Source organism: Chenopodium quinoa, unplaced genomic scaffold, assembly GCF_001683475.1.
Source record: "Chenopodium quinoa cultivar QQ74 unplaced genomic scaffold, ASM168347v1, whole genome shotgun sequence".
NCBI lineage: Eukaryota > Viridiplantae > Streptophyta > Magnoliopsida > Caryophyllales > Amaranthaceae > Chenopodium > Chenopodium quinoa.
In genome coordinates, this window is record NW_018743937.1 from 3,082,846 (window position 1) to 3,154,934 (window position 72,089).

Here is a 72,089-nt window from a genome sequence, read left to right on the forward strand (position 1 = left end):
CTGGCGTACCAAGGAACCCAAAATATATTGCAGAAGGCTAGCACAACCCCAACAGGTGGCTGGCTGCTTTGGCGTCGCTGAAAATCAATCAGCGCCAAACATATGGCATTAGCGCCAAGCGCTGGAATTGGCGTCTGGCGCCAAGCACAGAAAGTGACGCCAATGCCTAGGGACTGGCGCCAGCACGGATTCTCCTTTAAATTCAATTTTCCGTTTTATTTCTTGCTCTGTTCGTCGCGAACGCTGCGATAGGGTCTTCCCTTATCTGTTGCACCTGTATTTATTTTGACTATAAAACTTTGCCAATCTCTTTAATCATCTTAGGGTTGACCTAAGGTTTAGCATTGCTTGACTCATTGACTTGACACGACTCAAGGTATAAACTTGACTCGCTGTGATTGACTCGAGGTTGACTCGACTCAAAGTGAAAAGACACGTGTGACTCAAATCAAAGTGATATGGCACGACATGACTCAATGTGTACATGACTCGTGTGTGCATTGTAATGTGATCGTGCGACTCGAAAAAAAAAATGCAAAAAAGCAAAAATTTTCCGTCAATTGTGTTGAGGGTACCGACTTTCTCCCGAAAAAGAAAGACGTGAAAAAGGAATCGAAGTTTGAAGATGCATGTTGAATGAGCTTAGTCAAATGTCATTCGATACTATCTCTCAAGGTGCAAGGATTAATCCATCCTAAGCTATCTCAATGGTTGACTCCATGATGAAAGTATTTGGGTAACTTAGGCACGGAGGCTAAGCACTTCATACTTCTATGTAATGACAATTATGATTGATTTTGATGAAGCATGCTTCAGCGTTAAGATTTCATGACAAAGGCTTCCTAAGGGAAATATATTTGGTCATGTATTTGAGCAGTGTGTGAAAGTGACACTAAAGCTAGGCCGCAAGAGCTAAGTGTGTGAAAAGATATTATTGTTAGAAGAGCCAAATAATGGTGACTCTTAGGCTAGGAAAGCTAATGATATAAGGATCAAGCCCCCAAGTCTAGCTCTAAGTGAATAGGGATGAGCATTGGAGATTCCTTGATATGATCATGGTGTAAGTGTGTGAATGTGAATATGAATGCATGTTTATTACGGCCGCACCTTGATGTGAGGTTGCCTACGTAAACTCATGAATCAATGGTTGCAAGTACACGTCAATATCCATACCAGGACCGGATTTACCAGGAATAATAGTAGATAGAATGAATGATGACGACTTCATGCAAAGCCATGGCGGTAAATTATATGGAATAAGGACCACTGGCCACGTACTATAGTTGGTATTCATTAGACGATATGGATTAAAACCGTCACTAGCAAGGCCCAATCTAACACTACGAGGATCGGCGGCAAACTCTAAATATTTTTCATCAAATTTCTTCCAAGCCTCTCCATCCGCAGGATGCCGTAGAATGCCATCATCTTCATGTTTATAATGACATCTCATGTCCTCTGCTATTTTTGAAGACATGTACAGTCTCTTTAATCTAGGGATGAGGGGAAAATACCGCATTACTTTAGCCGGCTCACCTTTCTTACATGTTTCTTTACCTTTCTCACTTACATCACCCTCCTTTCCTTTCACAATTTTCCACCTTGATGCATAGCATATATGACACTCACTTTTTTCTGAAAATTTACCCCAATATAGCATGCAGTCATTTGGACATGCATGGATTTTCTCATATCCCAATCCCAAATCATTGATTACTTTCATGCCTTCATAATAAGACGATGGAAACTCCTTAATGATAGGAAATGCGTCTAATAGAAGTTCAAGTAATTTATTAAATGACTCGGCAGACCAATGAAACAAGTGCAATAGAAATGAAAGCTTTGAAAAGGTAGTACAACCCTCATATAAGCCTTCTCCAGAAGCTTCCATGAGTTTATTATACTTTACATGTTCTTCACCTGTGAAAGGTGATTGAGTGTTATGATCTAACCCCTCATCCATGCCACACAAATCGACATCCTCGATACTAGGTTCAGATAATGATTGATTATGGGGTTCTTGAGTGGGTTGTGGATCATTAACTCTAAAAGCTGCTCTAAGTAACCCGTCCATATCATCTCGACCCACGACCGTTAGGAATCAGGCCGAACGTAGCTCTAGCCGAACGTCGCACAAGTGTGTATACCTCAAAAAGGTCTTTTCAAGGGTTGTAACGTGGTTAGACTAAAGGTTTGAAGAAGAAGGGGATAAAGGCTCAAGACCCTAGATAAGCCCCCAAGGTGTGCAACCTCGCTTTTGAATATTTGTATTTTCATGCTTGAGGTTTTCTACTCTTTTTTTTAGCTCTTTCTTTTGCTTTAGAATTTATTTTATTTTAATAAGTGTGAGCAATCCCGATCATGCGGTCTATCACTCACTTGGCATTCATATTTCTCAGGCACGGTACCGAGCACTCGATAAGAGACGCAATCTGAGACGTGTTCTTATCGAAGATATTTTCATATCAAAGACATTGGAACACTTACCCTTTTGTACACTTGTTTTCGTTTTTTATTATTGCTTATTTTTTGCTATTGCTTTCTTTTAAATTTGCTCAAGCTTTCTTTAGAATTGCATAAGTTGCACGCCATCCCATCCCAAGTTTAGGTAGATGTAGGTTGAAAAAAGAAGGGTCTATCGTTAGACGAGGCTCAAAGTGGTTTATGAAGAAAGGATGTGTAAATTGAAAGGCGAAAGGAGATATGATGTGGCTACAAGGGGTGCCTCAAATCCTTGGTATACCTTGTGCTTAATTCGACATGGATTTTTTTTTTTTTTTTTTGAATGCAATGTAATGATCATATGCAAGGAATTAAATGCTCATTTTATTAAGGGAAAAAGGAAAAATCTACAAAATTAATCTAAAGGAAAAGAAAAGGTGCCTATGCTAGACTTATTGGGGAATGAAAAGATGAAAAAGAAATAGAAAAAAGAGGCCATGAAGTCTTGTCGTTGAAGCTCGCCTCTTGTCTTGTGTTGTTTGCTTTATCATCACCAGTCTTCTTGTTAACTGGAGGCATGGGAAGCTTGTTATTATCAATCAAATTTTGGATAGCCTTCTTTAGCTTCCAACAGCTCTCAGTAGTATGACCCCTACCTTGATGGTACTTGCAGTGTTCGTCTGGATTCCAACTAGGCAATCTCTTTTCAGGTGCGGGATCTTGGATAGGTCCAATGGGAGTAATGAGTCCTTTAGCATGGAGTCGATCGAAGGTAGTATCGTAGCTCATCCCAATGGGGGTGAAGTCTTTCCTTAGTTGCTTCTTAGATCTTTGGTTATCCATGGCTAAAACTTCACTGAGATCAAAGGTACTAACATTGTTACTAGAGTGGGCGTTTTCGGAAGAAGAAGGATTGTCGTTCTTCTTTCCTTTCCAGCCACCGTAGTTACTATTGTTAGTAGCTTTTTGCTTTGCAAGGTCATCTTCGATTTCAATTCCGATGTCATAAACGGCCTTGAAAGTATTCAAATTGTGTTGATATTTTAGGTGCTTCGAATACTTTTCTTGGAGATTCTTGATAAACATCCTCACAGATTCCTTTTCGGTGGGGACTTCAATCATCTTAGCGGAAGTTTCCCTCCACTTATTAAAGAAAGAAGTAAAGCCTTCATTTTCTTTTTGTCTTAGCATCTCAAGTTGTCTATGATCGGTTTCAACTTGGATGTTGCACTTGTATCTATCAACCAAAACGTTTGCTATCGATTCCCAGGTAGAGGCTTTCTCCTTGTCAAGGGAGAAGAACCATTGTTGGCAAACGGTTTCAAGAGATAGTGAGAACAGAGAGGGGAAAACCTTCTTATCGATACCCTTAATGGTCTTTATAGTTTCAAAAGCTCTTAGATGGAAGTAAGGGTTATCTGTTGCCTTGAATTTTGGGATGTCGTTGGCATTGAACTTCTGCGGAAGAAGATCTTTGTCCACCGAGACCCCTTGTGATGTAAGCTCTTGAAACTTGTAATCGCTAGACAACTTGCTTAGGCTCTCTTGCATGAGGTCCATCTGTTGTAGCTTCATGGGATCATCAACCTTAAGGGTGAGTAGCTTCAGTGTTTCAGTCATGGTAACCAATTGGTTCCTAAGCTCATTGAATTATCTTTTTAGCCTTCCTCTTTTGACGAATCGGTTTATCAAAAAGCGAGACTTGAACAAAGGTGTTGTCCTTGATTAATCGCCCTTATCTCCTCGACCAAGTACTGTGGAAAAGGAAATTGGGGATACTTATTGTTAATTATTTGACTCAAACTTTATTCTACATGCAATAGATGGAGGAGGTAAAGAAAGATGGAAGAATGTGAAGAGGATTTAAATGGAGGGATATGAAGAATTAGGAATAGAATGTACCCAAACTCAAATGACGGAAAAGACCGACTTATGCATGAACCTAAGACATGGCCATGGTGATGTGTACTCAAAGTGTGTACTAAGACTAGTGAGTGTAGGTGACATGTTAAGACTCGTGTCATGACCATGTGGCTAGACTATGTGACCAAGACTCGATTAATGATCTGACAAGGTGTTATTGACAGCGGAAATTAACCGAATTAATTAGCAAACTGGTTAATTAGACCCTAGGTGATGACTCGACAAATAATCCGAACTGTCGGCCAAGCGACAGGACTGGCGTCGCATTATGGTGGTTGGCGCCAGACAATTTAGTTAATGTCTGGCGCTACACACTGTAATGTGGCGCTACAGCTCAGACTTTGGCGCCAACATTGGAGCTTCGGTCTGGGACTGTTTCGGTATTATTAGTCAACTGGGGTATGCCTAAAGTCGTACTAGGTCAATTCCGATTAAAAAAAAACTTTATTGACTCGAAATTATTAATTAATTAATTAATTAGGAAAAGTTCTTTAAGTCATTAATTATAATCTCAACACAAATCAACAAACGGTTAGGAGGATCATAGAACATATATGCGCAACAAATAATGCACAATTAGTCAAGTAGGCACAATATGATGCAATGAGTTCGCAACCTAACCATGGCTCTAGTTCTCTAAAGTTCGGGATATGGTTTAGTCAAATAGGATCCATGGTTAATTGTTCAGATGCACCGCGTAGAAGCCTAACCGTGAAGGGTTGACGCGTGTGGATAGAACACCGCGAGTTTTTAGAAAAAACTCACTTCCATGGTTTGGTGAATTCAACATCTCAGATGTACCCTTTGTTGCCAGGAGCGTTCAATCGGGTAGATAGAGTATGAATTCCCAGAGGGTTATGTCCATATGTAGAACAAATATGAGTTTCAAAAAAGTGAGAAAATAAATTCAATCAGGAATTAGGATTGAGCAAAAAATACGAAAAACCGGTCGAAATTAGAACGCATATTTCTGGCTCGGTATTGGGGGAAATTGGCGCCAGCAAACAGAGAATGGCGCCAACTTTTAACTGTAGCGCATGGCGCCAGTACTGGCGTATGGCGCTACAGATAAAAGTTTGGTGCCAAGCTCTGGCCCCTGACGCTACTTCCCACATGCCTCAGCAGTTTTCTGTGCTCGATAAAATCATCAAGTTTCGTGCGGTGTTATTTCAGTCCTAGTTGTGAAAGACATTTCTCAAATTTCCTACGTGTAAAATCCTATGTTTTTGACTCATTACGGATGGTCTTTCCAATGAGAACCTTTTTATGCATATGACACAATGTTAATCAAAATTACGCACATGAAATACTTAGAACTTTTCGAGTCTCATCCACTCATTCTACATCATTGCCGAAACAAATTCAGGAATTAAAATAGAAATCCTCCCCAGTGGAGTCGCTAAAAACTGTAGGGAATAATTTCAAGCCTTTAAAATCCCACTAGCTTGAACCCCACGGTGATCATACACTAAAGTACGGTGGCGTCCAAAAGGGAAGAAGATAGAGCAAAAGAGTCGCCAACAAGTTTTTAAGGAACTTGTAAACGGTTCACGAGGTGAAGGTTACACCCCTTAACGATCCAAGAGAACGCCAACTCCATAAGGTCATGAACCAAATAAGGGTTCGGGGATGAAGGTACAAATCCAACCTAAAAGAGATTGAACCTGCCCTAATAATAGGCCTCTACTTTATTCTGCTCGTATTCATGTGCGCTTTCTGACTAACATACAATCAATAGGATTAACCCTAAACCTGTTTAATCTACGTTGGTTGAATTTAATGCACAAATAAACTATTATTGGCGATCACTTGAATTATAATCACAATTAACCCTAACAAGATTATTAATTATCTTATCAAGCGTGATTGCAAATACCAATTCCCTTTAAACATACATAAAAGGTGATCAAGCAATAACAATATATAATAATATGCACATCAAGCAACATAATAAATAATCATCATCAATCATAATCATAAATGTTAGAAAGAACATAGGAAGCATCATACTTTTAATCACGCTTAATATTAGAAATACCCTAGACATGATACTAGGAATATCATAATAACAATATAAACATGATATCTACATCATAAAATCAATTAAATCAATAAAGTACTTACTTGGATGCCTCGTACCTCTTTCTAATTACAAAATACACACGTTAGTAACTTCAAGGAAAATAATAAACAAAATAATTAAATTAAATAATTGAAAGAGAGATTTGGGACCAAACCCTCAGAAATTAAAACCTTTCACGTCTAGGGCGAAGGCAACTTCGAATATGGCTAGGTGTATCAAGATCTTGTGAATGCGGAATTTTGTATTAAAAAGCAAAATAGGAAAGAATACTACAGAATCAATGTTATTGATGATTGATGAACGAAAGATGATGAATGAAGAGAATTGATGAAAATTGATTAATAGATGTAGATGATGAAGATAGTTGGTCTATTCGTGTTGACAATCCGTGAATGAAAACGAAGTTTTGATACGATATTCATAGAGAAAATCAGCCAAAATAAGATAATTTATCAAAACAGAGTCTGAAGACCACAGAACCACCTTGGCGCCAGCCCTGGCTCATTGGCGCCAGGACCAGTGGCTAGCGCCAGGCCCCAATGGCTGGCGTCTGGCGCCAATGGCTGGCGTCTGGCGCCAATCTTGGTTCTAGGCGCCAAGGCCTGGGGTCGGACGCCAAACCGTCTTTTAACGCGTTTTCGAAATTCTGATAAAATTCCCGTACTAGAAGATAAAATAATATAATTTCAGTCGAAAATGCTATTTGATCTAATTAAAACTCTAAAGAATCCTAATTGAATTAAGAATGATAAGAACCTTCTAGAATGTTCTAGAAGACCAAAACCATTCCTAATTACATTAGGAATGATAAATCATATTAGGCCCTCCCCTAGATCATTGGGCCGTACTTAAAACTCAAACTGGGCCCAGTTTAGTAAATTGGCCATAACTTCCTCAATATTCATCGGAACTGGGCTTATAATATATCGTTGGAAAGGTATTTGCAAGCCCCATCCAACTACACCACTATTGGACCGATATCATGGACCAACCAAACTGTATTGGCTGTTTTCTTAAAATAAAGTTTTCAAAAATAGAGAGAAGAGAAAAGAAAAGAAAAGAAAATAAAACTTTCCGCAACACTAGACCTTTCCACACTTTCGTTTCATTCGATTATGATTCGACGTGAAAGGTACTCATCACTGGGTTTGGTTTTGGGGAGACACAAATGGGTGTCTACAGCCGGTATCCGTGGTCTTGAGTTATCCCAGCAGGGCCTCTCCTCTCGTCTTCAGACCGTGGAGACCGACCTTCGCCTATGTATGTATCCTATTTATGACTTTTTTTTGCAATTAAGGTCACATTCCCAGGGATGGTCAGCACCCGTCTTGGTATGTCCTTCCCAATGATGGGAACTCTGCTGGTGGAAATGGAGCAGCTGATGATGATGTTAGTGATGATGAGAACCTTCACTGAGGCTCTCGAGTAGTGCATTACCTACCCCTCGTTGCAATGAGGTCATTGTCGAGTGTAGCTTGGGGGAGGATGTATATAGTTTCTGTTTTCGTATGTTCTCTTTTTCTTTGTCTTGATAGATAGATTTAATTGCTTTGGATAGTTTAGTTTATCGCTTTGATAAAGAAAAAAAGTGAATCATGATGATGAACAACTAGTAAACTACTTCCCTGTGCCCCTATCCTTGATGATTAAAAGGTTTTTGGCTTGATTTTGATTGAAAGACTTGCAATGCGGATTAAATGATCATGATCTGATTTTGGATTGTCTTGACCTAATGGAAGTCAACTTTGCTCAACTGTGTATAAATCTGGAGCTTGACTGTGTTAACTGTGAGGCATAAGCTTTCATTATTTATTCATGTGTGTTAGTTCCTGGTGTGACATTGATCTTAGTTTTGTCTTGAGACTCTTAGTAGTGTGTCACAATACATTGCACATGCACGATGAACAGGACGAAGGCCATTTTTGTTAGGCAACCTCCAGAAGAATTTAGAAACGTCGGTTCCCTTCTTGCTTACCCATGTTGTAGCCTTTCCCATACTCTTCATCTAAGTCACAAAAATCAACCTATCGGCCCCAATTAATAGCTTATCCCAAGTCTAACTTAGGGGAGCCATCTATCTTGGCATTTTCTTATGGTTTGTGATGACGTTTTGGAGAAAATTAATTTGAAGCTTGAAGGTTTTTGAATCTTTGCTACATGATCTATTTTTGAAGCCCTTATAGTTTGTTATAAAAAAATAAAAAATAAAAAATAAAAAAAAACCAGTTTCTTGAAGGATAAATAAATGAGCTTCAAAAATAAGAGTAGTACGATGAATTGTTATGTAGGGTGAATAAGGTGGTAGTTGCTCTCAATTCAATTTATGTTTGTGACGAGGGTTAAATCGGTCGCTACAATCTAACTCTCAATCAAACAATACTTATACGAACACCCTATAACCAAGTACAATGGCAAATAAAGGTTCGGTCCACGAGGAACGAGAGTAATTGCAAATCAATCTTAAACCTAAGCTAGTTCGAAATCAATGGAAAATGGTGTTCTAAAATACTACTAATAAGATGGGATAAACCAGATAAACTAAGACACTAGGGAAGACGGGAATTCACCAAACCATCGGTAACTACGCAACAAGGAATCACAAAGACAAACAGGATATGCAAAGACTATATGTCTGATCAATATCATGAGGTAGGAAGACAACGGGCAATATTAAGCTTGGATTTCTCATGCACTTAACATTACTCGATACATAATCAAACCACATTCAACAATGAAATACTCAATTCACAATCTCTTGTTCAAATCAAGGATATCATGCAATCAAATTCAAGATTCTAGGTTAGCTACTCCTATTATAATGAATTAACATGCAATCGCATATAATCAATTTAATCACAATCCGTTTATCAAAATTAATCCTCAATTACATAGGTTACCTAGGCCGGGTTTCATCCCGAAACCCTAGCTAGGAGACTACTCACACATATTCATAATCAAAGCAATAATGAATTCCAAAAGCATAATAGATATAAACATGAATTCTGATTAAGGAATAATAAAGCTTGATTAATAAACAAGAATGAATAATACCAATTGTATTGATGCGAATCAATGGAAAAGTTCAGAACTTTGATATCCGTCGTCAATGAATAATACAAAGAATCTTCACAAATCTTGCTTCAAATCAATCCAAGAAAACTAAAATCGCTAGAATAATCTCTAAGAAAACTAATGAATCTCTAATACTAAGAACGTTCTCCTATAACTCTCTACAAAGGCTCTCAAAAACTGTCTCTAAATCTCTCTCCTCTTAACCCTCACCATATATATATATATATATATATATATATATATATGTTTTAATTTAGAAAGAAATTGTGCAGGCTGCCCTTCGTAAATCAGCACGGCCGTGCTGGAAGTGGCACGGCCGTGCAGGCATGGCAGCAGCTGATCCGCAATATATTCAATTTTGGCACGACCGTGCTGAATTTGGTACGGTCGTGCTAATGCCTGGCACGGCCGTGCTAATGCCTGGCACGGCCGTGCTAACGCCTGGCACGTCCGTGCAAGCATAGGCAGGAAGGTTGCAGGCACTTTGGTCTTTTTAAAATAGTCACAACTTCTTATCTAAAGCTTCGTTTGAGGCGTGCAATATATCGTTTGAAAGCTCTTCAAGTCTACTTTCCAATGCAATTAAAATCACTCTAATATCATTTGTATACCGAACGTTATGAGCAAAATAGTGAACAGGTGTCATATTTGTGAACTGTTCTGCCTTGCCTGCTACTTAACTTGCCTTTCAAGGCCTTGAGAACCGCAGCAAAGTCTTAGCTTGGTGGACTAGGATCGATAATAGACTGATTACGCACCAATGGTTCGAGACTCGACATAACTTGGTCAACTATACCTGTTAACACACCAAAAACAGACCGAACCCCGTGAAGCACGTAATATGAAGGAAACGAGTGTAACAAGGCAATAAACGACCAAAACGGGCCTAAATACATCCAAAATCACCCATTTATATGCCTTAAAGCGCGCCCTAATGTGCGCTTGTCAAAATCCCCCAAGCTACACTTTTGCTAGTCCTCGAGCAAAACTAAGGGATACACACACACACAGGATCAAATAAACTATTGCCATTACATATAAATCCAATTTCGCATGGAATGAAGTCAATGGATCCTACTTAGAACAACCATGCACGGAATGAAAACTCACTCAAACAAGCAACGAGACACACAATCCAAGGTATCGTTGATCAAAATGCAAACAAAACCTAAACCAAGCATAGAGAACAAATAAGTCATGCTTCCCTCTAAACCCAACCAAACTGGCCACGTCCTCCCCTTTTGCTTCAAATCACCACCCTAATTGGCCCCTCGTGATCCCTCGAAGGAACCAGAAAAAGTGATATTTTGAGGAAATAACAAAGGTATCCCGACATCTCGATTACGCATAATCTTTCCATAGGGTTGAAAGGTATCTCCCTCCACCGTTTGAAAACCGAACACCTCTAAAGTCTAAGGGTCTTATAAGGTTGTAATGTATTGGAAATGGGTAAGGTGGTGTAAACAATTCAAAAAGTGGAGTTAAATCCTAAATGAAGCGCAAGAATCACGATTCTCAAAAACAAAGCTCAAGAGATGCAATTCACATTCCACAATAAACATTGATCACACTTTTACACATCCCAAACTCTCTATGTTATACACACTCAAATCACCTTTTTCAAACTTCAAAGCTTTTATTCATATGTCTTCGCCTTTTTCACAATTCGGACGGCTTTTCTCCTTTTTTTTATTTTGATTTTCTTTTCTTTTTTTTCTTTTTTTTTAAAAACAAATTTTCATATTACATCTTTACAATTAAGCTCACTTTCAAACTTGCTTAAACCAACTATCGATCATTATTCTTGATTTGTACACAATAAGCTCAAACAAACCTTGCGAGGTAAACGCTTCACAACTAAGGGTTGGTAAAACATCGGCCATCGGGTTTGTAACATGGGTAACCAAGAATGGAATTAAAGGCTCAACATGGTTAGCAAGTAAGATGATGTAAAAAGAAAATTAATTTGTAACAAAACAAAAGGAACAAGAATAAGAAAAATGAAAAAGGTGCCCTCTTCCTCCCTTAAAAGTGTCAAGTCGGTCTTGGGAGCTACAAGTCAACACAAAGATCGAAACATGCGTAATCAAGGATCCAAATATGCCACTCAAGAAGAATGATGAAGGCTAGAACAATAAAACCTCACGGGATTCAAAAACAAAGCAACTACCAATTAAGGGGATCAAATCCACAAATGGGAAGCGACTCCATCTTACCACAGCCCAAAGGCATAGAGTTTCACATGACAAAAGTGTTCTAACCAACTACCTTCGCCTAGACTCGTCTACATTGATCAACAATAGACTCAAACTGTGTATTCATCACTGGCTTAAGTAGAAATAGATATTCCACACACATTCATTCACGTTTCGAATCCAAATATGAGCATTATTCCAAAAGTTTATGCAATTAGACAAGTTTATCACGATCCAAAAATATAGGAAAAGACTATGAGGCAAATCATATAAACTAGACTACACATTCTCATAACAGAAGCTTTTCCTATATTGCACACATATATAAACAACTAAGTAATCTAAACAAGCTAAATGGCTCATAAAGAGGCATGAAAATCACATAATAATCCCAATCGACAAACAAGTGATCAATTGATATCAACATCAATGATCCCAGGTTCTTTAGAACCGATCAAACATCCTCGAACCATTCAACTTCTTCCTAAACTAAACTATCCTAAGCACACAAAAACAAAAAAAAAAAAACTAAAGGAAAAAGGGAAAGATTTCACCAAATGCTTCTTGAAAACACACTAAGACAACATGAGATGCGGCGAAGCTCCTAATGCTACCTCCATGAGTCTTCATATCTGCACAGGTTAGATAGAAACAAACCAAAACGAAACCAAAAGAAACTCGTTTTTTTATTTTTTTTATAGGAATATGAAGAAAAACAAGGGAAAATCAACAAGGAAAAATCAACAAGGAAACCATTCACCCCCCCCCCCAAGCTAGTATAGACATTGTCCTCAATGTCAGGCATCGAGAGACTACCTAGAAGGCAAATAGGGAAAGAGAAAAGTACCTCATTGACTGGGTCTCGGGTTGCCTCCCGGAAGCGCTTCTTTAACGTCATTAGCTTGACGCAACACATGGATTACAGGTTACCCATAATCAATACTTGCCATTGCAGTGGAGATAAGCTCACCATTCTTATTCTTGACAATAGTCACCGCCCCTTTCTTAGGTACTACAAACACAGGGGAAACCCTTCCTTGATGTGTTGGAAGGGGTTTAAGCTTTACCTTTGGTGCTTCATTAGCCTCCTTTGCAGTGTCCACATCTAATGCATCTAGAAATTGCTCCTCCATGTCCCTGTTTTCCTTGTTCTCATTCAACTCAAAATCATGATTAGTATAGAATAATTCGTTACGCATATGAGACAATGGAATCAACAGTGTCAACCATCATGCAATTATCAGAATTAGAACAAGGATATTTCATAGTTTTATTTAAATCAAAATCTAAAACCTCCTTTCCTACTTTCAATGAAATCTTGGCACCCTTTACATCAATAAGGGCCCCCGAAGTAGCTAGGAAAGGACGTCCTAAAATTATAGGTATATGAACATCCTCATCCATATCTAGGACCACAAAGTCAACAGGTATGACAAACTTCCCCACCCTTAGGGGAACATCTTCCACTTTACCCTTTGGAAATTTGATCGATCGATCGGCTAATTGAAGGGATATGTTAGTGGGAAGAACTTCTCCTATATTTAATCGTTGATAAACAGAATATGGCATGAGACTAACACTAGCTCCAAGATCACACAAAGCATTATCAATATTCATTTTGTTTATAGCACAAGGGATTGAAAAGCTACCCGGATCTCCTAACTTAGGAGGCATTTTGTTCATTATTATAGCACTACAGTGTTCAGTGAGGTGAACAGTTTCTACCCCTTCACAGTTTCTTCTACCACTCAATATATCTTTTAAAAACCTAGCATAGTTAGGCATTTGCTTGATAGCATCTGTGAATGGTATAGAAAGGTGGACTTCTCTCAAAGTCTCTAAAAACTTCCCGAATTGGGCATCTCGCTTATGTCTCACATATTTTTGGGGGTAGGGTAGTCTATGTAATAGGTCGGGTTCATTGGTTTGTGCTCCCATATGTTCCTTTGGGACCTTAATAATTTTATCTTTTTCTCTGGTCCTCTCGTCCTCACTTTCTACAACATTATCAGTGATAGGTGGAGTCACAGTTTGACTCTTTGGTGGTATTACATTATCGCTCCCTATCAAAGTCTTTCCACTCCTAGTGGTGATAGCATTCACAGAATTTTTAGGGTCAATACCTTGAGGCGGTAGTTTTGAAACTCCAACCCCATCTTTTATAGCACTAGCCAACTGAGAAATCTGGGTTTCAAGCATCTTATTATGTGTCATCACTTCACTAAACTTTTTATCAGTGGTGGACATAAAAGTGTTGAACATTTTGGCCTAGGACTCCATCATTTCCTCCAAGCTAGATCTCTGTGGTGGTCCTTGAGCATAATAATTATCATTTGTAGCTCGGGAACCACGCACATTAGATCGTTGGGGATTTTGATTAGAGTACCCCTTATTATTATTCCAGTTTCCCCTGTTATTAATGTCGTTTCCCCCTTGATTGAATTGCCCTTGGGAATTATGATTCATTTGATTACCCTGTTGGTATTGGTTTTGATTTCCAAAACCACCATGTTGATTATAGGGTCCTTGGGGATTTTGGTCCCTTTGGCCCCTATTTCCCCACTGGGTTTGATAATCAAAATCATTACCTCCCTGATTATAATTGTTCCCTCTTTGATTAGGTGGCAGATATCTATTATTATCATTCCTCGGTCCGTTATCATAAGACATAGCATTGACCTGTTCATTATTACACTCATTACCATCATTATAGTTGGATTGAAATTGGGAATCTACGTTGCAGGCAGAGGTATCATGGTCATAAGACCCACAGTTTTCACAGAATATACATCCAGCAGGCATATTATTAGAGTTATAGTACATACCTGCTCCCTTAGAATGGGATGGAAGATTTTGATGCGGTGGAGCGTCGAGCTTCTCTTTGATAATTGACATTTCCTTACCTAGATTTACAATTTGCGATGTCAAATTCCCGATTGCATTAAGATGGTCTACCGAATAGACCGCTCCTCCACTCTTGCTCGTGGCCTCTCGCTCTCCATCTTGCCAATCCATGTGGTGTCGTACCACATCTTCTATGATATCAATGACTTCTTCTTCGGTTTTGTTCATAATGGGGCCACCTGCTCCCGCATCCAAACTGGTCTTCCCTTGAGGACTCAATCCTCCATAGAAAATCTGTAAAACTTGATATGTTGGGATTCCGTGGTGTGGGCACTCTCTTTGGTACTCCTTGTACCTTTCCCATTCTTCGTACATTGACTCCCCACTCCTTTGCCGAAATCCCTGGATCAAAGCTCTAGCATCGGCCGTCTTCTTTTGGGAATAAAATCTTCCCAAGAATGCTATCGTGACATCATCCCAAGTGTGTAGAGAGTTCGGCTTCACCTCCTTCTCTAACCATTCGAGAGCTCTCCCAATAAGTGAAAAGGGGAAAAGCTTCAATCTCACAAACTCTTGATTCACCCCATTAACCTTGATGGTATTGCAGTACTTTTCAAATTCGTTCAAATGAGCCAAAGGGCTCTCATGCTTGGCACCACTAAACTGCCTTCTCTCGATGAGGGTGATCATAGCCGGCCGGATCTCGAAATCATTGACCTCAGTAGTGGGTGGAGCAATCCCACTCGAAGCTCTATACGCCCCAGGAGTTCCCAACTCCTTAAGGGGTCGTGGTGCTGGCCGATTAGGTTGGCGCGGTATATCTGTCATTGGAACCTGTTGTGTGTTGTGTTCCTTTCCTTGAGAGTTTGATGACGTCAATCGAGATTTACAATTGCTCTTCAAAGTTCTTTCGATTTCTGGATCGAAGGGTATTAATTCTCTCTGTTTAGACCTGCGCATACACACTAACCAAACCAATTAAATAGCAGGGCTACAAGTGTATCCAAAAGGGAAAAATCTTTTTGTGCTTTTTTTTTATGATGAACTAGACTCAAGAAATCAAAAAGCAATTAACAAACACCGTTCCCCGGCAACGGCGCCATTTTGACGAGGGTTAAATCGGTCGCTACAATCTAACTCTCAATCAAACAATACTTATACGAACACCCTATAACCAAGTACAATGGCAAATAAAGGTTCGGTCCACGAGGAACGAGAGTAATTGCAAATCAATCTTAAACCTAAGCTAGTTCGAAATCAATGGAAAATGGTGTTCTAAAATACTACTAATAAGATGGGATAAACCAGATAAACTAAGACACTAGGGAAGACGGGAATTCACCAAACCATCGGTAACTACGCAACAAGGAATCACAGAGACAAACGGGATATGCAAAGACTATATGTCTGATCAATATCATGAGGTAGGAAGACAACGGGCAATATTAAGCTTGGATTTCTCATGCACTTAACATTACTCGATACATAATCAAACCACATTCAACAATGAAATACTCAATTCACAATCTCTTGTTCAAATCAAGGATATCATGCAATCAAATTCAAGATTCTAGGTTAGCTACTCCTATTATAATGAATTAACATGCAATCGCATATAATCAATTTAATCACAATCCTTTTATCAAAATTAATCCTCAATTACATAGGTTACCTAGGCCGGGTTTCATCCCGAAACCCTAGCTAGGAGACTACTCACACATATTCATAATCAAAGCAATAATGAATTCCAAAAGCATAATAGATATAAACATGAATTCTGATTAAGGAATAATAAAGCTTGATTAATAAACAAGAATGAATAATACCAATTGTATTGATGCAAACCAATGGAAAAGATCAAAACTTTGATATCCGTCGTCAATGAATAATACAAAGAATCTTCACAAATCTTGCTTCAAATCAATCCAAGAAAACTAAAATCGCTAGAATAATCTCTAAGAAAACTAATGAATCTCTAATACTAAGAACGTTCTCCTATAACTCTCTACAAAGGCTCTCAAAAACTATCTCTAAAACTGTCTCTAAATCTCTCTCCTCTTAACCCTCACCATAGGGTTATATATATATATATATATGTTTTAATTTAGAAAGAAATTGCGCAGGTTGCCCTTCGTAAATCAGCACGGCCGTGCTAGAAGTGGCACGGCCGTGCAAGCATGGCAGTAGCTGATCCGCAATATATTCAATTTTGGAACGACCGTGCTGAATTTGGTACGGCCGTGCTAATGCCTGGCACGGCCGTGCTGAATCTGGAAAATGGCACGGCCGTGCTGAATTTGGCACGGCCGTGCAAGCATAGGCAGGAAGGTTGCAGGCACTTTGGTCTTCTTAAAATAGTCACAACTTCTTATCTAAAGCTTCGTTTGAGGCGTGCAATATATCGCTGGAAAGCTCTTCAAGTCTACTTTCCAATGCAATTAAAATAACTCTAATATAATTTGTATACCGAAAGTTATGAGCAAAATAGTGAACAGGTGTCATATTTGTGAACTGTTCTACCTTGCCTGCTACTTAACTTGCCTTTCAAGGCCTTGAGAACCGCAGCAAAGTCTTAGCTTGGTGGACTAGGATCGATAATAGCCTGATTACGCACCAATGGTTCGAGACTCGACATAACTTTGTCAACTATACCTGTTAACACACCAAAAACAGACCGAAACTCGTGAAGCACGTAATATGAAGGAAATGAGTGTAACAAGGCAATAAACGACCAAAACGGGCCTAAATACATCCAAAATCACCCATTTATATGCCTTAAAGCGCGCCCTAATGTGCGCTTGTCAGTTTGGAGTGTGTACTCTTGTGAATTAGTTCGATGGGATTTTGATTGATATTGTTCATTTTTTATGGCTTCCCTAAGGGGCTATATTTGCCTACCTTTCCCAAATTTTTCCTACCCATTTTCACCCGGCCTACATTACAAGCTTGAAAAGACTTTATGACCTTCGTGCATAGTATTGTGTTCATGTGAAACGAGTCTTTTGTCAAAATTCTGGAGTATGTGTCACATTTCGAGTCGACTTTTGACTAGGTTGAGCAGCATTATTACCCTCTAAACACACGAGTGTTGTGAGAATGGGGGGGTTATTATTATTAGTGGGGATGGAGAGAGATCGGGCTCATTTTTAGCTCGCCACATAAAATTGTGCGGAGTGACCACTAAGTGAGATATTCTAGTCATCGATTCCTTATGTGTACATGGTTGGCTCTGTTTGATGGCCATTTAGGTTGATTGATAGTCTGAATGAGGTGATTAGTTGGCTAAGAAGCTTGTGTGTCCGATTTTGATTTTGAGTATGATATTTTCAAATGTATTATGGGGTGAAGTATGTTTATTTGGTTGTTGATAGTCATTGATTGTCTTGCTTGAGGGAAAGCAAGAAGCTAGCTTGGGGGAATTTGATGTACACATTCTATACCAAATTTTACCCTTATTTTATAGCTATGTTCGTATGATTTCTAAGCTCTACGGAGCTATTTCTCGCTAATATCCTCCTCTCTAGTGTGGCTTGGTCTATTTGATTGATTTTATAGGCATATGAAGATTTTCGGATGATTTGGACGTGTTTTGGATAGCCACGAGATCCTAGTAGGATGGAAGAGATTTTTCCCGTGTTCGCCCTGGAGGGCAACATTGCCCTGGCAGTCAGGGCGAAGAAGAAAAAAAGTGAAAAGTTCAACTCCCATCCGCCCGGACCGAGCGGCATTGCCCTAGCAGACCGGGCGAGCAGAGTATTGTGCGAGGAGACGAATTGTTTGTCGCGCCCGACCGAGCGGCTTTGCCCTGTCTGACCGGGCACGATTTCGCGGAGCTGCTTTCCTATTTTTTCGAGATTTTTCTTAACTAGGGATATAAATACCCCTTTGTAAAGCCCGACTAGGACACTTAGTTATTATTTTGCAGCTTTTAAAACACTATTAGAACCCTAATATTCTCTCTAGATCTAGATTACATTTTCACTTTCAAGTTTAATCTTTATTCATCAACAATTGGTACTTTTCTTCATTCAAGCAATTGGTATTCATCTTTATTTCTTCTTTTACTTTTAATTACTTATTAATCATGTTTTCTTCATTGATTATTGTTTTTGCTTTCATTAATATGTGTGAGTAGTTTCTTTATTCCAAGATCTAGCGGAACCCGAATATGATTAATGCATGATTTAATTCTTTAAATTCTCTAATAATAATTGTAATTGATATGCTTAATTTATTATGCTTATGCCAATACTAGATTAGGATAATTAGTATTGTTATTAATCCTTTGTTTTAATCGCAACGGGAGTTGGGTTTTGACGGATTTGAATAAATCAATTAAGGGTTTGAAGTTCATCACGGGAGTAGTTGAATGGATGATTAGGAAGTTAGGAGTAATGTGCTTAAGGTCTTTAATTTACATGAATCCACGGAAGTAGGCTTGATTGTGATTAGAAAAGCCATTGATAACTCAGGAGAGACCATTGGTATTATTCATGGATTACTTTTCCTCTTTAATCAATTAAATTATGTGTTAGGGGTAGAACGGCTATTGCATTAATTGTATTTGTGGTGAAGCTTGATCTTGGATGTTTTTAGCATTGAATTGTCATTTTGTTTAGATTTAATTGTTTTAATTAGTTCTTTAGTTATTGATTCTCACTCATTTGATTTGGTTACTTGTTTAGTAATTTCTTGAGTCTATTTGATTAGTTGAACCATAGTCTCTTGGGATTCGACCCTTGATTGCCCGTCTACATAGTAGTGGTCTAGTTAGGTTTATTTTTGTTAGGTACGCGACACGCCTATCAAATTTGTGCTTTCTAGTGTCTTCGTAGTTTTGGTTATGTTATATAGGAAATTGCATATTTGGAGCATTTTCTCGGGATTATTTGGAGCAACTACGAGCATTGAAGGAGCACGACCATCTTTCATAGCCCAAGGCCGATTAGAGTTATCAAACCGGTGATTAAGGCTCGACATGGGAGAAGTCGAAGTGTTGGACCGAGTTATCAAGCCCCGAAGAGGAAATCCAGATTGGGCTTAGAATTGAAGCCCAATCAAGTCCTAAGATGGTGCCCAAGTGGCCTTGCCCAGTCAGGCATCCTCGCCCAGTCTCGCGCCCGGCCGGGCACGAGAGATGCACTCAGGAGCAAAAAGGCGGGCCCGACCGGGTGTTGCTTCACCTGACCGGGCGCGTGTCTTGGAGCAAGAAATTCGACGTTTTTACTTAGATTTTAATTAGGATTTTTTATGTTTGTATAAATACGTTTTTAGTTGTTTGATACAATTATCTCTCTTTCATTAGTTTAATCTTCTCATAAGCTTAAACTTATCTCTTGTTTTTCTCTCTACAACTCTTGGCTTAATTCAATTCATTATTTCCTTTAACTTTGGTAACAATTTCTTCCTTTTTTATTTCAGTAATTTATTTTCTTTTGTTCATCTTTTTTTTTTTTTGAAAATAGAAAAAGGAAAACCTCACAAAACTACACATAATTAGACGAGGAAACCTGGCACATTCTTGCAATATGTGCATGTTTGAAATTTAGCCCCTACCTCCTTTATCTCTTTTAACATCCAAATTATTGTCATGTCCTTACCAATATCACTCTGTAGGTTGTTGAGAAGCACGATAGAATCCGAAAGAATCATTACCCCCTGTTTTCCTTTTTTGTTGGCCCATTTTAAGGCTTACAGGCAAGCCCAGGCTTCACATTGAATAGCTGATGCGGCAGCACCATGCTTTCGACCTTCCTCCATAGAGTAGCCTTAATCATTTATTCTTGCAACCGCCCAACCGACCCCTGCTCTAGTAGAGTTCTTATCCTAAGAGCCATCCACTTCTATAACAAAAGAGCCATAGCCCACCTTAACTTCTCCAAGTTGCACAAGATTGAAACCTAACGGGATAATTGGGTCGTCCCCTGTTATTCCCATTTCGACATTATGTTGGCTACTCTGGTGGTTGAAAACTTTATGTTCCTTTTTTGCCAAATTTTTGATTTCTGCAAAAAGTTAACAGTCCCATTTTCACCATTGAAACATCTTTCGCTCCTAGTCTTCCATAAACTCCATAACGTCGCAACGAATTGGATGCTACAAGTACATCTTTCGTTCCTAGTCTCCCATAACATCCATAACGTCGCAATGAATTGGATGCTACGAGTATTATGCTTTTGTTCATCATGTTTTGCTTAATTGCTTTGATTAGTTTAGATTTGATTATGTGTGAGTAGATTATTTTCTAGGGTTGTGGGGATCCATAAATAATATGAAGGGGTAATTTATTATTGTTGATTGTCAATGCTTGATTAATTTCCTATTGATTAATTTAATGTTATTCAATTAGATTGGGTTTGGTTTAATTATATGAGTTTTGCAATATTGATTCGAGATTCGACATATGAGAATTGATGTTTAGGCTTAGTTTCAGGCAGGTTAATTTATAAATGGTTAAGTCAAGATTCGAAAGATGCGATTTAATACCGAGAGATTAATTATGTGATTGTAATACATAGAAAAATCCCTTTATAATCTGATTAATTAATGCATTGATGATTGATTATTATGTTTTACCCTGGAATATTATTTATTGGTGAACCTATACCCTAGGTTTTTATTATTTGATTTTCTCCTAAAACTTTCATCTCCGTAGCTTAGTTCTTTTCATATTAATAAATTGGTTACCTAATTATTAATTTAATAACGAATAAATCAACTCGTTTCCCTGTGGTTCGACCCTTCTTCCCTATCTGCTTTTGTTAGAGGATTTAGGAATTATTTTTGATAAGGTGATATGACGTTAGCTTGTCATTCATAACTCACAAGGTACTGCAAAGTCCATAGTTCAAAAGAAAAAAAAATCTGAATTAATATAGTTGTGCATAATTGAACCCCCCATACCATAACCCACCAAATTAACAAGGTACCTAGTGCACATAGAGTTATAAAATGTTCACGGTTTTGTACTACAAAGTGAATCCTCATATATTTAAATCCTCACATGCTTTCAAGGTGCAAAGGTTGCACTCTTGCTCACAGAAGCCCTATTTCGCTCAACTCAAAGAACTCCGGAGCAAAGCACCTACAGATATGGCATTTTCAATTCAAAAGTAAATAAAAAAAAGTCAAAAGTAAATTAAAATATCTTGAAAACAATACCAAAACAACTATGCAAAACTATTTACAATTTGGGCAGACAACTAGGCTAATCACAGTTGTTCAAATTATTGTAATGTCGAGTGCACCTGAGCTAGCAACCTGGCATTACATTCATCCCATTAAGTCAGGAATTTCATCAAACACTTGGCGTGCAACATATTAAAGCAATAAAAAACCCAACAACCCAAAACGAAAAATTAAACCATACACATCCACCAAACAATAACTCACTACGCAACACAGTAATTGAAAGTAATCAAAAAATAAAAATAGAAACCCTAGTCCTAGAAACTGCCAAACAAAAACCTAAATCAAGCAAATTAAGTAAAAATTCATTATTATAAACTTACAAATCTATCCACATGCTAATTGAAAACTCAAATGAAAATCAACAAATGCTAATTGAATTAAAATGCAAGTCTTAATTGAATAAGAAAACAACAAAGAAAAACAAAAGGCAAATCCTATTTGAATACAACCAACAACGTAAACACTTATTTTTTAAAAAAAAATTAAAAAAAAAAACAACGTAAACACTTGATAGAATCAAAAATTACAAAATCAAAACACTTACCTCTCCAAAAACAATCGATAACCTTAATACATCAAATCAATGTTTTGAGACGCAAAATCAGAAGTACTAAAATCACAACACAGAGAATTCAAGAGAAGAGAGAAAGCATGAAGAAGAGAGAGAAAGTGAAAAAGAAAAAACGCAGGAGGTAGTCACTCAAAATATCAAATTTACTAATTTTCCATTAATGAAGCATGTGGAATCTCGGTCGTTAGATTAAGCGCGATCAACTATCCTGATGAGTTCCTAGTTCCTATTATTCACCTTGGTTCTCACATGATCCCAATTCTATCATGTGAGAACCGAGGTGAATAATAGGAACTATGAACCAATCTCAGTCTTTAATCATGCTACATCCGACGGCTTACATTTCACCCGCATTCAATAATGGCATATTTATAATTTCGCGAATTGAATTTTTAAACTATTTTCCTGTTTTTTAACTTTTAAGGCAATTTCATTTATTTTATGACTGATTTCGTTTACTTTTACTAACTTTTCATTTACTTTTTAGAAAAGAAACTGAAAATCACTTTGTAAAGTTAATATTTACAAAAATGTCATTAATGACACGAGAAGTATGTTGACCATCCGATTAACATGATCAAAGGGCCTAGATTAGTTCCTAGTTCTTATTATAGATTTGGCTCTCATTACAACTTTATATATATATATATATATATATATATATATATATATATATATATATATATATATATATATATATATATATATATATATATATATATATATATATATATATATATAAGGTGGTCAACAAATTTCCCTAAAAAATAAATAAAATTGTAGTACTTGTTAGGCCATGTTCACTTCACCTTGAACAAATTATATTCAGTAAAAATAATTTCAGTTCTGTAAAAATCAGTAAACTTAAAGAAGAAATATAATAAAATATCAGTAAAATAATTTCATTTCAGCAAAAATAATTTCAATTCAGCAAAATTAATTTCAATTTAGTAAAAATTATTTAAGTTCAACAAAAATAATTTCAATTCAGTAAAAATAATTTTCAGCAAAAAATAGGTGAAGTGAGCAGGGCATTAATGATAGATTTTTTATTTATTTTTTTTGACGGGTTGTTAATGATAGAAATTAGAATAATAGAAGGGTAATGCTATATGCAGCCTAAGCATTCAATATACTTCATTTTTTAGTATTAAGTTGAGAATTTATCGACAATTCATTAGTAAATCAGTGTAATAACGGTTTATTTATTGTCAATTCTTTCCATTTTTAGCTTCTTATATGCAGCCCTAAGAATTGCAATTTTTATGTTTTTTTTATCTTATTATTCCATAATAAAATTGTAGATTTTTTTTTTGAAACATAAAATGATAGAAATTAGAATAATAGAATCCAAGTAAATTGTTAATGATAGAAATCAGAATAATAGAATCCTGGTGTAAACCAAAGTGCTGAAAGTTCCCACAGTAGAACAAATAAAGTTTAACTATAAGTCTAACAACCACCATGGATCTGTCCGACCCACCACTTCATTCTCACATTATTTCCAACCCAATTTCTCTTCTCCTCCCTTTCTCTCTCTCCCATCACCATCACCACCACCACCACCATCTCCTTCGTCTCGCTGCAACTCAAGTTAGGTTGTTATGTCAATGCCAGCAGCATCCGCAGCGGCCATTGGATCACTATGTTTTCCAATATCAAGGATCAGGCCCTCTTCCTTCCGCCCAAGGATGACAGCCATCCGATCCGGTGCCGGTGTCGACACAATTAATCATGTCTTGACTAAATTGCAAAAGGAGTGTGCTACACCACTCCCTGTTTTGCGCCACGTGGCTGATTCTATGGCTAATGATATGAGAGCTGGACTTGCTGTTGATGGTGGCAGTGATCTCAAGATGATTCTGAGCTATGTTGATGCTCTCCCTACTGGGTATTTTTCTTTTTTCTATTTTTCCTTACAATTGATCATTGATGTGTGCTTTAATTCTGAGAATTAATGTTTGAATTGAGTTAATGCATTATGTAGAAGACAATTTAAGTTAGCTTAGACTGAAAGTGTGAGTCATGATACTTGTATTTAAAACAGTGTCTATATACCCTGGTGCACGGTACACTCGTTTTAAAACAACAACAGTTCAATCAACATTAAACGAGCGTATCTCACTATCTAAAGTGAACATAACAACAAAAAACATTAAACATAGATTTAAAGAATACACTCTTCAATGTGGGAGTTTTCGTATGTGTCATTGTCAATTCAAAGCTACCAATTTTTATTTGTCTGTTGTATTTAATTTGAATTTTGGGATTAAGCTTTGTTTTTGGCCTCATGCTTTGGATATTTTGAAAAGGATTGATTTTTATACAAGTATATATCAGCATGCTATACATTCAGCTGAAGTTTAATTGTAGATGAATGTAATTTTGGAGTTGTATAATAATTAGATTGTGATGTTTTGTGACACTTGTGATGGTGAAAGGAATGAGAAAGGATTGTTCTATGCATTAGATCTTGGTGGAACGAATTTCCGAGTATTGAGAGTTCAATTAGGTGGAATGGATCAACGTGTCATCGCTACTGAGGCTGAGCAAGTCTCAATACCACAGGAATTAATGTCCGGTACCTCTGAGGTTTGTTGAATCAATTACTAGTATTCTGTTAATTATTTCCCTTGCTTAGCACCCTGAGGATGTTTATTAGAGCTTGTCTGCAGGAACTCTTTGATTTCATTGCTTCTGGTTTGGCAAAATTTGCTGAGAAAGAGAGTGGAGAATTCCAACTCTCACAAGGAAGAAATAGAGAACTTGGATTCACTTTTTCTTTTCCAGTAAAACAAACATCTATAGACTCGGGTATTCTGATCAAGTGGACAAAAGGCTTTGCAGTTTCAGGAACGGTTCGTGCTTGCTTAACTCTTTGTTCCTCAAGTTTACTTGGATGCTTTATGTATTATAACTTTGATATTAATAGGACTCTGTTTGAAATCTGTGTAGGCAGGAAAAGATGTAGTAGCCTGTTTAAACGAAGCTATGAAGAGGCAAGGGCTAGCAATGCAAGTCTCGGCTCTGGTATGTGTTGAATGTTTTTCAAAAACTTTAATACTTTAACAAAACTTTGGGAAATAGCATTCGTTTTAGCTACTGATGGAACAAGTTAGGTTAATGATACAGTTGGAACTTTAGCGGGCGCAAAATACTGGGACAACGATGTCATGGTTGCTGTAATCTTGGGAACGGGAACAAATGCTTGTTATGTGGAGAGGACTGATGCCATTCCAAAGTCGCCTGGCAAAAAATCTCAATCAGGAACAACAGTATGCCAGAATCTCTTCAATCAAAGATTTCTAACCTTATTTTCATTATTGGGATAATGTACTTAAGTTTTTTCATTCTCTAATATCTATATTAGATAATTAACACTGAATGGGGAGCATTTTCAACTGGACTTCCCTTGACTGAATTTGATAGGGGAATGGATGCTGAGAGCATCAATCCTGGCGAACAGGTATCTATAAATTTTTTTTTTTTTCTATTTTTTTTTTTTTTTACAGTAGATAAAGAAGAGCTGGCCTAACAGGCCGGAACTTTGCACAACCCATCCCAGGTTAGCAGGGGAGGAGGGGGGGTGGAGATCCCCACCCCCAAAGTGCCCCAAGGATTGAGGTTGTACGACACAATCCTGCCCACGAGACCATGTACTAGCATCAGAACATAGGTCTTTTATTCTATTGTTTCTTGTTAACCCTTGTATGCTGTTGAATGTTGATACAGATATTTGAGAAAACAATATCAGGCATGTACCTTGGTGAGATTGTGAGGAGAGTGGTATTGAAAATGGCTGAAGCAGAATCTCTGTTTGGCAACAGCATCCCAGAAAAACTGCAAACCCCTTTCTCACTCAGGTAATGTGACTTTTTTTTATTTCTTTTTGGGATGGTTTTGTGCATTGTGTTAAACCATTATCATCAGGCAATCAAGCAGTAGTCATTTGGCACTCGTATTATTTAGTATTCATTATCAGTTTGATTATTATGGGATGTATTCTCCATAATCTTTATTATTGAATTCCAAAATTTTGAATGTTCCAGACTTCTAGTAGATTCCTTGAAAATTTACACTCCTAGATGATCCATTTTTATTTTCCAGAATTAGAGTCCCAATAAGCAATTACTTGGTGCTTGGTACTGAAATTCTTATTTAGTACCACACAGGCACACATTCATGTGTTGTTAACAGGATATGTGCCTCATCTTGATTGCCCTAGAATCATTTCCGGAAGAACTGCCTAATTACCGTCTTAATACACTATAATTTGGCCCCTGCAGAACCCCGCATATATGCGCTATGCAGCAGGACACATCAAACGACTTGGATGCAGTTGGCTCAATTCTCTTCAATGAGGCAGGGGTAAGTCTTAGCAAAATCAATATGGTTTTAGAATTTAGCCTTCACAGATTAAGGTATCTAGTATTCTGAATTTTTTTTGAGAATATCATAGCTTAATTTTCTTCTTTGAGATTCACCAGATTGAATCAAATGTAAGAGCAAGGCAAATAGTTCTCGAGGTTTGTGACACAATAGCAAAGAGAGGGGGGCGATTAGCTGGTGCAGGAATTGTGGGGATTCTCCAGAAAATGGAGCACGACATGAAAGGTGTCATTTTTGGGAAGCGAACTGTTGTGGCAATGGATGGAGGCTTGTATGAAAACTACCCTCAGTATAGAAGTTATCTTCAGGATGCAGTTACTGAGCTTTTAGGACCAGCCTTGTCAGAGAAAATAGTAATTGAACACTCAAAGGATGGTTCTGGAATTGGAGCAGCTCTGTTGGCTGCTGCAAACTCCAAGTATAAGCATGATTTCTGATTCAAAAATTTTGCATCTAGATCACCAAGATTCCTATATGTTTATCCTCACCTACCTTTCTGTTTCTTTCTCAATGCTATTGAAATCACTAGCAGAGATCCAGATTGAGACTGCACCATTTTTTGCACTAGCTTCTTCATGTAATTCTAGTCATTTATAGTGAAAATATTTGTATTTATAAAAGATTTCTGGATTTAGAATGTGGCATTTGATTCTGAAATGCTTAGATATCTTGAGCAAAAGTGCAAGCTCAAGCACTGGGTGCATTGCTCTTTCACTCATCAATCAAATATCATATTTGTATATAATATGTCAACTGACTGCAGACAGACATTGCAAATTTTATGCATGTGCACCTGTTCAAAGGTAGAATACCATTCTTAGAGAGGCAAACTTAGCAGTGACTCCTAATTTCTGAATCCTGATCTTTCCATGAATCTAACTCACTACATAGCGCCCACACAAGGATTAAGCCTTGAATTATTGAAATCATCTCCTGATCTTTCATATGTTTACTGAGTGCAGCTTTTTCTTGGTTCAGAAGAGAGCAAAAGATAGCCTGACTGATCATTCCTCACCCCCTCCCCCCCAAATACACAAAGCCCCACCCCCCTACACATACAAAAAGAAAATTCTAATACTTCACTTTCCGACCTGGCAGAAGATCAGGTAATGGTACGAATGTCAAGTGTTGTGCGTAGGGCTGATTTTTTTAAAAAAAAAAAATCCTTTGGAAGGCAAACTAGGAAAATATATGCAATGATATCAATGGAAAATATAATACGCAAAACACAGTGCATTAATTTAGCACGGAAAAGTCTACTATTGCTTAGAAGAACTTCTATAGAATCATGATCTTTGATGAAAAAAATATTTTTACAGTTGAATAGTTTCAGCTCATGAAAAACCTAAAGTTTTGAACAATTAGCTAGTTCACCTTTTACTTTTCCACCAATAACCAAAACTGCAAGTACCGATCACTGCTGATTCAGTATAACATACAGATAGGTAACAGAATGAAGCATATGTAGTACTCATTCTCAAAGAGGTCCTACACCATCTGAGAAGAAGCATCACGGCAGAACTAGCATTCGAACTGCCCTTCTAGTTTTTACCACCTTGAAATCTGCTATCCTGCAGCAGCCAGTATGACTTACACATGATCAACTAACATTCAAAATCAAGCTACCTGTTATTTACTGTGTTTGTGGTATAGGTCCCACATATACAATCTGAAAAATTGCAAAAAAAAAAAAAAAAAGAATCCCAAACCGTGGCTTCCTGCTTTCATGACGGCTCTTGTGCATTTTTAACAAACCAAGCTACCCACTAGTTTATATATCCTTAGCCTTGTCTAGCTTTCTAAATGTTATCACCCATAAACAGCTCACAACCCTTATGAAGGCTTAACGTACTTTTATCTAATGCCACCCAACATCATCCAATTGTTCTTATGTTAGCTATTCTCTCAACTCAAGAGTCGCTCATTGCAAAGTAGTTGCAATGGCAGTACGCCACCAGAATGAAATCGGCCTCCTTTATCTTCACGTATAGAAGGGAGTTGACTGTTTTGAATCTTTACATTGGACATTGGCAAGGATGGACTGAGCCCTAAGTATTGCTGCTGTGGCTGTTGAGAGATGTGAAGATACTTGGAACCCATAGTTTCTAAAGATGGTCTAGAAGCTGATAGGTGCGCTTGCATGGGAATCATAGTGTGTGGATCCCGTGCACTATTTTGCCAATTTGCAATATGGGATGAGAGGAGAGGACTAGGCCTGAACTGTGCCGATAGTTGGGCTGTCCAAATCTGCTGCTGCTGTTTAGGATGCGACAGTTGTGTTGATCTTGCTGTGCCCAAAGGAACAGGCCCACAATGATTGCTGTAATATGAAGGTACTTGTATGTGAACCTGTAATATACAAATAGTTTTATCAAGAGTTTCAGATAGTAAATCAATATATGGAAGATTACATACTAAACAATACAATTACAGCATAAGACAGACTCAAGTAATCCAAAACACCAAAACCAGTCTCAAACTAATGCCAGCCTACAAATATAGAAAGGAATAGTGCCATTTATGAATTGAAAAGTAAAAATTCTAAATTTAGAAAAAGCAACCATAAATTAGGATGCAGATCCCTAACAGCCTTTTGGTAAGTAAATGGTGGTTATGAGAATGAAAATGTGCATCGAGAAATCAATGTCCATTCCCATGGTAATGATAGTTTACCCAAAACTATCTCTTTTTCTTCACAAAGTTTCATTCTCATCCATCACCATTTAGAGATAGTATTGGGTGGTGACGGACAAATATTACTCATGAAGATATTGCTTAGCTCATCAAATTACACTAAAATTCACTCATATTACCACTATTTATAATTTCCTACCAAACGAGCTGCAGATGACACAATGAGCTGTAAATCACAGGCAAATGGAGCAGAAAGAATGAACAATTTTATTATTAACATTTTACTCCTAAGAAAACCATCGTTGTGGCAGTACTAAATTCATGAGAGCATACAAATGATAGTTATGTCCCTTTTATCAGGAAATAAGTTAATAATTTATACAGGGATATGTATTGTAGGAAGAGCTGATAGCCAGGTGCACTTTGTATTAAGAAATTCTGTGTAGTTTTCCCAGGCATTAATCATGTCATTCTATTTAGATTAAAGTAACAGTTAAAATGTAAAAAGGTACATGCAAAATGAAAAAGGTAGAGGCCTACAGAGGAAAGACATGAAATTAGAAGATACCTGAGGTGGCATAGATGGTGGTGCAGCTGATACTGCTGCTGCATGATCCCCGTAACGAATGGGGGGAAAACTATTTTGAGGCATAGAGCAAGGAACGTAGGTATTATGCTCTGCAACTGAGTGTAGTTGAAGTACATGATCCTTAGCACCCATAGTAATACCCAGCCTATTTACACTTCCACCTTTGTTTACTTCTGTGCCAGCTCCAGTTGACAGAGACAGGAAATTATAGCTCTGCCAACATCAAAAAATGTATTAGATCAATATAAGATTGACTACAGCAATAACAATGACAAGAACACCATGTACCTCCTCCTTTGAGTTACACTTTCCAGAGAGTGAACGCCCCTGATCTTCAACCTGACACTTTTTGGGGAGTACAGAGACATCATTTGCAGTTTCACAAATCTTGTCAGCAGCAGAGCCAAACATGTGGCCAGCGGTAAAAGCTGTACTTAGATCATCCCGGTTGCCAGAAGCATGTCCAGTAGATAGACATTGTGACGGTCTCAGCTGGCTGGTATCTAAAGGATGAGTATCTCTTCTTTCTGAGGATTGCAGTACCTGGATCAGGTGGCTAATGTATACATGTGCAACAGATCTTCTCCACGTCTTTCTTCCACCATTTATCGAGTAGGGTACCTGGATTCAACGGGCAAATAGTCACAAATATAGAAAATGGCATTGGAGATTTTGTTGTCGAATAGTTGATAATTTGAAATATAAATTTGGAAAAAAAGGTCCTCTCCAAATCACCTTTCCAGCTGATGGAGTATCTTTGCAGGAAACAATTTTGGATGAGGAGGCTTTACCAGGCGAAGATGGAAATATTGTCGTAGCTGACCTGTAATTTGTAAGAGAGATTTCATTAGACCATTGAAAAGGTCAAATTGTAAATTATTATCATGTCCAAAATCTAAAAGAGAAAGAAGATTACTGTGAATGAAGTCCATCAACTCCAAGTCCAAGTGAAGGTCTTAAAGTCAAGGCTGGATAAAGAACCAGAATATTACACAGTAATACAAATTTAAGATTAAAAAATATAGAGATGAAAATGATAATGGTGGTACCATTAGCTCCACAATTTGATGAGGTAGCATTCTCTCTATCTTTACTAGCAGCGAAGTCTACTGCCTGAAATGCACAGTGATCAATTTCATTGAATAACAAAATAGAAAGAAAAAACCAGTCAATCACAATCAACAGGTCAACAAATGAAGCTTACTCCTATGTTAATGTGGGATTCTCTCTTAGGAAATTGAAATTTCTCTCCATTGGTCTCATTTAACCTGTATATAGAATAAAAAGGTCTTAAAACCGAAAAAACAAGAAAGAAAACACTTAAGTATGGATATCTGTGCAAGAACAAACTTTAAGGAGCTTCACAGTCCAATACTCACCTGCTCTCTAGGTTTTGTTCAGTTGAACAATAAAAGGGGGTAGAATGTGTTATTTGTCTTTCATCACAGGCCCTAAGCAGCGGAGGGATCTGAAAATGTGCTGGTGGGACAGAAACCTTCGAATTCGGATTCATCTGTCTTCCTTCAGATAGCTGCTTAGACCAAGAAAGAGTAGATTCATTCACAGTTCTCTTTTTCGAAGAGTCCCTTGGTGGGCCATTTGTGGTAGGTGCAGGATTAGCTGTTTTGGGTTCCTCTGTCAGGACCATTGGATCTAATAAGATGAAAGGTTCTTTACGTCAAATTACAAATAATAACCATGCATAAATCATCCAGAAAATGCAAGATTAATTACTGGAGGTTAAAAAAAACAACAACAAAAAAAAACCTTCTGATGAAGGCATAGCATCATTGTTTTGTCTCTTCGACAAGCCTGACATTTTTCCATCAAGACACTCCTCGTCTTTATCATTGGCATGCACGCCGTCATGAGGAACCAACCCGGCCAAAGCGAACAATGTCTCCGCCACCTCTGCCTCATCTTTGGAGATTTCCACCGAAACAGTCCCTCCAGAAGAATGATCTGACCAACCATTCTGCTGCATAGCAATTTGCAAATGTGCAACATTTAAGTATGTCACTTCAACCGCTCTGCTTCAGTATATAAATAAGAGTTCATTTACATGATTAGAAACTAACAAGATTAAGGAACAAACCATGCATAGCTTAGGTTTCTTCAGACTATTGTTTGGTCTATTCGCATTTGGCATGGCCACTGAAGCTGATTCACAGCTACGTTTTCGAATTGCTGACAACCAAAGCAAAATTTTATACACATGAGACAAACCAACTAACCATCTTAAACATAAATTTATAAACAAAATACAGACTAATACAATAATCTGTCACGTAGTACTCATATCTTTAGAAAATACTACCTCCATTACAGATTATGCAACGATTAGACATTTTTCCTCTCTGTTTTATGTCAAATCGTTGCACATAACCTGTAACAATATTGCTTCTGAAAGAATATTATATTACATATTGCTTCTTTTTACTGAATTAGAAAAAGGGTATACACTGAACATAAAAAAATGCAGCTTCCAGCATGTTAAAAAGTGGAAGAACATACAGAATCTGTTTATCAGAAAAAATTTAAAAAGAAAGAAAAAGGATTCATTAAAGCTTTAAAGTACAATTTCAGAATTTTCAGAAATCTTTTTATATTGACCCACCACTTCCCATGTACTGTACACACACAACATTATCTTCCCACAATAAAACCCATAATTTTTTTATTTTTTTTTTGAAAGAAGTCCTAAAAGACATTAAATTTCATTAATAATAGCCATACGGCATCTACAATTGACAATTAACGATAATGAAAATGAATTTAGCAAAATCAAACAAGAATTAATCGGAGAAGGGCTAAGAATCCAAATACATAAATATAACAATTCGGCACATTCTCGGTTCGTTGTCTCATACAACTTTTTGAGTGGATCCGTCGCCGCTTCGCAATTTTGTGAGAAAGAAAATTCTTGTGTTGATTCCGTAACCCGAATCCGAGCCATAATCAATAGTAGCCCCGCACAACCAGAGACCAAATTAAACACAAATAAAACCTTGTCTTTCGAAGGAATCCGAAAAACCTTGTCTTTCAAAGGAGATCGAGAAAACCTTGTCTTTCGAAGGAGATAAACCCTTTCTTTCGAGGGATACATTATTGTAACCTAGAACAAATTAAAAAACTTGAAAGAAAATAAAATTTGGGGCTTTCCACCGGTGAAATCCGATGGAAGCCCCTCCAAAATTGACAATGGAAGCCCCATAATTCTTAGCTATTGTATAATCATAAAATCCGTGATTTAATCACCAAAAAAACCAGAAAATTCCTTTTATTAATTTATTTTTAAAAAAACAAAACCGAATTTATAGCTCCAAACTATTTTTTGATAAAAAAAAAATAAAAAAAAAAGACATTAATTCATTTTCACCTTAAAAAAAAAAACAGAATTATTCAATAATTATTCTACAAAAATAATACCCCACAAAAAAAAAAAAAAAAAAAAAAAAAAAAAAAAAAAAGATAAAAAGACAAAATACCTGAACGAAGCTTCCTTGGAACAGAGGTATTGGAATCACTGAAAATCTGGGGGGGAAAAAACCCAGAAAATATGTAATTTCATATTTCAGAAATGACATTAACTCAAATAAATCATCAAAATCTAAAAAACCCAAAAAATCAAAACACCACTAATCATCTTATTTATTACATTATATTAAACAAATCAACAAAACTCAGAAAATTTAATCAACAATTATCGTTTAAAGAAGAAATTGAATCATATCAATCTTAAAAAATCAACAAAATCCACAAAATAATATAAAAATTACCTTTCTGGGAAGCTTGAATTTGATAGAACTGACAGTAGTGGAGTGAAGAAGCTGTTCGTCTCCACCATCAAAACCCATTTCTCTCTCAACAACACTCAATCGGTTCACTTTCTCTCTCCTCAATTTCTCCTTCTCCACGTTACCTTCATAACACCCAGAAAAATTAACCCCAAAAAAAAATATTATCCAAAAAAAAATGGAGAAACAGAGGCACCAAAAAACAGAGATATAAGAAGATAAAATGAAGAATTTATCCATAATAAAAATCCAAAAAAAACAGCAAAATTGTCTATTTCTGCACAAAAATTAAGGAATTGTTTGGTAAAATGAAAATGACAGATAAATTTTAAATAATATTAATTTGTGGGGTACCAGATACAACAGGCAGATGATGATGATGAGGCTTCTTCTTGTTGGGGCCAGATTGCCGACTAATTACACGCCTCTCGTCTTCTTCTCCATTTTTCTCCATTTCTTCTTTCTCTCTCCTCTTCTTTCTCTCTCTTAAAATAAACTGAAAATGGGTACTGAAGAAAAGGCGAAAATGGTGGGATTTAATTTTATTTTTTTTTTTTACTGGTTTTTTTTCCAGTAATAACAAATCCAATCAATTATTCCAAAAAAAAATGAAATTTCCAAAATGTTTTAGCTAGCTGGTGAAATGTATCAATCAATGAATGAATACTAGATTTCTCTCCATATTTCGTAATTTTTATTTTCTCTCTATTAAAAAGTGGAAATCGTTTCTCGTGTTAAGGAGAATCGGGTTCTTCACGAAAAATAGAAATTCAATCAAAAAAACCCAGAAATCATAACTATGTGGGGTAAGAGGAAGAAGAAGCTGAAATAGAGAAAGAGAAAGAAAGTGTGTGTGAAGAGAGAGAAAGTTGAAGCGTTTTTTATTCTCCTGAAAAATGCTGACAGAGGACGTGAAAAGACGTCATTCATAACTAAAATTAGGAAAATCGAAAAGGGAGGATATTTATAATATGAGTCCTTTAATAGCTCGAACGGTTAAAGTTTTCATCTCGATTTTAGAAGAATTTTGGTTCGGTTTTTATCTCACTCTGGTCACTCTCTAAACATTATTAAAAAAATATTAGTTGAAATAGTTCAAGTCCTTTGTCGCTTTTCATTACACCCTCCCACTTGTGTCGAGTCGAGTCAAGTCAAGTCTAGTTTATTTGGCAATTGAGGGGTTGAGGTGGTGATGTTGAAATAGTGTGACTCATAGAGGTATTCTAGCTCACTATGGTCATTACAATTTTGAGGTCATGTTGTTTTAATTACTTTACTAGAGTGGAACTTTAATCGATTCTAAAGAATTATGTTTTACCATTATGTTTTTATGTTGACATTTAGGGTCTGTTCTCATTAATTGAACTTAGCTGAACTGAAATGAAATGAATATTTTATAAGAGAAGGAAATTAAGAATTGAACTGAAGTGAAAATAAACGTATGAGAACGGGCCTTTAAATAATGATTAATGATGGATTTTACAAGAGTGGTGTGATTATCCACTAAAGGTAAGTATAATTGTTATTTGTTACTCGTATTTCTTATCAATGGATTTTATGACATTCAACCTGAACTTCTTGCATTTGTGTCATAACTCATAACTGCATGTATATATGGTTCATTTATTATCGTTTGTTGGAGTCTAAGCGTCTTCGTATGCGATCATCATATTATGGTAAGCAATAGTGATTGCATTAAAAAGGTACTAGAATACATATGTGTTGACGCACGGGATATTTCATGTACTTGTAAAGGTAAATAATGTTAGAAGTTATGGGAAGATAATTAAAACTGGTCTTTTATTTATTGTTTTTCAAAGAAAGGGGAGAGGGGATTGTGACTGCACATAAATTGGGGGTTGAAATTTTGGAGCTTCGTGGTTGACAATTGCAAGCTATGTTTTGTATTATTATATTAATACTTAAGAGCGTGTAAAATAATTTTGCAATTTAAGGTAAAATTAACAATTTAAGTTCAAAGTCTTGTGCATTGTCGCATTGGACAATAGCATCGCCAAAAAAATAGGGGAAAACATCACTAGCTACACACATCACAAATCGAGAGAACAATGATTTGCTGGATTGAACATAAATTGTACTCTCCAATAAAGCACTTAGATAAACCTTAAGGCTCATATATTTTTTGCATATAGTAAGACTAAATGGGCCTAGTCGAAGACTTCTATCCTAAGAACCCTATGAACCCTAGTTGGAAATGCCTAGGGGGTAAGGGGACGGGGATTTGGTCACGGTGAAACTCGAAGCTCACACCCCAAGTGTTGTGCGACAGCGGAAGCAAAGGTCGAAAACAAACAAGAAAACAATAAAGAAATTCAATGCAAACAATAAGAACAACACCAAGAATTTACGTGGTTCACTATCGATGTGATAGCTACGTCCACGGGCACCGAGATCGAATGATTTCACTATAAACTGCAAAGATTACAAAGATGATTCTTGTATTTCTCAAGAACGGCTCTCACTCTCTCTCTCTTAACCCTTATACTAATATTAGGGAGGTTTTATATTAATCCCTAAAATAAAAGATACTTGGGCAAAAAGATAACATAAAAGATAACTTTAAATCGTAAAATCCGCGTCTCCGCATTTTTCCTTCTCCGCCCGGTCAGACCGGGCAAGGTCTGCCCGATCGGGCGCGAGAAGAAAACTCCATACGAATGCTTCAACGTATCCAACCCCCACCGCCCGGTCAGACCGGGCAATGTCCGCCCGATCGGGCGGACAAAGCTACGAAGTACGAGTCACCTAATACTTATCAACAATCTCCACCTTGACGAGAACTCGTAGTCAGCAAACGACCCCATCAAGACATAGTGGAAAAACATCTCAAGCCAAACCCGATGCAAGACTCATGCATAAGCCATACATCCCGATAAGTCTTCAACCAAGACCCATCACATACTCGTCTCCAAGTATAACAACTCATAATGCTCCACCTGCATCACAAGCCCCGGGCAAGCTCCACCTTAAGGCCAACACACCTACACCAGGAGCTCCCCAACTTCGCCCCTCAGGGCCTACTACATCACGTAGTAATCAATATTTAGCAAGTCTAAGCAATGTTTAAACTTGCTAAACGGAACAGGCTTAGTGAAGAAATCAGCCGGGTTGTCAGCAGTCCCAATCTTCTTCACCTTAATCCTCTTGTCAGTACGCAAGAAATGATACCTGACATCAATGTGCTTCGTCCGATCATGGTGTACTTGATCTTTAGCTAAGCAAATCGCACTTAGACTATCACAATACACTGTAGCAAAATCCTGTGCAATACCCAGTTCACCTACTAGGCCTTTGAGCCAAATAGACTCCTTAGCTGCAGAAGTTAAAGCCATATACTCAGCTTCAGTAGTTGACAACGTAACTGATGACAGCAATGTAGACTTCCAACTAACCACAGAACCACCCAAAGTGAACACATAACCAGTCACAGACCTCCTGGTATCCACATCAGCTGCATAATCAGAATCACTGTACCCAGTGACCAAGCATTCCCTACCATTCCCGTACACAAGACCAATATCAGTTGTCCCTCTCAGGTAGCGAAAAATCCTTTTCACCCCTTGCCAGTGTTCCCTCCCAGGTCGAGCCATAAACCTGCTTACAACACTAACAGCATGCGCAATATCCGGCCTAGTACAGACCATAGCATACATCAAACAACCAACCGCGTTTGCATATGGAACTCTAGACATATAAGACAACTCCTCCTCTGATTGAGGTGACATAGACAAAGACAACTTACAACTAACAGTAGTTGGCGTACTTATAGGCTTCGATTTTTCCATCCCAAAACGAGACAAAATCTTTTCAATGTAGCTTTTCTGAGTCAAGAAAAGCTTACCTCTAGCCCGATCCCTGTAGATCTCCATACCCAAAATCTTCCTAGCTGCACCCAAGTCTTTCATGTCAAACTCCGAGTTAAGCATCTCCTTTAATCTAGCAATATCAGATTTATTCTTTGTGGCAACCAACATGTCATCAACATATAACAAAAGATAAATCATGGAACCATTATCCAGCTTACTATGATACACACAGCAATCATATGAATTCCTGTCAAAACCTTGTGAAACCATAAAAGAATCAAACCTTTTGTACCACTGTCGGGGGGATTGCTTAAGTCCATACAATGACTTTAGCAATCTGCAGGCATAGTGTTCCTTTCCAGGAACTTCGAATCCTTCGGGCTGCTTCATCAGAATCTCCTCCTCCAAATCGCCATGAAGGAAAGCCGTTTTAACATCCAACTGCTCCAGCTCAAGATCAAAATGTGCTACAATTGACAATAACACACGGATAGAAGTATGTCGAACCACAGGTGAGAATATCTCAACAAAATCAACCCCTTCTACCTGACTGAACCCCTTAGCAACTAGCCTAGCCTTAAAACGTATTTGCTCAGTTTCCGACAACCCTTCTTTCTTCTTGTAAATCCATTTACAACCCACAAGCTTCCTCCCTTCCGGTACCTTTACCAGTTCCCACACTCTGTTCTTGTAAAGAGACTGCATCTCTTCACCCATTGCGGCAAGCCATTGCGCAGACTCACTACAACTAATTGCTTGTTTATATGTGGCAGGTTCAAATGACTCTACATCATCAGCTACACTCAATGCATAACCTGTCATCGCATCAACACAGCAATTTCTTCCCTCCATCTCTTCAATCAATCTAACAGGCTTCTTGATAACTCGTTTAGGCATCTCAAGAATGGTGTCAGGTTGACTAGATGACCCCTGATTAGATTGCTCCACCTCATCCCCAGAGTTAGAATGAGTAGGAGTAATCTCAGGTTCAGGAGTACCCGGCACTGGAACATCAGCATCATCATCAATATATTGTACCCGAGGTAAATCAGCAATGGTAGACTGATGTACCTCAAGTACCCCATCTGTCTGTAATAAATTGTCTCCTTCCCTTCTCAAATCTGAAATCTCTGCATTTTTAATTGAATACATGGTGTTTTCATCGAAAGTAACATCCCTACTAAGAATGACCCGACCCTCCGAAGGTGAAAAAATTCTAAACCCCTTCACACCATCCCCGTACCCAACAAAACACCCCTTCTTGGCTCGTGGATCCAGCTTACCCTCAATAACATGATAATAAGCAACACAACCAAAAATCTTCAAATTCGAAAAATTAGGCAACTTACCACTCCAGATCTCAAACGGAATTTTGGAATCAATTCCAGAATGAGGACCCCTATTAATGACATAACAAGCTGTTAACACAGCTTCACTCCAGTACCTCCTCCCAAGCCCTGCATTAGAGAGCATGCATCGAACTCTCTCTAGCAGTGTCTGATTAACCCGTTCTGCTACACCGTTCTGCTGTGGTGTCTTCCTGACAGTATGATGCCGACCTATACCCTCATCTGCACAGAACTGATTAAACTCGTCTTTGCAAAACTCTAGCCCATTGTCCGTTCGTAGCTTCTTGATCTTCCTTCCTTGTCGATTTTCCACCAAAGCTTTCCATTGCTTGAAAACTTTGAAGGCCTCATCCTTTGACTTAAGCAACCTAAGCCATGTGTATCGGGACTTGTCATCAACAAATGACACAAAATAGTGGTAACCTCCCATACCTTCAACTCTAGATGGACCCCAGCAATCTGAATGGATGTAATCGAGCACTGCATCAGTAATGTGAGCACCCTTGCTGAACTTTGACCTGTGTTTCTTACCAAACACACAATGCTCACAAAATTCAAGGTTGGCAACCTTGACCCCGGATAGAAGACCCCTCTTGGACAATAGCTGCATCCCCTTCTCCCCCATATGACCAAGCCTCATGTGCCAAATCTTAGTCATCTCCTGGTGAGATACAGATGCGCAAACCGCAGAACTAGGCAGTGTAACACCCTCAAAAACATAGAGGGTGTTCCTTTTGATACCCTTAAGTACCAACTCAGAACCTCTGAAAATACACAACTCCCCATCTGAAAACACACCATTGTACCCCAAGTCATCCAGGGTACCCAATGAAATCAGATTCTTTCCTAAAGCAGGAACATGCCGTACATTAGTCAAAGTTAACCTCCGCCCATCAACAGTCCTCAACCTCATGGAACCAATACCTGTGACCTTACATGGAGCATTGTTACCGACTATAACCATACCCCCATTGCGAGGTTCATATGTATCAAACCAATCTCGACGTGGACACATATGGAACGAACACCCCGAATCTAGAACCCAGTTATCAGATAAATCATCAGACCTAGCAGAACTGACTAATGCTAAATCTTCCTCTGAATTATAGCTCTCATTCGGTTTCTCTTCAACTACAGCAGCCTGGGACTTGTTTTTCCTCACCGGACAATTATTCCTAAAGTGACCCGGTTCTTTACAGTAATAACATGTTTTAGTAGTAGTTTTACTAGATCCATCCTTGCCGTTTCCAGCACCCGACCCAGCATTGTTCCCCTTGTTAAACCCCTTATTCTTTTTAGACTTTCCGGACTTAACAAACAACCCACTACCATTATCCCCATTATCACTCGTAGCTTTCATTCTGAGTTCCCTAGTATGAAGTGCTGCCTTCACTTCTTCTAAGGTTATAGAATCCTTACCAACAACAAAAGACTCTACAAAATTCTCAAAGCTAGACGGTAGAGATACAAGTAAAATCAACGCAGCATCCTCATCATCAATTTTAACATCTAAATTACGTAAATCAAGCAAAATAGAGTTAAGTTTTTCTAGATGTTCCCGTAAGGAAGTACCTGACTGCATCCGGAGGCTAAACAACCGCTGTTTCAGTAATAATTTGTTGGTCAACGACTTAGTCATATACAATGACTCCAGCTTCAGCCACAATCCAGCCGCCGTTTCCTGATCAGCCACCTCCGTGATGATTTGATCATCAAGACTAAGTAATATGGTAGAGTGTGCCTTCTCTTCCATAACTTCTAACTGCGGGTCAGTCGGTCCATCTTCTGACTCCGAAGTAGTACTCTTTGGAGCCAACGGACGCCATATCTGCTGTTGTTTTAACAGAGCCTTCATCTTAATTTGCCATAGCCCGAAACTATTTTTCCCGGTAAACTTCTCAATTCTTATTGTTGAATCTCCTGCCATTGTTATCTTCAAGAAACTCTCCAAGGATTGAACCTGAGCTCTTGATACCAATTGTTGTGCGACAGCGGAAGCAAAGGTCGAAAACAAACAAGAAAACAATAAAGAAATTCAATGCAAACAATAAGAACAACACCAAGAATTTACGTGGTTCACTATCGATGTGATAGCTACGTCCACGGGCAGCGAGATCGAATGATTTCACTATAAACTGCAAAGATTACAAAGATGATTCTTGTATTTCTCAAGAACGGCTCTCACTCTCTCTCTCTTAACCCTTATACTAATATTAGGGAGGTTTTATATTAATCCCTAAAATAAAAGATACTTGGGCAAAAAGATAACATAAAAGATAACTTTAAATCGTAAAATCCGCGTCTCCGCATTTTTCCTTCTCCGCCCGGTCAGACCGGGCAAGGTCTGCCCGATCGGGCGCGAGAAGAAAACTCCATACGAATGCTTCAACGTATCCAACCCCCACCGCCCGGTCAGACCGGGCAATGTCCGCCCGATCGGGCGGACAAAGCTACGAAGTACGAGTCACCTAATACTTATCAACACCAAGGATGCCTGGCGACCTCAGGGCCGAGCCACTGCACCAAAAGGTTATTTTCCTACACCCTAAGGCTAATATAAGCAATTGCAAAGTATGGAATTCCAAGGCTCTAAGGGGGTATTTGGATGATTAAATTGGAATGGATTGGTATGAAATCTCATACTAAAGAGGTATGGATTTAAAACTCATACTAGTCTAAAGTTGTTTAAATTTACTGTTGGAATGTATTATATGCTTCATGAATATAATGAATTGTGAATTTTAGGGGGGAAAGGTGGGTATGAAATTCCATAGGTATGGGGTACAGTTACAACCCCTTAGGTATAATATTCCATAATTAAAAAGCTCAATCAAACAAAAAAAATAAAAAATAAAAATAAAAAGATGAATTGGAGTCTAACGCCATTCCAAACCATTCCAAATAAATGATTCAATCAAATGGCCCCTAATACATGATAAAATTAGAGACACTCACTTTACTATCAAATCCACCTTTTAAGAAAGTTTTTATAGACTCTATAAGGAAGCCTAAAATGATACAAACATAACTAGGGGTGAAAGTTCGGTTTTCAATTTGGATTTTTTCCCAAACAGAAACCAAACCACCATATTTCGGTTTCTTGATTTTGCAAACCACACCGCACCATTTTAGTTTTGAAATCGAACCAAACCAAACCACATAAATTTCGGTTAAAAAAAAAAAAAAAACCCTTAACTGCACCGAATTTTCCAATCAAGCATCATAAACATCAAATTTTGGAAAAAAAAATAAAATAAAAAAAAAAAAAAAAAACGAACCAACCCACACCAATCAAAACCAAACCAATCCATATATACAAACATAATCATACAAGTTTTAACCTTATTTCACCACCCCTAACCCAGATCCATACCCACCACAACCCACAACGACCCACAACCCACCTTATTACACCACCCTTCATCTCTTCCACCCAAACCCTAACCCTAGATCGACCCAAAACTACCTATCAACACCGCAATTTAATCACACACCACCATAAAAATAAAGTAGAAAAAAAACAAACCAAATTAAAAGAAAAGAAAAGGAGGACATACCTCACATTCCACCGAATAACCTCGAATTTGGGTTTTAAAGGTCAAATTTGACCATGAAAACTCTATATCTAGTGTTTTCATGGTCGAATTTGACATGGAAAACCTTTAGAAAATACGAACACTGGTGGTCATCCTTAGTCGTTTGCCTTAGTACTGCTGGTCGAAGAGGAGAGAAGAGTGAAAATGGAGAAGAGATCGAAGAGGAGAAAGAAAGGACGGAGTAGAGAAGAGAAAAGGAGAGAGAGAGAGAGAGACTGAGAACTTGAGAAGAGGAGAGAGAAGTGATTAGGGTTTTTTTTCTTTATAAATTATGTAGAGTTGGGCTAGGGTTTTATTGGGGCTAGGCCGAAAATTCGGTTTCAATTTTTCGATTTTTCATTTTCCGAAACCAAAACTGAATTACATAATTTCAGCTTATTAAGATTGCAAACCGAAACCGAACCACTAAAGAAAAAACCGAACCATATTCTTAATAATTTAATTAATTGTTAATTAATTTCTAAAAAAGTACTTTGGTAATTTATTTATTTAATTTTGGAGCCAAAATAATAGTTGAATTTTAGTGCCAAAAACATTTTCAAACTCAATAACTATTTTGGATTTTCAATACGATTAACTATTCATTTAATATTTTAATAATAACCTAATTACCTATATAATTTTTGGATATTTTAATCATCAAAAATACATTTCTTATCATACAACTAATATATAAAGCTAAACTTTTAGCCAGATCACGAAACATGGACACCTGGCATTCCAACTTTTCACCAAGTGTCGCGCCATGTAGGCGACAATTAATAATTAATATGCCAAGTAGGATTTATTTGAATATAGTTTTTTGTATAATAGGATAAAATAATATCTTTGTAATACCCCATGTTTTTAAGCCTATTTAATTAATTTTAATCATATTTATTAGACTTAAATATGTTTTAATTTGGGTTTAATTAATTTCCCTTACAAAAAAGTTATTTTCTTAAAAGATTTTCACCTTTATTTATTCAAATTATATTGTACACTTTATTTTAAGGTGTGTTCCCTAAGATATTTTGAGTTATTTATTTATAAATAGTTTCTAAACAATTATGATTTCAAAGTGATTTATTAAGCAAAATAATATTTTGCTAAACTTTATTTATAAAGTTATTATTTTAAGACTTTAAAGTGATAAAAATTTCTATGAATCTAAACCCTTTTCTAAACCATGACCATAGCTAGTTATTGGGCCAATGAGTTACTATAATTTTTCTCTAGCCCATAAGAATTCTTTGAAGTCCATTTTATACATATCCCAAATCAGATTTTTGTAGCCACAAAATTAAAGGAAAAAGAAAATATAAACCCACCCATCTTCCCCAATCAACTACCTCAACGTATGATGTTTATACACCATAACTATGGAAGATTCTTTCAATTTACCTCCCCAAATGTTACCTCCCCTAGTCTATTAATATAATGGTAAAAATATTTTCTTACACTTGGAGTTCATCCACTCCATCACCACTATCATATTCTTCTCAACCATTAGATGCACCACCCAAATCAACCAATCAACATTGAAGCTTAATTTGTTTTTTCACCATTTTCACAATAGATCAAGAAACCAAGCTAATTTTATCTCAATTTTAATTGTAAGAATACCCACAAAATTTCAGCAATTAAACCCAATTATAAAACCCCAAAACTTTTCCCTTTCTCTCTCCTCCGCGCCTCCTTGCATTGGCCACGCACCACCACCACCGGGACTCGTACCCCAGTCGCCGCCCGCCCCTGGCCGACGCCGGCTGCCCAGCCACCGTCGGACCACCTCCTTGCACCCCTCTTTCCTCCTTTGTTCTTTTGTCCCCCTCCAAACCAAGACCAAAGTTTGGTCTTTGGTGTTTTGTAAAAACCAAAACTAAAATCCTTAAAATCCCACCAATATAAATTCATTCTAATGATATTTGACCCATTAAGAGTAAGTGAGCACAATCCTTATACTTATGTTACTTTTATTGGCTTAAATTATGTATTTTGATATTTATTTTTATTATTATTATTATTATTATTATTATTATTATTATTATTATTATTATTATCTAACAACGATAAAGTTTAAAGATTACTTTACAAAAATAAGTATTAATTTTATAAAAGGGTTGAAGCAATTTTTCATGCACAATTAGTTTGAGTCAATATTTTATATCTTTTGTTCAAAGAGTATTGATTAGGATTATTGGTTTATTGAAGGGAAGTGTCAATTTCGTTGTTAGAGGTTTCATATGATTGTATGAAAGATTAAGGTACGTATTCATGGCTAGATCTTTAACTATGTGATTTTATTCATAAATGTGTTTTATGTTTTGAATGATGAACTATGTTTGAATGTTGAACAATGATTTATGAATGTTTATAAAATAAATCGTGTAAGCTTGTTTCAATAAAAACGATCGTTTGATATTTAAATGCTTTATAAGCTTGGTTGTAAACTTACTTGGTTTAGTAACTTGTTTAAAAAGGAAATGTTATCATTTTAATCATCCCATAAATGGGAATTGGAAGATTGATTTATCAAAGATGTTTATGTGATTTTCTTGACTCCCACTATGCGGAGATAAATGATAAGACTATGAGCTTTGTATGATCTAGTCTTTCCTCGAGTATAGACTATGCAAATGAGTTACTAGCTTGAGGGGTGTGCACACTTAGGTTGGGAAAATGGTTTACGAAAATGTTGATCTTCCATTTCTATTGGAATCTACTTTTGGAAAGTTGTTGATTTTGGAATGTTTCTAAATATGGAATTTATATTTATAAAAGGTTTGAATAATGATCGATTATTTACAAAATGTGAATTCTTACGAAAGAGTGTTTAATTAAATAAATTGATGATTTACGTATCTAGCATTGTTATGTACTTAGCATTTTTGCTAACGTATTTCTGTTTTGTTTTTTACTTGGCCCTACTTATCACTTATGATAAATATAGGTGACGATGATGAGTCGACGTGATCTAAATGTTGCATTATATTGGGAACAAAGTGCGATAATAACTTAGTCTAGATTTATTGGTTAACGATTTGTATGAAGAATTCTCGTGTGGTTCACTTTTGAAAACTATTATTATTTAATAAAAGTTAAGTATGTATTTTTCCGCTGCAAGTATTTGTATTTTGAAAAGCCTTACGTAATCACGTGGCGGTAATGCTCCTAAACTACTCTCTTAATCAGGTTTTTTTATCATTATTATTAAAGAGTAATTTGGGGGTGTTACAATCTTAGAGTTTTATTTTCAATAAAATGTGAATAGCTTTATAAGATAAAAAAAAGTTATTTTAGAGTTTATTTTCAATAAAATACCAATATTTTTTTATACAAAATGACGGATCTAGAGAAGTACAAAAGGAAAAAATAAAAATCAAAGAGACCTGTTATTATATATAACTGTTCTCTGAAGTCTTAACATACAACTAGCTTTTCCCTAGATGTTCAGAGAAATTGAAAAAAATATATCACAGCTTTAGACATCCATTTTTTTAGTTGTATATTGTTACTTCTATTTTTTTTTTAGATTTTCAAGTGATTATTAATTCATAAAAAACCCATAAACTGACAAGTATGATTGCCAATTGATTATTAATCCATGAGTAGAAAATTCTAATACTATATACTTCCTCCATTTCTTTTTAATTGACTTGTTTATTTTGTCACGTTTGCCAATGCACAAATCTAACCACTAATATATTTAATTTCCGATAAGTAAAATTTTAAAATTTTGATATTTAAAAAATATATATCGTGACGATTCTAACAAGATCTCACATCACTATATTTTTCATTACATATAAATCACAAAATATGGTCAAAGGAAAGTGTGTGAATAGTCCTAAAGTCAAAACGTGTCAATTAATAAAAAACAGATAATAAGTTTTATTTTAAAATTCAATAAACAACCCGAGCATTGCACGGGACATAAAACTAGTTTTATTAAGTAAGGTCCGAAATTCCTAAGCAAATTAACTCAATTTTTTTGGATATTTAAGCATTAGAAAATCTAATTTTTTTTTAAAGTGAATTAGGTTAGAATAATTAAAATTATTTTCCTGTTTAATATTTTACTAAAAACCAAAATTTTATTAGGTAATTTTTTGTATTCTAAAGATAAATAATTAAATGGTCTAAAAATAAGTAGGCATTGTTTGCTTGAGAAATTTCTGCCAATTAGAAATAATTAAGTAGATTATTGTTTCGATTTTAGTAGACAAGTATTTTAATTAAATCTTCGTATGTCACTAAATTTTCCTATTCGAATCTAGTAAACATATGACCTGAAATTATCTTGTCTTAGATAGTTAGATGTCTCTTGATTACTCTCCAAGGAAGCATTTTTCCCTTTCTTCTTTAATAAAATGAAAAATTGTCATATTTCTTTAGTTGCTTAAGTCATCAATCTCACACTTACATTAAATTCAAGCCTAGATCTTTAATTAATTTCATAAACCAAAATTACCTTAATTCTTCCTACAATAAATTGTCTGAATTCTTGCCTTCATAAGTAGAGCTGTCAAAAATTAACCCTACCAGCGAACCCGACATGAACTGTCAATGATCTGAACCCGACTTATGCCGGAACAATGGGGTGAAACTAGTAACCTGTGACCCAACTTGAACCCAACTTGATGTTAACCGACAACCAATTTGATCTAATATTTTATGACCTGAACCCGAACTTGCACCCAACCTGATAGTAATCGTCAACTGATTTAATCCGAACCAACATTATCTGAACCCAAACTAGTACCCAACCCAATTAGAACCTGAAAACGATTATAACCCAACACAACCTGTTATTGACCCGAGTCATGGAAGGTTTAACAAATTTTTATATACCTTTTGTTTAGGTTATATATTGGTACAATTAATGTGAACCTCAATCCTTAATAACATACTCTGGTACAATTTGTTTAGCTTATATACCTTTTGTTCTCTATTACTTCATAAATAGGTTTAATAAAATCTTTATATTGCTTGATCAAATTATGCAGGGTGTAACTATATAGATTTAACTTGACCACATCGATATTCATTCGAAATGAACTTGAACCAAAATAAAAAAAATTATCCAACTTTAAGATTATCCGACCCAACACTAACCCAAACCCGAATGTACCATCTATTAACTTGCCCAAATCTGACTCAACACAACCCGAACATGAAATTGAACCTGATCTAAATTTGACTCGAATCGAACCCGACCTACACCCAAAAGGGTGAACTACCGGGAATAACTTGAACCCGACCCAAACCTTAATCTGATCTGAGGCTAAAATCACCCGACATAACCTGATCCTGATTTTCCCCAAAACTTAATTTGATCCAACCCCAACCTAACTTGAATACTTTGACAGCTCTATTCATAAGTTTATATATACCCCCCTGCTAATGAAAACTCACACAAAAAACCTCACAAATTCTGTTTCCCCCCCTCTAATTCTCACGGTCTTCTCTCCTCATCTCCTTTCAGTTTTTCTCCAACCACCACCAACACTTCCTGCTGCCACTGCACGACACTAGCCACCAGTCGGAGCTACTGTTGTCTCCTCTTCTTCTTCCTTCTTTCTTTCAATTTCTTCTTCTTCTTATTTTCTCGAATTATTTTAATTATTAATATCATTATTTCATAAATAATTATTATTAATGTTTTAATTGAATAAAATCAGAAATATTATTTAAGAATTATTGAAAAGAATTTTAGATTGATGTACATAGAATTTGGAATTTATTTTAGTTGTTTCTGATTATTTGATGACCTTATAATATGGTTATATTTATTTGTAGGGTGTTCTTGGTGTGATTGCTTGAGTTCTCTTATTGATTTTGCTAAGCAAGGAGGAAAGATACATTTAGGTGGATGGATACTCTATTAAAGTGATTGAGTTGAACAATATGTTTTAAGTGAATTTAATGGTGTTTGAATTAAATTGCACATTATGATTTGTGAAATAATATATATTTGAGGAATTTTTTAAATTTATGATTTAATAAATATGTTTAAAGGATTGATTTTTAATATCATTTTTAAATAAAATTGAATTTATTGAACTAATAAAAGAATCAGTTTGAAGGATTATTGATTTATAAAACGGTTGAATTGGAATTGTTATTATTACTGGAATTTCAAGGATTTAATTTATAAGAATTATTACATGAGGAATTACTGAATTATTATTTACAGCTTTACAAGGATGTTTTGATAAAGATTATTGACTTTATATGACCTAGTCTTTCCTCAAGAATAACCTTTCTACATACACAAATTCTCCAAAAAGGCGGGTGTGCATTAATTTATTGTAAAACAGGTTAAAATTATGTTTAAGTACTTAAATTTACTCTTTATACTGCAAAAATTATTATTTTTCGATTAATAAATTTTATCTTACAAAAAAATTATAATGCATTAGATTAATCTTATTAATATTTATAGTATGTAATCACGTATCTATAAGAAATTACACATTAAAATTAAATTCAAACCAACGATAAATTAAAAGTTACTCTTTAAGTGGTTAAAGTTACCATAAAATAATTAAAGTTACGCTGAAACTGATTATTTTACAATAAATTTAATGTACACCCGTTGTACACAAGCCATAGGCTTCTACATAAAGATACTAACTTGGGGGGTGTGTAGGGCTTTAGGTACTCCAAACAGAATTTCATAAATCATATTCATGCACACCTAAAACAAGATCGCATGCAAAAACACAAGAAAAACATAATTAAACTTTTAAAGCTTGATCTCCACGTAGCAAGTTGATTGATAACTAGGGAGAGAATAGATCCCCAAGCGTTGCTTCTCTACTTAGTCAACTGGATAGAATTGAACCTCCACTAATGCTAGTTAGTTGAGAATGAACCCTTCGATCCACCTTCTACCGAGAGGAGAGGAAATGATCAAGTCACAAACCACCACCACCGCGAGCAACCATCTTGCTTGGGTGGTCTGTACGGTTGTATGGATGAGGGGGGGGGGGGGAGAGGACGAGAGAGATTGGTTGCATGCTTCACACTATACTACTTAGGCTAATTGTGACTTATCTCTTAACCTATATAAGGCCTCTATTTATATATCTCAAATATAATTTAGAGTCTATATGAAGCCCAAACTCCTAATCTAACCCAAACTACTATAGCCTTACTTCTTATGTTGCTTGTCATTATCTTATGATGCCCATAAATGGGATTCATACTTTGTTCAATCCATGACCCCTATGTGTGACCTTATAGGATCCATTCTATTGGGCTTTGAACTATTTGACCAGTCCAAAGATTATTATATCTAGCAACAAACAATGACGACGCAAAAGAACGAACTTAATTATCTCCATATAATTTGATTCTTTATATACTTAGTAATTACACTTGACAAAAACATAAATGCTTCACTGTGCACACTTAAGAGAGAATTTGGTTAAAGGAATTGGTTTTCATTGTACAAGTATTATTTGAGTATTTGAGAAATTGGTTTGGAATTAATCAAGAGAATTGAATTATAATTTTGAATTAATATTGGATTTTCTATGATAGGATTTTGAAAGCATGTTTGCTATTTGCAAATTAAATTTACTTCTCCTGTACTTAAATAATTTAGCATATTTTTCTAATTTGTATTTCCTATTTTGTTTTAATTCATCGTATTTGCCTTATTGGTAAGCAACAATGAACTTTCAAGTGGAGTCTTTAATGGGTATATGGGAGTCCAAATATATTACATCACCTAGATTAGGGATGTTGTTTTTTAATTTGGTTTTTGAGTACTCATAAGTCATAACAATGGTTTGATTATTTTTAAAGTATATTTAATAAAGAAAGAGTTGATTGATTTCCACTGCAAGTTATTGTTGAGTTGAGTTTTTAAATAGCCTTATATTATCATGTGGCGGTAATACGCCAAGCCTATCTCTAAAGTACGTATAATTATAATATATTATACTAACATTTTCGTAGAGAGAGATTTTGGGGTGTTACAATATAAAAAAGAGAAGACTAGTTATAAATTTGGCAAGATATGTTTTTTCTATATATATGCATAAATTTTATATTATGACGTAGTATAAGAGGTGACGACGTGGTAGGTTTTAGAGACAGAGGCTCTTCCCTTTCTCTAGTAATCTTATAAGCTAATAATTAGCCTTTCAACATCTTTCTTAAGCCCTTCTTTTGCCTTTCTCTCTGGCACCTCCTTCCTTGTTTTGGAATGTGGTCACAACAATACAAGAAAATACACTTTTACTAATGAATTTGATAGCTCAAAACCGTCGGTGATGAAAAAACTGTTGGTAATGCCTTTATCGATGTAATAACGGTATTTGACCAGTCATCGTTACTATATTTGTTAGTAATTTTTCAAGTTACTAATAGTTAAAGTTGTTGGTAATTGTTTACCTATCTTGGTCATCTATAAACCCCCAACATCAAATTATAAAAATCAATAAAATAAAACAACAAGCGAAACCTAGATTTGGGTTTCGATTTCTCCTAACATCTACCATCCTAAAGGCCTAAATAACCCACAAAACTCACCCAAATCTAATTATTTGAAATTAAAAAGATGAAATGGAAACCATTTTATATAACCTAATACATTCACAATACAACAAACAACATAAAATTTACAATGGTAAAATTTGTTGGTGACTGCTAAATGAAGAGAGGAGAAAATTAAAGTTGATTTAATAAGGAGAGATATAGAAAGAAGTAACACATAAAAAACGAAAGAATATATTTGTTACAAATGAAGTGATTATTTATGGTAAATGTTGTAAATAAATTGAAACAAAGGTAGTAAAAATTAATTATATAAATTAAATGACCAAAAGTTTCTAAAAAAATTTACAATAAGAGTTTTATAAATATCCCTATAGGATTACATCAATATGAATTATATAAAAATAAATAATTAGATTTAAAATATAAAGGCAAAAATAGCTTGCAACAACATAAACAACTTTATATAGTTGATAATGATTTGGTGGCCAGGCAGCAACGCTGAATGTTTCAACAAAGCAAAGGAGAAATTAAAGGGTGCTCTTTGCCTTGATAATTCACCGGCTATGTGGTAGTGATTCACGATGTTATTTGCAGCGACAAACGATGGGGGGAGAAAAGGTTGGAAGTGAACAATAAGCGGGGAGAGAAAGAGGAGGAGACGGAAGAGAAGGTGAAGAAAAGAGAAAAGAGCAAAAGAGAAGAAATAGGAAGGAAAAGAGAAAGCAAGGAAATTGGGGTGATCGGATAAAGTGCAAAGAGAAAAAGCGGGATTTGATGAGAGAAAAATGAAAGAGATAGAGAAAGAATGAGTGACAACTGTAAGGGGTGGTACTATGGTTAGAAATGGAGAGAAAGAGAAAGAGAGGTGTGGGCAAAGTTTTTTTAAAAATAGAAAAAAAAATCAACATTATTGATGACTTAGCTGTAGACACGTTTATTTTTATGGAGTTGAAACAGGTTTAAAAAATATTTCCTGCATCTTTAAGTCGTCGTCTCATCGGTAATAATCTTTAATACTCCCTCCGTTTTTAAATACTTGCTTCATTTCTCCATGCGCTGAGTTTTAGGAGAAATTGGAGAAAGTAATAAAATATGAAGGTAGTGGGGTTGGTGGAAAAATAAAAAATTGTAAAAAGCAAAAGTAGTGGAGAAATTGGAGGAGAGAGAATATGAAATTAATAAAATATGATATTTGTTGGGTCCACTAGGTGAGAGAAATGAATTAAATATTTTAAATGCTTTCCAAATAAGGAAATGGAGCAAGTATTTAAAAATGGCCGAAAAAGGAAAGTGAAGCAAGTATTTAAAAACGGAGGGAGTATATATAAAAGTCAAAATTAAGTCGTCGATAAACTCTAATATTTTTAAAATATATAATAATAAAATTTTACATTTGATACTATATTAATTACTCGGTATAGTTTTAGGTCGTTGTTAAAATGTGAAGGTTGTTCAAGCAACTAATAAATCTAAAATTACCTGATGAATAACATTTATATAGGTTAAATAGGCACGTTCATGCTAGTTTTATAGTTGTTTTTAGGGTTTTTTTAGTAGTTTTTATGTCGTAATTGCATAAGTTGTCCATTTTGTGCTTCACTTCTTTTGTGTTTTCTTGATGTTTTAGGTAGTTTCTATAACTATTTGGACGCTTTCGGAGTGGTTTTGAAAGAATTGGACAGTGAAAGGATGAAAAGTCGATGAATCGAGGTCGCTCAATGAAGGATATGTGTTTGTGGAAGCGTAGGTTGAGATTTATATGAATTAGTAATGAATATAACATCCACAAGGGTCATAATGCACTTTTTGGAATTGAATTTGAGATAGAAATGAAGAAAAACAATATTTTACAAAGTGGCAAAACTGACATTTGTCCACTCTTTTGATCATAACTTGAGTTCTACAAATCAGATTAAAACGATTCAAATTACTTTGGATACTAGACTTGAGAAGCTTTCCAATGATAGGTCACAAACCCCAAGAATCCTCCTATAACAGAAGACATGGTCGTTTTAATCCGAGCAATGCAATTAGCGACAAGGTGTAAAACCGCAGGTTGCGCCTCTGCCCCACACCCACTCGAGGCCACTTGATGCTACTGCCAGGCCACAGCTAGGCCTGTGCCCATAGGTTTGGCCGAGTATCCTTGAAGCACCGATTAGCCTTGTCCTTCCACGATCGCAGCAAGTCTTGTGATACATCATCGCTTATATATCATCCAATAACATTCTAGTTATGTTTTTTTTTTTATTTATTTATTTTACTTTTAATTAGCTTAGTTTTAGGATAATATAGGGATTTTATTTTTACCTTATTCCTTTGAGGTCGTTTTTACGTTCATTTTCTCAGCCCTAGTTTTCTCAAGAGCAACTCTATGGATTCTCCGTGGATTCTTCTTGAGTTTGTTACTTTAATTCATTAAGTTAGTTTTATTCCTTTTTAAATTATTTTTTATTTCTTAGATCTAGTTTTAATTATTTATTTCATGTTTTAGTAGGTTTATTTCTAGGGTCTGGGAATCCATGTTTATATAATGAATCTTGATTGATTTTATTGATACTTTGACTATTGATTTCTCTAATTGATAGTGTTATATAGTTAATCTTGCAACCTGATCAATTGTTTGATTAATTATTGTTAACAAGAGCTTGAATCGAAAAAATCTTACTTTTAGAGTTTTACCTACAATTAGCAATTCTGTTTATGCTAGCGATCGAACTACATATGTTGAATTGAGAGCGTTAAGAGCCAATCGTAGGCTTAGCAATTACTCTAGATAATTGATTAATTGAATTGCTATTGATATTTGATAGATTTAGTACTTTAAACATGGTGAACCATAACCCTAGGTCTTTTTATTAATTTTTATTCTTATTTTAATTTAGACTATCTTTTTATCCCAATTTCGTAACTTATTGAGTTTCGCCAAATTCTTAGAGGTTAGATTAAATAGCCATCTCTCTGTGGATTTGACTTCACTTACCTTAATACATTGTTAGTTGGTTTTGTTAGAATTTTTTTTTGGCAGGTGTAAGACAACCTATCATTACTAACGCTTAAACTTGACCATCGGTAAATGCTCTTAATTTTATAGTGGTTAGTTATAGATGCATAATTATGAAATTAATAAAAGGTTTTACCTTGCTTTTGTTGCCTCTATCCTTTAAAGCTCACTACATGTTTCCTTCTCCTTTCTCATGGATAGGGTTTCGTTTAAGGGGGTATCTAGATCTCATCAAGGTTTTTGAGATTTTTGTTGTCGTTTGTATATGAATATATATATAATTGACGCGATTTAACTTTTGTATATGAATATATAATTGACACGGTTTAACTTTTTACACTTTTTATGTACTTATTATTGTGTATTAAAGGCTATTTGGGAATCACTTTCATAAATCAATAAAAACTTGTAAATTATGACCACAAACATTATATTATTCAATATTTATGATTACATTTTTTTGACGTTAGCATAACCAAACAAATTAGAAAGTAAAAGAATTAATAATTAAATTATTACGGCTGTCATTTGCTAGCAAATGTGCCCTTTGTACATGTTCTCTGTCTACCTTGAGAATATTACAGCATTGGAAACCCATACCTAGTTTCTTTATTTCCCGCATAGTCCAAGAGATGCGTATATCATTCAAGTTTTCTTTCCGTAAGAAGGTGATATCGAGTCGGAATATAGTTCCAACCATCTAAAGAAAATCAATTTTTAACCGTAAATAATGTCATAATGCTACCTAAAATCTCATTATTTAATCATCTATAGAAAATCAATTTTTATTTCTTTTAACCGTAGTTAACCCCCTTTGTCTCTCTCTTCTCCTTTCTCTTTGACCTCTTACCTTTATACTCCCTCCTTCTTTTAATTAGATGCCTACTTCTAAAATTACATGAGAATTAAGGAACTTAGAGATTTCTTAAAACCCATGATTGGAAAGTACAAAGTATGTGGGGTTAGAGAGAGATAGAGAGAGAAAAAACAAAAGGTAGTTGGTAATTATTGAATAAGATAGAGAGAGAAAGGGCTGGAAAATGATGTCAAAAGTGCAAAATAAATACTCCCTCTGTTTTTAAATACTTGTTCCATTTCTCTTGGGCACATATGTCGATGCTAATCTTTGAACAATATATAATATCTTTAATTATCAATAAATATAAATTCTAACAATTGAAAATTAATAATCTATCAATTAAAAAGATTCCAACAAATACCCACAAGACTATAAATCACAAACATTAGTCAAAGTAGAGAAAATGAATAGTGCTGAAAGTAGAAATGGAGCAAATATATAAAAACGGAGGGAGAAAAACAAAATTGATGACAACTCATCAAAAAGAGGGAATATTGCTAAACAATACATTCTTAAAATAGAAATAGACATCTAATTTTGAAAACCACAATAAGGAAAGTAGACATCTAATTTTGAAAACACCATAGGGTAAATAGACATCTAAATTTGAAAACCCCAATAAGGGAAATTGATTTTGGCACACCCTTATATGAGAAAAACATAGAAAATTGTGCTCTCACATAGAGGTATGCCAAAATGAATTTTGGTGTGTCAAAATCATTTCCCCTAATTAAGGGATGGAGGGAGTACTATTCATCAAATTGAAGAAGACTCGTCAAATTTTCGTCACTTGAAAATTCTTCATAAAATCTTGACCAAGATTTTTAAGAAAGAGACTTCTTGTGATGGAGGACGACCAAAATATGATACAAAAAGCAAATTCCAAATCAATTTAACATATCCATTTACAAATTATGCATAATTACTAGTTATCTAGCTTAATTGAAAATATATAAATAGAAGTCCTAGCTTTAATCAATGAAATTCAAAAACCATAAGCCCTAAAATGTGAAATTATTGGAGATGAATTAGAAGTTTACCTTGAACAATTGAAAGAGAGACAGAGGAGGAAGCCTTGAAGCTGTATTTTAAAATGGTGAAGGAGAAGATATAACAAAGTGAATGAAAGAATTAGGGAGGTTAACTTAGGGCATGTTCTGATTGACTTAACTGAGCTGAACTGAACTGAACTTATTGGAGCTGGACTGAATTGAACTAAACTAAATATTTTATGAGAAAAGGAAATTAAGAAGTGAACTGAACTGAACTAAGAATAAGCTGAAGAGAACATGTCCTTAATGCGTTAATATTTGGATTAACTTTTTTTTTTACAACGGCAAATAACCAAAAAACTAAACAATAAAGCTATGTAAGTTGACTCTATACCCATTCGCTATGTTATGTGCCTTAGCAACCTGATCCCTCCCAACTTTCCAAATGATGCAAGTTCTAAGCCTTCGTCTCACATCTAAAAGATCTTGGATCGTTCACATCATCCGCGTTTCCCTTCTCTTCGGTTGTTGGACTAGGTTAATCAATGCCAATGAGTCAGTGAATAAAAGAATCCTTTGGTACCCTTTTGCCTCCGCCCACTTTAAAGCATGCACACATAAAAGTATGCTTTTCCATAGCTTCCTCCCCCTCCATAAAAGTTATCTGGTCTTCCGAGAAAGCCCATCCCGTTCCTGCCATTCTAGTCCGCTTTTGCCAAGAGCCATCAACCATTATAGTCACTTCCAATCTAGCATCTGTTGTGTATGTTATGTCTTCCTTTTCGGACCCAATGTTTATTCGTTGAAAACCCAGAGGCGCACCGTTGTTATTTTTATCCTTTGCCCTGACATCCTCCCCTTCCTCCCTCATTTTCCAAACCGTGAAGTTATGCATCGCTGTATTATAGTTCCTAAACAGGTCTGCAAGATAACCTCCCTGATTACTGAAGACCCTCCCATTTCTAGTCAGCCAAAGACTCCGAAGAACGCCTATGAACATTCCTATTCGTTCACTGTTCTTTCCATCCTCACTATGATAAAGCAGGATATAATTCTGAATCCATTGTCCAAACGGAGTAGATTCATCATTTTCAGACAAGATATTCAGGGAACAATTCTTCCAAGCATATCTCGCAAAAGAACACATCCTAAAAAGATGTTGTAGGTCTTCCCCCTCTGTACCACAAGAATCGCAATAATCCTAAATTGTTATTCCTCTTTTGACTAGGTTCGACTTGACTGCCAACGCATTCATCACAAGCTTCCACAAAAACAAGCTCCATTTGGGCGGAATATTAAGCTTCTAGTTATCCTGCAGAATACATTGTCAGCTATCACATCCTGTTGCAAAGAAAAAATATTCATTAGGAAAGCATATCCCGTTTTAACAGTGTAGTTGCCAGAGGGATGCCCCCCCCCAATAAAGCACATCCTTCTTCTCAGTCGAAGGCAGCTCCATTTCCAAAATGTCCTGTGCAGTATTCCACTCAAACCTTTCTCTTATGATTGCCGCATTCCACGATCTCATATCTGGGAAGATCAAGTCCTTCACCCGCCCTGACCCGATCCCCCGAAGCAACTGATTTGATCTAAAGACCGGTGTTGAGTCCTGTACCCATATCATATTTCCAACCTTCACCCTTTCACCATTACCTATCTTCCAATGAAAGCCTTTGACCATTTTATTCGCCACATTGAATAAACCCCGTCTACCCCAAGAAGTATTACCACAAAGACAAGTATTCGGCTCCCCCAAACAAAGAGAGCATTCATGAATTGGATCAAAACAACGAGCCACTAACAAATGAGGGTTACAATGCATATGTGTCACCTACTTAAACAAAAGAGCATCGTTTAGAGACACCATAGATCTTATACCTAGGCCGCCCATACCCTTTGGTCTTTGAATAATCACTCTTTTAACCCAGTGCATTCCCTTTTCTCCCCTTGATCCCCACCAAAACTTAGCAATTAAGGAATCAATCCTATTCATAATCGAGGTTGGCAACTAGAAGCATTTCATCACATGGGAAGAAATACTAATCAAAACCGTGTTAATCAAGATCAAATTAACCGATTGTGACAAGTTGAGAGCCGCCCAAGATAGAATTCGAGCCGCTACCTTGTCCACTAAGTACTTAAACGTATCCATCTTCCTTGTTGTGAAATCAATTGGCGCCCCCAAGTGTCTATCCAAAGCTTGGACTTGCCCGACACCCAAAATTGCCTTTAGCTCCTCCACTTCTTCTACCTTTGCTAGTTTGCTAAATTTAACAAAAGATTTATTTAAATTCAACACCAGATCGTGCGGCGCGCTCTCGTCTTTTGGCGACAAGGGCGCAAGCCTAAAGCAAGGAGGTTCGTGAGCACACAGCAACACGGACCTACGGTGTCTCAAGAGGGCGCACGAGAACAACGAGTGCGGAGTCGGGGCTTGTGACGGCCGATACTTCGAAGCGGAACCGACGAAAATGAGGACGTCTCTAGGGTCTCTTGGTTTGGTGGGGGATGCTTTAAAACAAGGCAAGCACAATATCTATAAAGGCTTAAACAACACACAAGTCTTAAAACAATAACAACGGGGTAGAGAGTTTTGATTGAATAACCATTCGCTCCCTAAAGAGCTTTATATTGCATTAGTAGAGAATTACAAGTGAACGTTGAAATGACAGTAACACAATAATTCTCCCTAGGGTCTAGAAAAATAAAAAGAAATACTAAAGAGACATTACATAAGGAAAATATAAGGAAAATAAAGAAGAATACATAACAAAGAGGTTGGATTCTAACATCCTCCCCCACTTAAGTCGTCGACGTCCTCGTCGACTTACAAAATCTACACTAAGATCTTAGCAACTTCAGTCTTCTGTTGTAGGGGTGGCTCTTGTCCTGGTTCTGATGTTGGCGCGGTAGCTGACGTTGCGGTTGCTGTCGTCGGGATCTGGATGGTAGGGTTTTAGACGACTAACGTGGAAGACGGGGTGAATCCTCATCCACGCAGGCGGTTCTACCTTGTATGCGTTCTTCCCAATCTGTTTAGTGATGCGGATGGGGCCTTCATATTTCCGAATGAGGCGACGATCTCTCCCTCTGAGAAACTTCAGCTGTTCTGGTAAGACCTTCACTATCACCATGTCCCCAATAGCAAAATCAACTGGCCTTCTGTTTTGATCAGCCCATTTCTTCATCCGGCGCGATGCTCGCTCTAGGTAGGCTTTTGTAATGTCGGTGTTTTGCTTCCACTCTCTTGTAAAATCTCGAGCCTGAGCACTCCTACCGCCCTCCCAGTCAGCCACTGTGTGCGGGAGGAGAGGTTGTTGACCCATGACCAACTCAAAGGGGCTTTTGTTGGAAGAAGAACTCCTTTGAGCGTTGAAGCAAAGTTGTGCGACGTCCAAGAGTCTCACCCAATCTTTCTGGTTGGTGCTCACAAAGTGACGTAAGTATTCCTCGAGAAGCCCATTGAATCTCTCTGTCTGCCCATCAGATTGAGGGTGGTGGCTTGACGACATGTTGAGGTCAGACCCCATCATTTGGAATAGCTCAGACCAGAATATGCTCGTGAATCTGGTATCCCTGTCGCTTACTATGCTCTTTGGCAATCCCCAGTACTTCACAATATGCTTAAAGAAGAGAGATGTCGTTTCTTCTGCTCTGCAAGCCTTCTGCAAGGGTACAAACGTTGCGTATTTTGAGAACCTGTCTACCACCACCATGATAGAAGAGAAATGGACAACCTTCGGGAGGCCACTAATGAAGTCCATCGACACACTCTCCCACGGTCGAGTTGGTACAGGAAGAGGTTCAAGGAGGCCCCCGGGCTTCTGTCTGTCAACCTTGTCTTGCTGGCACATAAGGCAGGTTTTGGTGTAGCTCATCACATCTTCCTTCATTCCTGGCCAGTAGTACCCCATCGCGAGTAGACTGAGGGTTCTCTGCCAACCTGGATGTCCCGCCCACAGCGTATCATGACATTCCTTCAACAACATTTTCCTTAATCCCCCTGCTTTGGGGATGAACAGCTTTGTACCTTTAGTGAAGATGAGGCCATCTTCCAACCAAAAGCGTCTAGTCTTCCCTTCTTCAATCATCCTTGTTATGGTTTTTGTCATCGGATCATCTGGGAGATAAGCACGAACTTGATCTCTAACGGATGTGGCAATGCTGCTTGCCGTCATTGGCGCTAACTTGTACATCGCAGCAAGATCGGCCCGCCTACTCAGGGCATCGGCAACTCTATTGCTGGATCCCGTTCTATAGGTGAACTCCACGTCGAACTCAGCTAAGTCCTCCTGCCACCGAGCTTGTTTTCCTGTCAGCTTGGGTTGGGTGAGAAAGTGACTCGCCGCGGTGTTGTCTGTGCGGACGGTAAACTTTGACCCCAACAAGTAGTGCCTCCATCCTTTTAGGCAGTGCACAATGGCTAGTAGCTCCTTTTCTTGTGCCGCATACCTTCTCTCCGCATTATTCAGCTTCCTACTTTCGAATGCAATAGGATGTCCTTCTTGGAGGAGCACTCCTCCTAAAGCAAAATCCGAAGCATCCGTCTCGACCACGAATGGTTTGGTGATGTCTGGAAGGGCAAGGACCGGCTCCTTCACCATTGCTTCTTTCAACTTCTGGAAAGCTTCCTTCTGGGGCCCTGACCATTCCCAACGACAATCTTTCCTCAATAGGTCGGTGAGGGGACTTGCGATCTCTAAGTATCCCTTAATGAATCTTCTATAATAGTTCGCCAGTCCTAGAAAGGATCGCAGCTCAGAGGGGTTCTTGGGATCCCGCCAATCGCGAACAACACATATCTTCTTTGGGTCCATCCTCAATCGACCCTTCCCCACAAAGTGTCCAAGAAATCCGACTTCTTCCTGCGCAAAGGCACACTTTTCTCGTTTCACAAAAAGGTGATGTTCTCTCAGCTTCTCGAAGACCAATCTTAGGTGCTCGAGGTGCTCCTCCAAAGTTTTGCTGTAGACAACGATGTCATCGAGGTACACGACCACAAACTTGTCTAAGTACTCTCGAAATACTTGGTTCATCAGAGTACAGAACGTAGCAGGTGCATTCGTCAAGCCGAAGGGCATGACTAGCCATTCGTATGCCCCGTATCTCGTCACACAAGCAGTTTTTGGTTCATCTCCTTCGGCGATACGAACTTGGTGATAGCCAGACTTCAAGTCTAGCTTTGTAAAGTACACTGCATCCCCTAACTAATCGAACAAATCCTCCACCAAAAGGATAGGGTAGTGATTGCGCACCGTAACCTTATTTAATGCTCGGTAGTCGATACACAATTGAAGACTTCCATCTTGTTTTTTCTGAAAAAGCACAGGAGCCCCATAAGGAGCCTTTGATGGGCGGATGAAGCCTGCCTCAAGCAAGTCCTCCAATTGTTTCCGGAGTTCAGCCAATTCTGGGGGGGCCATGCGATAAGGGCTTCGTGCTGGGGGTTTCGCCCTTGGAACCAGCTCAATCTCATGGTCCACTGTCCTTCTAGGTGGGAGAACTTTTGGTAGGTCTTTCGGGAGGAGATCCTGGAACTCTGATAGTAGCTCGGCAACTGCAGGCGGAAAGTCTCCACTTGCTTCATCTTCCTTCGTGGAAAGTGTTGCTAGGAACGTGGGCTCGTTCCTCTTCAACCCCTTCTCCAATTGCATTGCTGAAAGGAGGGGCCCTTTCGGCCCTTTTCCCGAATCGCAGGTTCGGAGGAGACATGGTTGCTGCCCGGGCACCAGAATAGATCTAAGATGCGGCATCGGGACTGCCTTACTAAAGTGTAAGAAGTCCATGCCGAGCACCAAGCTGAAGTCGTCCATTGGCGCAACGGTAAAGTCCACCTGTCCGCTCCAATCTCCCCGCTTCATTGTTACTTTCTTGGCAACGCCGTGGATCGGTTTGGCAACTGAATTCACCGCTTTCATACTGCCTCCTTCTGGTAGGAGCTTCAATCCAAGTCTTTTTGCCTCTTTTTCTGAAATGAAGTTGTGGGTAGCACCGGTATCCACCATGGCACGAGTTTCCTTTCCGTTTACCAACGCATTCACATACATCAATCCAGAGTTTTTGGGTTGGCCCTCAGAGCCTTCTCTTCCCATAGCGCACATCATGCGAATGGCCCCCAGTCTGGAATGTTCTCCTTCACTAGGTACTACCTCATCGGCTTCTTCACCCTCGGGGTTTTCTAAGGACATGGAGGACAGTTTCTTTTGGAGATTGTAAATTTCTCCCTTGTGTCGACATTCAAACCACTTGTGCGGTCCTCTGCAAAGGATACACGTCAATGGCCTGGCTGTCGAAGATGAACTAGGGGTGCTTCCTCTACTAGAGAAGGAAGAAGCTCCACTTTTTCGAGAGTCTTCTCCCCCACTCCTATTGTATGTATTGTTCGAGTTGTTGGAGCTCACTTGCGAGCCATGTCCGGAGTTCCTAGGAGAGTTCGGTGTCGGCCCGCTATTCCCCTTCTTCAAACCTTGTCCTTTTTCTGAGGAGTAGTCCATCAACCTTTTGGCTGCAGCGATGGCTCCCGATAAAGTATCAATCTTTTGGCGCCAAATTTCTCTTTGGGCCCATTCCTTAAGACCACGCAAAAAGTTGAATAGGCGATCTTCCTCGGACATATTGTGGATCTCCAACATGCACGCTGAAAACTCTTTGACATACTCCCGGATGGAACCCTTATGCTGCAAAGCAGCGAGCTTGGTGCGAGCAACAAACTCGGTATTCTCGGGATAAAATTGGGCCATCAGCTCTTTCTTCAGATCCTCCCAAGTATCCACTGACGTCCTCTTAGCTTGGATGTCGGTGTACTTGGTGCGCCACCAAAGCTTTGCATCATCCACCAAATACATAGTGGCGGTATCAACTTTTAACTCATTCTCCAACTGACAGACCCGAAAGTATTGCTCCATGTCGAAAATGAAATTATCGACTTCTTTTGAATCTCTCGTGCCATTGAAGGTCCGGGGCTTGGGAGGTTTTATCTTGGCACCTCCACTTCCCCCGAGCCCTCTCTGGGCACGCATTAAGGTTGCACATTTATCATGTGCTTCATCAGCGACGCCTTGCACGAAGTTAAGTTGCTCCGTTAACCCATCCACAGTAGCGGCAAGCCTCTCTATTTGGTCGGCTTGTTTTATTACAATATCCTCGAGTTTGGGCAGCCTTTCTTCAAGCATAGCCCACTGTTCGGACTTGCCTTCAAGCCAAGCAAGTCTTTCCTCGAATGTGTATTCATGCATCACTCCTTCTTCTGCCATCTCTACGGCAAACTTGGCTCTGATACCAAACTGTCACGGTCCGAGTGATTCAACACCAGATCGTGCGGCGCGCTCTCGTCTTTTGGCGACAAGGGCGCAAGCCTAAAGCAAGGAGGTTCGTGAGCACACAGCAACACGGACCTACGGTGTCTCAAGAGGGCGCACGAGAACAACGAGTGCGGAGTCGGGGCTTGTGACGGCCGATACTTCGAAGCGGGCACAAGCGCAACCGAAGAAAATGAGGACGTCTCTAGGGTCTCTTGGTTTGGTGGGGGATGCTTTAAAACAAGGCAAGCACAATATCTATAAAGGCTTAAACAACACACAAGTCTTAAAGCAATAACAACGGGGTAGAGAGCTTTGATTGAATAACCATTCGCTCCCTAAAGAGCTTTATATTGCATTAGTAGAGAATTACAAGTGAACGTTGAAATGACAGTAACACAATAATTCTCCCTAGGGTCTAGAAAAATAAAAAGAAAGACTAAAGAGACATTACATAAGGAAAATATAAGGAAAATAAAGAAGAATACATAACAAAGAGGTTGGATTCTAACACTTTGCTAGTTTGCTAAATTTAACAAAAGATTTATTTAAATTAAATTGTTGGCCCGAAATATCCCCAAACCTCTCAAGAATATTTACCACATTTGTGCATAAGTCTGTGTTCGCATGAAAAAACAGCATTGCATCATCTGCAAAAAAAAAAATGTGAAATAGAAGGCGACCGCCGTGTTACCTGAAGCCCTTTAACCATGTTGATATCTTCTGCCATTGAAAACATTCGAGACAGAACATCCATGCAGAATAAGAAAAGATACGGAGATAGGGGGTCCCCCTGCCTCAAACCGTAGTCCGGTTTAAACATCTCTAAAACTAGACCATTAATGAGTGTCTTGTACGAGACCGTGGAGATACATTCCGAAATCCATTGAATCCAAATTTCAGGGAAGCCATACGCCTTAAGAACTCGCAATAGAAAAGTCCAATTCACCCGGTCATAAGCCTTAGACATATCTAATTTAATAACCACTTTAGTGGACTTCCCATTGCTTGTATTGACCAGATGCAACAACTCATGACTCAGCATCACATTATCCTCAATATATCTACCCGGCACAAAAACATGCTAAAATTCCGAAATTAGGTCCGGCAAAAGCGATTTCATTCTATTGACCATACACTTAGCTATGCATTTATAGATAGTGTTGCATAAGCTAATTGGTCGAAACTGTGAAGCCAATTCCGGACACTCCACTTTCGGAATCATAACAAGAAGTGAAGCGTTAAGCTCCTTTAAAAGAAACCCCGCACTAAAAAAAGCTTGTACCGACTCCACAACTGATTGCCCGACCTCCTCCCTGTGGCGATGGAAAAATTCTGCAATATAGCCATCCAGTCCTGGCGCCTTGAAATTGTGAATAGAGAACATCGCTTTTCGTATTTCTTGATACGAAAACGGACGTATTAAAGAGGTTGCATCCTCAGATGCTATAGAAGGAAGCTCTAGTTCACGCAGTACCAAATCAACCTTTTCTTGGACAATATCCCTCTGCTCCATCGGTGGATTATAAACCTCCCTCAAAGTGTCCCTTATCATAATTTCCAAATTTTCCTGTCCATGCACCCAAACGTCCCCCTCTTTCCTCAAAGTGACAATCTCTCACCGTTGCTTTCTTTGTTTCACTCTACCATACATCATTCTCGAAGAAATATCACCCTCCTTAATCCACCTATCCTTCATGCGTTGTTTCCAATACTTAAATTCTAAGCTACTCTGATTGATCGTACCATTAATCGCTGTGACATAGCTATTCCCCTGCTCCAAAGACGTGATATCCCCTCCTTGGTCAAAAAACAATTTATATTGGGTAAAAAACAATTTATATTTGGATTAACTACGGTAAAAAACAATTTATATTGGGTAGTTAAGATGGTTAATTGTGGTTAAATAAGAGTTAAGGGTGATTAATGACATCATTTTTAAGTCAAAAAAGGAGTTTGGTAATAATTGTTTTGCTTAAAAATTTACAAGGTAATCACTCCCATTTTTTTATTAAAAAAAATTGCAGTAGTGATTCTCAAATAGTTTTTAATATGTGGCAATAAATGGCAAATTTTCCAAAAACTGAGTGATATGTAAAATGTTGTTGAATCATGGATAATTTTGCTAAAAGTACCAGGTTAATAAAAAGTTCCATATTATTAAAATATTATAATATTTTCATCCATATGTAATCATTTAATTCCTCTGTTTCTTTTAAGATGCATCATTTTCTAAATAAGGAAGTTTCAATTTAGATAAATCAATTTCTTTTATAACTAGTTAATTGTCTTTATCTCTTTCCTATCACATAAGCCCCATTTATCTTTTTCTCTCTACCTATCTCTAAAGATGGCACTGAGCCGGGTTGGCCCGAAGGCCTGCACAAAAAAAGCACTGGATCGGGCGTGGGCCGCCTTTATTTGAGAGAAGCATGATAAGGCATGGTACGACTGAGCCCGACATGACAAAGCACGCTAAAATGAATGTAATTTTAGCGACACAATGGCACGTGGGTCTGGGTTGGGCCGTGCACGGGCCAACATTTTGAAAACTTCGGCCTTGCATGACACGACACGAAATTTGTGGGTCAAGGTATAGGCCTGGACTAACTAACCCCAAAGCACGTGGGCTTGACATGAGGCACAATCTAGTGCCATCTTTACCTATCTCTACTCCAAAAATTGTCTAAGAGTCTGTAAAAAAAAAAAAAAAACCAAAAAACAAAATGATGCAACTAAAATAATAGTGGAAGTAAATCAATGGCCAAAGTGGTGCACAATTAAGTGTGCAAAAGTTGAATATGTACTTGTGTAAATTTCTTGGGAGATTACATTGCATACTTCCTACTTACAATTCCTAGAAATTTTGTGAGCTTGTTTGAATTATTTTTTAATTTTATTTAATTTTTTTTTTATTAAGGAAAGCTTTTATGGTTTAATTCAAAGAAAATTGAAATTTATATTTTTTAAATTGTCTAAGAGTGATATGGTGATTTATTTCCCATGTTTGTGGGCATTCTAACTCCCATGAAGTTTTATTTTCTACGCTTTTGAAAGCTAACCAAACAAGCACGATAACAGAGGAAGTTAGTCTAAAATAATGGATATAACACTTCATTCGTTTTCTTTTACTTGTCCCACTTGGAACCTTGATAAATTCCAATTAAACTCTAATGGTTTTTCCACTCTATTTTTTTCAAATCATAGCTATGTACTCCGTAGGATCTTGTTAAAATTATCTTGATTTTTAGTTCACAAAATTATAGATTTTTTTTGGTAGTACGTAACCTCAAATATTTTGGGTTTTTCTAAGCTATGCCCCCAAGTTATTGAATTTCTAAGTTGTACCATGCATTTTCAGAGTTATAAGCTACACCCTCTACCTCACGATATTTTATAAACAATACCCTTTGACAGTTATATCCGTTAACGAAAGTTAAGTTATTTTTATCAACAATGATATCGTAGCATTATTAATTTGACACATATCTCATTCTAATTGGTTTAACACTTTACAAAAATTTAAAAATCAGAAAATAATATATAAAAAAGGTTATTGTTAACGTCAAAGGTTATTGTTAATAAAAATTAGTGAGTTTGAGGGCATAGCTTAGACGTTTGAAAAAGCATAGACACAGCTTAGAAACTGAAGAAATTTGAGGGCATAACTTAGAAAAACTCTGATATTTTAATTATAAGGAAAATGATAAACATGGTCAGATACGGATCTTTTGTTAGGCTCACAGAGGCTTGGCTCCCCAAAACTTTTGTGTAAAAAATTTGTTAAACTATAAGTCTACAATATTGTAAAATACTTGTTAAACTTTAACTAAGCCCATTAAAGAGGAGATAAGAGGATATGTGACAAAACTTTAATGCTTTAATGAGGAAATAATTTTTAATAGTATGTATATTCCCTCCATTTTATTATGTTAGTCCCATATACTATTTTAGGCGTTTCAAAAAAATCTACCCATATTTCATTTTAAACTTAGTTTTTATTTCCTATTTTATGCCTATTAAATTATAATTGGTTAAATTATTTAATTGTTGATTGATGTCATGACTCTAAGTCTCTAAGTAAAGGAATCCCACTCTTGACGTATGCAAGACCTGGCAATCTTGACCCGACCTAATTGACCCGACCCGTAACCCGAAAGTTAACCTGAAATCATTGACCTGAAAGTTGACCCAAAATCATTGACCGGAAAATGACTCGAACCCGAACTAACCCGACCTGACCCGAACCCGACTCGAAATAGAGGTGATCCGATGACCCGAAATTGACCCGAAACCCGAACTTGACCCGACCTAAAATGACCCGACCCAATTTTAACCTAAATTGATTGACCCGTATCGACCCAACCCATAGTGAACCGACCCAAATTGACCCGAATCCTAAGTGAATAGGGTGAAATAGTGAATTACTTAGTTTAGGGCTTCTTTATTTCCTACGTAATAGGTACTCATGATTTTTTTTTTAACGATTTTACTTTATTTTTCCAACTATTTTTTTAAGTGAATTTATTTTGGTGACCCGACACAAACTTGACACGAATAGACCCGGCCCGAATTGACTCGATCCGAATTTGACCCGACCCGAAATTGACCCGAAAATTGATCTTAAAAATTGACCCGACCCGAACTTGACCTGACCCGAACTTGACCCGATCCGAACTTGACCCGAAGTGCTGACCCGATTTTAACCTGAAACCCGAATCAACCCAACTTGACCCGAACCCGACCCGAACATTTGCTGACCCGAACTTGACCTGACCTGTTTGCCAGGTAAAAAAATCAAAAAATTCAAAAAATTCAAAAAAGACAAAATTAATTAGGAAAAATTAGAAATAATAATCCAACTTTCATCAATTTTGCTATAATATTCACAACTTTGGTTTATTCTGGAATAATCCGAACTTTAGGGGTTTTCAATGTGATTGCATTGACAATAATATGATTGCATTGACAATAATATGAATGAGGATTTCAATAATTCAAAAAAGACAAAATGTGATTGCATTGACAATAATATGAATGAGGTTTTCAATGCCTACATCCTTTCATCAAGGCATAAACCTATCATAACAATTCTTGAGGATATAAGGGAAGGATTGATGGTGAAAATGCAGAAGAAAAGAGACTACCTTGCTAAACAAGAGGTCTTACTATGTCCTAGAATACAAAAGGGACTTGAATATTTAAAGGTTGCTGCCCGGGATGGATTGCATATTGGGATGGGAACTTCAAGTATGGTGTAAGGGAAGGGGGAACACAAGTCAGGTATGTTGTGAGCCTACTAGATAGGACATGTAGCTGCAATGTGTGGCAATTGAGGGGTTATCCATGTAGACATGCAGTCACAGCAATATGGAAGGCTATGGAACACCCCGAACACTATGTTCATGAGTGGCTCACCAAGGATAAGTACTTACAAGCATATCAATTTCCATTAGAGCCGTTAAATGGCCCTAATGAATGGCCAGAATGCTCCCATAACCTACAAATATTTTCCCCTCCTGTAAAAATTGTCAAGCACAGGAGAACTTATAAGAGGAAGGCTTCTGCTGGCGAGCTCACAGGGGGGATCAAGATGTCAAAGAAGGGGATGCAACATAAGTGCAGAAATTGTAAACAAGTAAGCCATAAAAAGACTACCTGCCCCATGCTTCCTACCCAGCAAAATCAACCTAAAGTTGCCACTCAACAATCTCAGACATCGATACCCATGCACAACCGAGGATTCGGGGTCTATACTTATCCTAATGGCTATCAAAGATAGGCAGTGGTATGTACATTTATACAATTAGATCGAGTACTACATTTATATAATATTAAACTAACTCCCTTTTATTCATAATATTTCTTAGAAAATTTACACAAGAGGAAATCAATCATTAGCTTCATCACAAGTCACAACGGAAACCTCTACTCAGGTACATCACTTAAACACAATTAAAATCTTAAGATAAAAATATATAAGATATAAGATTACAGTTCATAACTTTTTTTTAAAATATTTTTTTTATATATAATTTCAGGGCTCTGCATTGTGTGCTTCTGCTACAAATGAAAGACAAATAAGCTACAGACCATGAAGATGAAGAACATGCTTTGCTTTTTTTTTTTTTTTTTTTTTTTTATAATTATTATTGAAAGAATTATTTTTTTGGATAACAAATATTAAAAAAAAAAAAAAAAAACCAAACAAACAAACAAACAAAACTTTTGTTGGTTTGTTGTTGCACTCTCTTAATTTCAAACAATTATACTTTTGAGACAATCAACAAGAATGATTAATGAAGGGATTAAATTCATTTGGTTTAATCAAGGCAATAATGAGGGGACTTAATTCTTTACAAGGGACTTAATTCTTCTTGAGTTAAAGGTGAGTTAAGTCACCTGAAAACACCCCCTTTAATCGGAAATTTAACCCCAATCCTCTTTTCCTCTATAAAATAAATTGAGTCCCCTTTCCCCGTATTTTGCAACAATTGAGTCCCCTATTTTATACTTAACTCAATATATTTTCCCACTTGCTTGTCCTCAAAAAAAAAAAAGAACAGTACCCGCGCTATTATTCCTTATAAACAGGGAATTTTCGGTTGTGCCCTCCAGAAAGTTGGCTGATATACCTTTTGTCTTTACCCCTACTATTCAATGCTTGCCACATAAGTCCCCTTTTCTGCATTTGCCTCACATTCGTACCCTTTACCATGCTTTTTTCAGATTTTCTTTCACTCTCCCATGGCTATTATCTACTTCCCTCTTCTCCATTTTCTTCCTTGCTCATATTGTCATCATCTAATTGTCTATTCTCCTTCAATTTGTAGTCCATGAATAACCTGTAAGTTAGGGTTTTGTATCCTACGATAAATTTGTTATTAGTTTTTAGTAAAAATATTGGGAAACAGTCGAAAAAAACCTTTTAGGTTTTAATTTTTTCTGGGCTTTGTAACAGATTTTGAGTATATAACAAATCTTCAACTGGTAGCAAAAATGAAATCGGAATCGTTGTTGTCGGAGACAAAGCTACTTGTAAATTTAGCTATATTTGCTGCCAAATCTTTGTTCTATTGTTGGTCTTAGACTCGACCTTACGAGTAGCCTTTAGTCTTCCAAAAGGTAATTCAATTTTTTTTTCCTTTTTGATTTTGTTAGGGTTCTGATTGAACAATTAAATTTAAAATTTGGGAAATTGTCAATGGTACTCTTCAACTTTTTTTTTTTCTCAATGGTAAACACTAAAAAAACAAATTATCAATGGTAATCTCTAAGTTGTAAAATAATTCAGTGGTAACATTAGTTAAGCATTTTTATAAAATATTAACTATGATTAATGTTTTTAAATGGAAGGAAAAAGGAAATGCCTAAAATACCCATATTGAAAAAACCCACCACCCACTTCTTCCCCGCCAACCCCTGCCCGCCCAACCTCGACACCTAGATCCAGGCTGGCGCCGGCCGCGACTACCTAGATCACCTCCCCGGCGTTGGCGCCAGGCTTCTCTTGCCGCCGCGATTCCTTCTTCACCGTCACCAATTTGCAAACTCACCGAAAACCACCATCGCCATTAATTTTCCACCACCACCACCTGTTCATCACCATCGCCATTTGCAAACTCCTTCCACCACCACCACCTGCTCTTCACCATCGCCGTTGATTTTCCACCGTGATTTAAGAAATCCGACCCGGATAACAAACTCACCGAAAACCACAACAAATCTAAGCCAAAACCACCATATTCGAGCTAATTCGAGCCAAAACCCCCATTTTCAAGCATAAATCGACCCAAAACACCCTAACACACCTTGAATCGAGCAAATAATGACTGAATATTCAAATCAAAAGCTGATTATTTTGCCTCCAAAAACCCTAGAAATTTCAACCGAAAATCCGAAAATATGAGTTTGGTTTGGGTTACTTTTCAGAGTAGTTTTGTCTTCTGGAAAATGTGACGGAAATTTGGAGAGAAAGAGAGTGTTCTGCAAATTCGAGAGAGAGAAAAAATTTTGTGAAATTTATGAAAGGGTGGTGACTGAGCTTAGAATCAGGGGAATGAGAGAGAAACAGGGGAAGGAGAAAGAAACAGGGGAAGGAGAAAGAATCAGGGAAAAAGATGTGAGGAAATCGCGGAAGGTGAGGGTCGCCGGCATCAGGGGAAGGGAGGGAGAGGCCGTCGACGCCATGGGAAGGGAGGGAGACCGTCGCCGGCCGTCGCTGGCAGGGGAGGGGGTTGGCAGTGGGTTGGGGTTGGGTGGCTGGGGTTTTTTTAATTTTTTTTATTTAATTAATAGGGTTATATTAGTCATTATGCCTCTAGTTAACTAGGGTTAAGCTAATAATAATGGAATAATGTCATTAATGTTACTACTGAATTTGTTTTACAAATTATAGATTACCATTGATAATTTGTTTTTTTAGTGTTTACCATTGAGAAAAAAAGAAAGTTGAAGAGTACCATTGAGAATTTCCCTTAAAATTTTGTTTTTTTTCCAAGGTTTGGTGTTCAATTTATTTGAACTGATAAATTCCAGGTTAGCTTTTTTTTTTCCCCTTTCCTTTCTCTTATTTATTTTAATTATCGTTTTGATAGGTTGCTTTTCATTGGTTTATTGATGACTTTGATCCTCTTTCATTCATTTATTTATTTTAATTTTTTTTTATTAGTAGCTCGTTGCAATTTTTTTGTGGGTGTGATGTTAAACTCAGCATTTTGTATAGAATTTTTGCTTATGTTATTGTTCAAATGGGTGGGTGATTCTTTTTTTTTTTTTTTCTAGGTCAGGGATTATTTAGCAGTAGCTAAGTTTTCATATGAATATACCCTCTTTTTAAAGGGGTGTATTATGAATGAGATGAAAACTGATTAGGTTCCTTCCTGGCTTGACATGTCAAATAAACTATCCTCCATGTGATCTTAAAAAAAGGGATTAAAGT

At 37.1% G+C, this 72,089-nt stretch overlaps 3 protein-coding genes and 1 long non-coding RNA gene across 7 annotated transcripts; 2 read left to right on the forward strand and 2 right to left on the reverse strand.

The window, feature by feature from the left end:
- The first annotated feature begins 23,641 nt into the window (after positions 1–23,641).
- On the forward strand, positions 23,642–27,452 carry LOC110688727 (hexokinase-2, chloroplastic-like). The gene is made up of 9 exons (XM_021865486.1): positions 23,642–24,212; positions 24,763–24,913; positions 24,997–25,179; positions 25,277–25,351; positions 25,441–25,596; positions 25,692–25,787; positions 26,054–26,184; positions 26,608–26,689; positions 26,809–27,452. Exons 1-9 carry the CDS (start codon positions 23,926–23,928, stop codon positions 27,145–27,147), a joined length of 1,500 nt encoding a protein of 499 aa, XP_021721178.1. The 5' UTR covers positions 23,642–23,925; the 3' UTR covers positions 27,148–27,452.
- A 702-nt stretch (positions 27,453–28,154) lies between these two features.
- Positions 28,155–34,663, reverse strand: LOC110688728. 4 transcript variants are annotated; one of them, XM_021865488.1, is made up of 13 exons: positions 34,085–34,663; positions 33,713–33,855; positions 33,422–33,467; positions 32,029–32,120; positions 31,701–31,911; positions 31,313–31,586; positions 31,138–31,222; positions 30,983–31,046; positions 30,850–30,901; positions 30,669–30,756; positions 30,222–30,554; positions 29,913–30,146; positions 28,155–29,059 (listed from the first exon to the last, which is right to left on the reverse strand). In XM_021865488.1, the coding sequence occupies exons 1-13, from the start codon at positions 34,182–34,184 to the stop codon at positions 28,616–28,618; spliced, it is 2,166 nt and encodes a 721-aa protein (XP_021721180.1). In that variant the 5' UTR covers positions 34,185–34,663; the 3' UTR covers positions 28,155–28,615. The 4 variants fall into 4 exon arrangements, with proteins under 4 accessions (XP_021721180.1, XP_021721179.1, XP_021721181.1 ...); XM_021865487.1 differs by lacking the exon at positions 34,085–34,663 and having other exon boundaries at positions 31,701–31,908; positions 33,713–33,936; XM_021865489.1 differs by lacking the exon at positions 34,085–34,663 and having other exon boundaries at positions 31,138–31,201; positions 33,713–33,926.
- An 8,966-nt stretch (positions 34,664–43,629) lies between these two features.
- On the forward strand, positions 43,630–53,422 carry LOC110688729. The gene is made up of 3 exons (XR_002504652.1): positions 43,630–44,423; positions 44,696–44,748; positions 52,623–53,422. It is a non-coding gene; the product is annotated as an uncharacterized LOC110688729 (long non-coding RNA).
- A 2,984-nt stretch (positions 53,423–56,406) lies between these two features.
- Positions 56,407–56,997, reverse strand: LOC110688782. The gene has a single exon (XM_021865546.1). The coding sequence runs from the start codon at positions 56,995–56,997 to the stop codon at positions 56,407–56,409; it is 591 nt and encodes a 196-aa protein (XP_021721238.1).
- Between the last annotated feature and the right edge of the window lie 15,092 nt (positions 56,998–72,089).

What these genes read in the sequence shown, in the direction of transcription:
- LOC110688782 (XM_021865546.1), bottom strand. Translation starts at nt 56,997, where the DNA reads ATGTGTTCTTTTGCGAGATATGCTTGGAAGAATTGTTCCCTGAATATC.
- LOC110688727 (XM_021865486.1), top strand. Translation starts at nt 23,926, where the DNA reads ATGTCAATGCCAGCAGCATCCGCAGCGGCCATTGGATCACTATGTTTT. An exon ending in AATCTCAATCAGGAACAACA is followed by an intron (nt 25,597 to 25,691) that starts GTATGCCAGAAT and finishes TATCTATATTAG; the next exon opens with ATAATTAACACTGAATGGGG. An exon ending in CAAACCCCTTTCTCACTCAG is followed by an intron (nt 26,185 to 26,607) that starts GTAATGTGACTT and finishes TGGCCCCTGCAG; the next exon opens with AACCCCGCATATATGCGCTA.
- LOC110688728 (XM_021865488.1), bottom strand. Translation starts at nt 34,184, where the DNA reads ATGGAGAAAAATGGAGAAGAAGACGAGAGGCGTGTAATTAGTCGGCAA. An exon ending in AATCCCACATTAACATAGGA is followed by an intron (nt 31,047 to 31,137) that starts GTAAGCTTCATT and finishes TGTGCATTTCAG; the next exon opens with GCAGTAGACTTCGCTGCTAG. An exon ending in GTTGATGGACTTCATTCACA is followed by an intron (nt 30,757 to 30,849) that starts GTAATCTTCTTT and finishes TACAAATTACAG; the next exon opens with GTCAGCTACGACAATATTTC.